Raw genomic sequence first — 72,089 nt, forward strand, 5'->3', positions numbered from 1 at the left:
TAAGAAAAACGTATGAACTTTGGTTGCGACCCGTAAACGTTTGCTTCAAAAATTTATATTTAATCAAGGTCATAATTGTGACAACTGTTAACCGCAATGAACAGAAATTTTAACGCTTACAAAAGCGCAAGCAGAAATGACTTTACTAATCATTGTCACTTAAATAGTACAATTTTTAACTTAATTAATTTAGAATGTGTAAGTAATGTAATTTTTAAACACTAAATATCTTGTATCTAGTATTGATGATCAAATTGAATAACTTACAAAAAATGTTTTGTTAGACTTAAAAAAGATTCGTTTATAAAAGTGCTAATGTTAAATCAGTATTATTTATCACAATATTGAGAATTGAATTAAAAAACAGTTACGTAAGTTTTGAAAATTTTCCATTTTATGATATTTCACTTTTATTTTGTAAGTAGTTTCATAAGCTAAAAAATTTACGAGGTTATAAAAAAGGGAATTTTATATATAAGTTTTAAAAATATTTTTTTATTGCTTACGTCATATAAATTATAAAATTTCAAAAAAATCTACTTGTGCAGCTTTTACTAAACATATAGAAAGTCATTTAAAAGACAGATTTTAACAAACAAGTGATAAAAATAACTTATTGTAAATACAAACTTACATTTAACTTAAAAAAAAATACAAACTAGCGAAACGGTAAACTAATAAGATAGACCTCTAAATTTATTTTTAAGCAGAACATAATAGTGTACTTTTAGTTTTCTTTAGTAAATTAAATTTATTAAATTTGCTTTTCAATGTGTTAGGCCTGTAAAATGTAAAACTATCTAAGCTCTATTTTTTTATTATATTTTAAAAAAATATATAAAAACTACTATAAAATTACAAAATCAAAATTATAATGTCATCACAGCAAACTTGAAATTTCAATCGTTTTAGAAATACTTAAAAATTTAAGAGTTTTTTCATTAAACTCGACTGTTACATTGACATGTTACTTTAATTGCATCAATTATTTAAATACTAGTACAACTAAAAAATAGATACGTTTAGATTTAAATAATATTATTTTAAGCTTGTTCTGATAATTTTTATTTATCATCGTACTTGGAAAAGTTGATTATTTTAATTTGTTTTAAAAGCTGTATCAACCTAAGACTATACTTATTACTATAATATGTACAAAGTAAAATTATTCCATATACGTTTATGTAACTAAACATTTTGTTAAAAAACTATAAACGTTTACTTTGATACATTTTGTCTGAATTTGCAGAATTTGAAATTAGTATGTTACCGGATAAGCTGTACCGAATTATGTAAGTTATTTTACTTTGGCTGATCCTTATTAATTGATTTATATCCTTTAGATATATTATTTAAGTTCTTTGTAAACTGAAAGCTACAAAAAAAAACTAACAGAAAAATCAAATATATATACTTTTGACTATAAAAAATAAAACAAGTTTGTTTGAATTTTATTAGTTTATAATTTTGTAATCTTATCACTAAACTTATTTTTAGCAGATATGCAGATAAATCTAGCAGAGATGCTTTCCACAAAGTTTCTTATACAAAACAACATCTTGTACCACTTTGCTTATTTAAACTGACAAATAAAAGTTTAACTGTAAAATTCTATAGAAATCGCAATTTATGTGAAAAAATGTAACCTTGTTGTTACTGATAATAACTGAAAGACCACTTACTACGTATGTTTTTATAAAGTTAAATAAAAATATTTCGTATAATAAAATATGAAAATTTTTAGGCGCACAAAAATAAACACTACTTGAAGAAAGTAAATTAACAAAAAAGCAGTTTGATAATATATATACAATATAACTTACTTTTTCTTTTAAAAATATAAACGCTTTAATAAGCTGAAAAATAATACCAAAGTTTAATAATACCAAATAATAAAAAATTTACTGACGTCACCTCATAGCTGCTTGCTTTACTGTGTATTGTTTATTGTTTACGTTTTAAAAGTAAACGCCAAGCTATCAATTTTTTTGAATTTTTAGCGCTTACAATTATATGGTGTACGAAAATAATTGTAATCATTGAAAAAAAGATATACTGCTTAAATAAGTTTAATTAATTATCAGGTACATGCATGAAGTACAAAAAGCATTTGAAATAAAAGTATGGCAATCTAAGTTTTCTAAATACTGGTCTTTATAAAAAATGCCTTTAGATATATTAATTTAGCACTTTAAATACTATAAGCGTAAAAATAATTCGAAGAAAGTATAAACATTTAATAAAAGGAAATGGTTAAAAAGTATGCCTCATATATTTAAACTGTTGTTTCTCATATATTTAAAACAATTTAGTACAGAAAATTAGTTTTAATGATATTTTTTAGTCAGTATACCATAATCCAACAATTTTAAACAGAAAGTTTTTATTTTTTATGGAGTAAAAAATAGGATTAGTAGTATAACCATTACTGGGAGTTAGGGAAAGTATAGGAAATTTTATACTAGAGTTTTTCTTTTTTCGTGACGTCATTTTAAACTTGTAAGTTATTAACTACATCATTTAATACATATTTATGAAAATTTTTTGAATTTTAATGAAATGCTTGGATTCTGAATTTTCAGCGCTTTAATGCGCTTATTGTTTAGGTCATTTAAGGACTTATTCAACTTAAGTATTACTTAACGTAAAAAGTAAGTTATTTATATCATATTTGATTCAAACAGTTCAAGAAAGTTAATTTTACAACTTGTCTTGTTTACAACTACTCTATTTCATAGAACAAAGTATAAGAATATTACAAATAGTTTATCATAAAACATTATGTCAAATTTTCTACTTTGTTTTAACCTTTTACTTATAATTACTTATAAGTAGATTTTAACGTTACATATATTGACAAGATACCAAACGGTTTTAACTAAAAAACTAATAAAATAACATGATTTTAAACAAATTTTTAACTAAAAGAAATAAAGTTTAAGAACTACTAAGTGAACAATATTTATATACATGATTTGTTCTCCTAATTTGCTTTATTCCGAAACAGAAAAGATTTAAGAAATTCTAGAGTGAAATTGTAATCCTTTAGATCTGATAAAAAAGAGTCATAAAATCACACGATGACAGACGTAGGAAGCCTAAGTACTTCGATTTTCTCCGAAGTTTATAGATGGGAACACAAAGACCGTGATAAAAGTTATAATATTTACAAATTTAATTGCTTTTGCGAAAAAAAATTATATTGGACAAACATCTAGGCATCTAGAAACGAGAGTGAAAAACATAAACCTAAATGTATTTTTAACTTTATAAAAAAACAAACTATTAATGCGACGATAGCTTTGTTTTGCAACTAAACATTTTTTTTTTTCATAAATTACTATTTGAAATCTATATAGAGTTACAGTTAATTGTTAATTTATAGCAATCTATTTAATAACTTCAGTGGTTTTCTAAATTTATAGTTTTTTAATTAAAAAACTACTTTTTTATAATTCAAATGTCTGCAGTAAGTTTCTGAAGAGTTCAATGCAAACATGTTTTTTTTTTTGTAAAAATTATTGTATTGTTATTTATGTAGAGTAGTACAAACTTTAATATGCTTAACTTCGTGATACTTATAAATTTATAAACAATAATATTTAGACTTATATTTACAAACTTATACTCTTGGTTATTAAAAAATTACTAATAAAAAATATTTTTTTTTGTACTGTATTTTACTAAATGTGTTTAAAAAATGTATTTTACTTTTCAATCCCATTACTAATTACAAATACAATGAATAACACATTTTACTACTTAAAACAGTAAAACTTCAATACAGTTATTTTTAAAAAGACTTTCGTCTGTCATATACTTTTAAATGCTTTAGTACGTTAAAAGATTAAATTGATTTTTATTTAAAATTATTCTTTTATTTATACAAGAAGTAGAAGCGAGCAGTTACGGGTTTATTAATTACCGCATTTTTATTTTTTTCACACAAATTCAATTGTAAATCCATTTAATAATTACATCTATAATTGTTAATTGGGTTTGATTTGTTATAAGATTAATAACTTTTATAAGATTTTGCTTGTTCTATTGTTAAAATTATTTTATTTATAATAAAATAGACTATAGTTATTTAGCACTCTTTTCGTAAATTTAGAATTACAACTTTATGGACATTAAAAGTTATTAAAATATTTTTATTATTTTGTTAAAAATTTCAAATACTTTTAAATATAACGCTATAGTAGCTCTATATCAAATATGTAAATTAAAAAAAATTATTTGTTTAATAATTAATAAAGTTTAAAAACGTAAAAAAACAGCATTGTTTCTTTAAAAAATCAAGCTTTGTTTGATAGAATTCAGTTTAACTTAGAAATAGGATATATGTAGCAACTAGTTTAATTATAAAGTTTTTTTTATTCTCAAGAAAAGGCAACACAGCGTAGTTTGTCTCTCAACGATTATTGATTTTAAGTCTTCTTATACTAAAGCATTGATTGTAAGCGTTTACTGCGCTGAAAATTAAAAACTACACTTTATTTGTTATTTACAATTTTCTACTTTTATTTATACAAATAGGTCAAGCGAACAGTTGCGAGTTTTACGTTAATAAAGTTTAAGATTTGGTTGACTAAAAAAGTAACGATAAGTTTATTAAATATGGTAATTATGTAATTTCTATTATCCAATTATGTAATTACTCAAATATCAGATGTGAAATTTTTAAACATAGTAGGAGTGATAAGATTACGAGCTTTAATACAAAAAAATTAACCACAAGTATTAATAGGTGTTGTACCATCTTAAAAAATATTAGAAAAGTTTTAGTTTTTTTAAATCGTTTTTTTTAATCCAAACTTATTTGAAAATATAACTTACTTATATCTGTCAGTATAATATTTTCAATTACTTAAAAAATAGTTGAACTTTATAAACAGTGTGCGCTTATTGCGCTAAAAATTTATTTGCAAGAAGTTTACTTCTCCTTAAAACTGGTAAATACTATATTAAATAAAGTGAAGCGAACATTAAGGAAACTTGAGTTTCAGAAATGATATTTGTAGAGAAAATTGCATTAATTGCAAAAATTGCAACTTATTTTAGATTTTTATTTCAATTTTAGTTCTATAATCGTTATTACTTGTAAAGATAGAATAGTTACTTATATAGAAATCTTAAATGTTCACAAACTTATCTCTTAGGTCATTATAAAGTTTTAAAACATTACTTTTTTTCGCTAAAAAAAGTGATAGTTTTTTTTGATTATAAAAGTACTGCAACATTATAAATCTATTTTCTAAATTGTGATTTATTTTTATTGAAAAGCATATTAGTTAAACTATTTAAAACAAATTAGGTCTGTTGTACATTTATTTGTTTTTTTAGTATATCTAAAAAAATCACATTTAACAAATAGTTTTTTTGGTTAAAGTCCCAAACTTCTGTTAAATTTCCTACACATTGCCATTTTTTTTACAAATAAATTTGGAATTATTAAAAAAATTTTTTTATTTTCACTAAGCAAACAATAAATTTGTAAATTTAAACAACACAAAGTTCCTCACATTAAACTATATTTTTAATAATACTATTATATTAGCTAGAAAGCAATTGTATTAGACAAAAAATTTCTTCGTCTAAGTTTTATGTTAATTTTTGATGCAGATTAGACTTGTGATTAAAAACAGTTTGTTAAATTGGTTTTACTATTACATTAATTTATAACTATATTTAAAGTTTTGTTCTTCTTAATTATTTAATAAACCCTCATGTTGCTATTAAATTTAAAGAAATATATTTCAATAATTTTTAAAAGATCACAAATATTTGAAAAACACATAATATTGTTAAGTTTTAGTCCAGCAAACAATCGATTCAATTAACTGTTTTCGAAAGTGCCTTAGATTGTAGACTGAAGTTTGCCTATCGGTCTTCTATTTTAAGTTTTTAACCACGTTAACTAAAACAAAAAAAGAAAAAAAAAACTACTTAACATATTCAAACTCATTGAAATTTATATTAGATGTTAGTGCTATCCATTTTCTAGTGAGTAACAGGTTAAAGTTACATTAATAGCCAATTTTTTTTCTTAGTACAAAATATTGTTAGAATTTTATTTCTAAGTAGAAAACAGTTCAGTGAATTCAGACGTCTTTTAATTCACGTAAGCTTATATCATGCATTTACTTGCTCAAATTTATATTTCTGAAAAACATTTTATTGTTATATAATTAGTCTACTTCAAATTAATTTAATCACTTTTTCGTCTTCGTAGCTCATAATTTTTTCTTAACTAGTTAAACTTTTTAAACATAAGTTATTTTTGTAAATACACGCAACATATTGTTCAAATAACATGCTTAAAATTAACAAGAATTTTTATATAATTTTGATCAATAAATAATTTCTTTACTGACGTCATGGTAAATTTACAAGTGTTCTGCTTTACTTATTTTTGTATTTATTTACGTAGAATTTTATTAAAATTCTGTCGTTTAATTTTCAGTGCTTTAAAGCGCTAACAATTATACTATCTGTTAAAGAAAAATTGTAATATATAATAATGAACAAGTTTATTTATTACGTTTAAAACTTTTATTGAATTGTAAAAGTAGGATTATTTTTAAAAGTTTTAAAGTATAATATTTATTTTTATAATACTAAATCATAAAAAATAAGATAGTGACTTATAAAAGTGTTTAAATTATTCTATTTTTATCAATTAATAAAAAGTGCCAATAAATTAAATGAAACTGTTTTTTTTTTGGAAAATAATTTTACTAATTTAAAGTATATTAGTGCTAGCTTTTCATTTTATATATTTTTTTATGGTGCTTTTCTCAACAAGATTACTATAAAATGAATAAAAAAAAGTTTACATTAGTACAATGAGTAATTTTCATATTGTTTGTGAATACAAACAACTTGAAATTGTAGAAATGAATTAAAAAAAGTTCCAAGTATAAATTAAATTATTACGTGAATTATTTAAAAGTAGTGATTTTTTTACCATATATTCAAAAGTTAAAAGTTTAATCTTCATTTTAGCTGTTTTATTCAAAATATTTTTTTTAGAGTTAATACCAAAATTATTTTACTATTCAAAAGTATATCGATAAAGTAATATTCAGTTTATATTATATAAAGTGATAAAATATTTAGTTTTTAAATAGTTTACTAACATAAAAATGTTTTTATAATAACTAAAGCGCTTTTGAATAAACAAAAACTCCATACGAAAGGTATCTTCTTTAATTATTTACATGTTGATTAAGTTTAGTGAACCTAATTTTTTGATTAAATTAGACATCTTTTGAAGTAGGATTAATATTTAAAAATCTTTACTAAATGCTTGGATAAATTTTTCAATAAACTCTTTAGTTAACATTTTATTAAGTTTGTTTGATTTATTATAGCATACACTTTTTGTTAAAAATGTTATTCAAAATAGTTTAATTAAACAAATGTGTTTCAAAATTATCTTTTAAATATTTAGGTTAACGAAGTTGCATATTTTAAAAATTTATTTTACCTTTACTGTGTTCATCTTTTATGCTTATCACACTTAAAAATATTCGTAAACTAATTCAAAAATTTACAAGTGTTAGACTATGCTGTGTAAAATTTTAAAACTAATATACTTAGTTGTTTTTTCATAATAAGAGTAATATTGTAAAAGTTTATGTTTCTACTATACAAACTACTTCATTGACAATATTTCAGCACTTTGAATAAACACTAGCTTAACTATAAACATAAAAGTTTACTGATGTCATGTTACGATTTTTAACTTCAATGGATTGCAAAAAAAAAAACTAAAGTTTCAAATAAAGTTCTGGTAACACTAAATTTTCAGCGTAGTACTAGGCTTTCAACAAAGATTAAAAGCATAAAAATCCGGAAACTGTAACTGGAGTGTATAAATATTTTAACAATTTTTACAATTAAGGTAATATCAGATATATAATTTAACATATAAAAACTTATAAATAAATATCTAACTATATAAATTTTAGTATTTATTAGCTTAATTTTTTTAATGCAATTTTGGTAAACCGAAAGCAACAAAAATGTGAAAAAAATACCAAAGTAATTATTTGGAAAAAAGATACAATAGTTTGTTTGTAAAAAAAGTCGCTAAGACTTTGTTAATACATTTAAAAAAATTATTTTACAATTAAAAATAAGAAAATTAAATATTCAATAAAATTGTTTAAGGCAATTAAATTAAGTTTTTAAAATAATTCATATCATCTACATCGCAGTTAAAAACGAATAATAAATAACACACTTGTCGATGAATTTGTAAATACTTAAAAAAAGTTAACATTTTTTATATATAATAATGAAACGTTTTGACGACAATTTAAATTATTTGATACATTTTTACCGCTACTATAAAGGCTAAGAAATAGTATTATATGACTGAAGTTTTTTAATAAAGAACTTTGTAATTCTATACAAATTAAAGAGCCTAACATTTACGGTTTACAACTAAGACTTTACTACAATCGTTATCACATATATCTGAAAATACTTGCAGTAATCAATCTACAAACGTTTTTTTAAATAGAATGAACAAAAACGTTCGGAAAAAGTTAATACGCCTAAATTAATAAACCTGTTGTAGATTTAAGAATGCAAGTTTTTCGCTTGTGACTGACTGATGAGTCCTAATAAGGACAAAACCGGTTTCAGTCTATCGAAAACTTGTGGTCTGATAATCGAATTGGTATGATCAACCCTTTTGTTAAAATTGATCTTGTCTCACGGCAAACGAAAGTCCATGCATCTGCTCTGAGACTTTGGTCGAATGTTTTTATTTAGATATCAAGAAACTAATAAACACAATAGATATAATAAGCACTAAAATAAAAAATTCTTGAACATTTATTTTAAAACATTTATAAGTATAATAATTTCCAGAACAGTACTAACTTAGCAAAAAAAAACATTTTAGGTGTTCGAAAAATGTCTTTGAACTTAACAACAAGATTTTAATATATTTATTATTCGTATAAAACTATCAATTTTATTCTATTTTATTTATTATAAATAATATATTTACCAAATGATAATAATAATTATGATGTAACGCTTCAATTTATTAAATTAATATAATTCATTATTACAAAAATTTAGTTATCAATTTTTGCGAATATAAAACAAACTAATTTTATTAAATAAGAAATTATATATGGCTACAATAGTAAACAATTTTTTAGACAAAACAAATTTTTAGTTTGAATATTATCCAACTAAAACTAACGTCAAACAAAGTTTTTACAATTTATTTATATAATGTATTATCGCAAATTAAAAAATATAAAATTTTACTGACAATTACTAGCTTCATTTTATTGAATATTAAAATGCTGAGGTTTTATAGAAAACCTAAAGTATCGATTTCAAATTTTTTAGCGCTATTAAGCGCTTACAGTTAATTGGTGAACAGTAGTTGTAACTAGCTTTTAGCACAAGTACCACAAATTCAGCAAGTTATTCGTGTAAAACTATCAATATTACTCTAATTTGCTCATTATAATGACAACATATTTACCAAATGATAATAATAATTATGATGTAACGCTTCAATTTGTTAAACTTGTATAATTCAACAGTATAATTAAACAGTTATCAAGTTTTGCAAATATAAAAATTCAAAAGCAAACTAACTTTAAAAAAAAAGAAAATAATATGCCGACTATAGTAAACAATTTGTAGACAAAAGTATATATTAGTTAAGTTATTGCTATTTTTCAAACTAAAACTAACGATGGTATTAAATTATATCAAAGATATAATAAGTTACATATTTATTCAAAATTATGCTGAATATTACATTTTCTATTACATTTTTTAAACTTTTTTTAATTTTTTTTTTTTACTTATATACACATTAATTTTCACTTTTTACTGTAAATATTTTCAACACAGCTATCTTTAGTTGCTTATTTGTAATTAGATTGATATTGCAATTTTTTTATTTCAACTTTACTAACGTATCTGTCAACTAAAATGTTAATATTTTATTTGTTTTAATTACAATCGACTTTTTAATAAACAATAAAGTTTACTGACGTCATCTCACAATTATTCGCTTCGTTTTATTGTTTATTAAAATTTAAAATGCAGAGTTATGTAGTAAAGCTCGGCGACGAACATCGAACTTTTCAGCGCTTTAAAGCGCTCACAGTGATATGATGAATATTATTTGTAACAACTTTTTAACAAAAGTACCACATATTAAGCAAATTTAACGAATTTTCAGATGGCGGGTTAAATATGCACGAAGAAACATTCTCATAATAAAAATTTTTGCACGAAGACTCTTTTACACAAAGGGTCATGTTTTAACTTAGGATAAAAAAAAATAAAATTTCAAAAAAAAAGGAAATTAAAAATAAAAAAAACATACTGATCGAGAGTAAGGTTTAGGGGTAACAGTGATAGTAAAAATTGAAAAATTAAGTATTAAAAAAAAATAATAGTAAACCAATAGAAAATATAAAACAAAATGAGTATATATTATTAGTTAATATGTTTGTTATTTTTAGTTGTTTAACAGTATTTTTGATTAATTTACACATATTTGATTTTTTAATATTGACGAATGTAATGAAATCACCTTTAAAATTATAATGTGCACTTCTTTAAAATGGTTTTAAAAATATATTGTAGGTATTTAATTTAAAATTATACATTTATTGAGCAAAGAAATTCAACAGCTTTTGCATTTATTAATAAAAAAACTAAAACTACAACCCACAAAAGTTTGTTTCGAGAATACAAATGTTAAAGCGGTTAATTTTGAGTATTAGTTACTGAGAATTCAGCTGAATTTCAACGCTTGTAAAGGCGCTAACAAACTTTACTATTTCTTTATTTAAGGTAAACTTTAGGACTGAACATTTCATTTTGTTGCACAACCGCTGTATTTTTTGTTTAGTTGTATTTGATCAGTAGTTTTACATTCTCTTGAGTAAACAGTTATATTGGATATGAAATTTATTTACGATTTAGAAAAATAAATATAAAATTAAGGTAATGTTAGTTATTGGCATATAAGTTTAACTTTCATCTAAATAAAATGTTAAGGTGTTACTTAATAGTAGAAATAATATGAGCTATTTACGAATTAAAAAAAAAATAATTTAGCTAAAACTAGATTTATTAAAAATATATAAATAAAAGTTCAAAACCTTTTTTAGTGAATTAAAAACCTGAAAAACCTTACTACAGAATCCTTAATAAGTTGTAGATTAACGAATAAAAATCGCTAAATTAAAAGTTAGTTGAAAGTAATGTATAAGACCTAGTATGCGCTAAGTTACCTGCATTTTAATAACTTGTTAAATACAAATAAAGGTAAACTAAATAAGAACAACACAAACATAACTATGCAAGTAAACTATTATTGACTTAACTAAAAATAATTTTTTGTTCACCTAATAAGTTATTTGACTATTTTTTATGTATTTTTAATAACTATTGTTGTTAGTAATTTGTAAACAAAGTAAATAAAAAAGTTGTTATATTTTTTTTTTTGCAAAACGTTTGTTAGATCTTTAGTATACTATGGTGAACAACTGTACACTATTTTTTTTCGTAAGATGGTCTTATATTAAAACACTTTACGTGCTTATATGAAAAGTTTATATACATTAATGGATAGAATCATAAGACTTGAAAATACAAATCAAGAAAAAACATGTTTGAGTAGTTAAAATAAGATTAAAAAAAACTTTAGTCCGTTTATATGAGAAATCAAAAACTCTGTTTAAAAATTTATTAAAACCTATTAAATGGTTATTTTTATGATACCAAAGCTCTTTTAACAAAATTTGTTTGATAAAGAATATAATTAAGTATAGAAATATATAAAATAAATAGTTTCTCATATATTTACCTTATAAAACATTATTAGTATTTTGCAATACCAAAATGGTCTAAAAAATTTAATTTAATTTTGATATGCTAGAAAATTTAATACAAAATAATGCAAAACTCAAACTTCTTACGATACTCAAATATAATAAGACCTAGATAAAGTAATTTAAAAAAACGATTTAGACAATACTTTATGATTCATGTTCGCTTTCTTTATAAAAAAACTGCAACTTTTCATTTTCTGTATAAACTCATGCAAAGAGTGGTTTAGATAACAATATAAATATATTAGATAAAAAGGTACTCTTCACGTTATTTGTATACACAAAACAATTGGAACTAAATAAGATTTAGTTTATAACTTATTTTTAAAAACATGTAAAAGGAATTTTAAAAATATTTTATAATGTTTTTGCAGTTTTGTACAACTACGGATTAAATTATCATACATTAAATAATTAAGAATTTGGTTATTATTATAATTGTTTAAAAACGTTCATCTTTTTAAGTTTAAAATTTGAGTTTTTTTTGAGAGTGGCAACGACAGTGTGCGACTTTTTATGTAAATTTAGAAAAAAAGTCAGATATTTATTTTTTCTAATACATAGTCAACTAGATAACAATCGAAGATTAAGTGCTTAGTTATGCGCTTAAAGCTTAGGTTCCATGGCATTGAGAAATATTTAAACTTTACTTTTTATAAGTTAAAAATAATTTTATTTAATTGCCTACAAAGTTTTTGGGTAAAAAAACATCACTTAAACTATAAATTAATTTATAGTTTAATTACGACTTTACTAATTATGTTGTCATAAAACTTTAACACTTTTTGTAGCATTAACTTTATTGTGCTTGTTTCTTTTATCAAAGCAGATAGTTATTTTTTTTATCGAATATCTATTTTCTAAGTGTTTTTTGTGTACCTAACTAGATCAAAAATTATAGTTTCATTAATTATATAAGGTTTTAAAAAATTTAAACGCTTAATCATCGGCAGCAAATTTAAAGAATGACAATATTTTTTAACATTTAAATATAATAAAATAGGCAAGTTCTAGTTAAAGTATACCACTGTTCACAAAAACAGTTTAGTGATCTTTAAGTTTTAAAAGTATTATATTGAATTACCTTAACAAAAAAATAATAATGAACTGTATCCTCGAAAATTGTAAAATAATGCACGCATATCAACATCTCAAAAAAAAAAACGAGCTTCCACAATTTCAAATCGACCATTTACATGACTGCATTTTGAAAACAAAAGTTAAATTTAATTAAACTTCTTTAATTATCATCTTCATTAAAAAAATAGTAATTTAAGTATTATGGTAAGTTTTTTGTCCTAAATGTCATAACAATGTAACTTAAGTTATTTCAATATTTTAAAGAGTTATTAATCCGAAGAGGTTTTTTTTCTAGTTTTTTAGTCGCACCTTAAATAATGTTTTTAGTAAGAAATAGTAAACGATCATTTCAATTACTTTTTATCAGAGTTAATAATGTGAACAAAATGACTAAATACTACAGATTTTAGTGCAAGATAAAGTAACATATTATATGTATTAAGTTTTAATAAATTCTACGAGTTTAATTTTATACCTTAATATTTATAAATTTTCTTTACAGTAAAAATTTTGTTATAAAGTCGGTATCAAAAACTTTATTGATGCATAATTAATTAAGTTCTTTTTTTTTCAACTACAATGAAAAACTATAGAAATCTATATCACTTTTTACAAATAAGTTTAAATTAAAACTAATTTATTTTTTATCGTCAAAGTTTACTTTTTTAAATTACTTGACTGTTGACTCAACTAATTGTCTCTTAAAAAAAAGTCAAGGTCAATTTTAAACATTTCAAGTTTAGTAATCTGCCAGTAGAAACACTTTGACATTACAAAATAATTCTTCACATAGAGTGACTAACACATACAATTATTTTTATTTTCATTTGTACAAATTTCTTCAAAAAAAGTTATCAGGAACTTTGAAACAAAACTTTTTTTAATAATATCATTTAAATTTTTTTTTCTTAATTGTATTAAGTACACTGTAATAAAAACATCATTTTGCTTTTTAAAAATTTGTTAGTATTGTACTTTGTTTTTGTTTCAAAACACTTTAACGTCTAAACTAAAAAGTAATTTAGGTCCAGAATTGCATTCTAGTTAACATGCTGTAAAATAATGTTATAAAAATTTTTATATACTTTTGCGAATTTAGCATTATTCCCAATGACTACGTGAACATAGTCTGCCCATTAAGTTTTACTTAACTATCAAGAGCACACTGTGCAAATTAAACTTTTGTTGACTTATTTAAGAAGTGGATATAAATTTTTAAATTAAAATTAGTAAAAATGTAAACTAGAAAGTGATGGTTTATATATAAATAATAGTTTTAATACTGCATTAAAAAAATCAATTTTCAAAGTATTTACTTAAAACGTAAATTTTTCCTTTACTTATTTGAATATAAGAAAGTTACCACCTAAGTATTTCGTTATTTTGAAGTTATATAATTTTCAGTGCATGCAAAAGCACTTAAACAACTTGGATAATATTAGAAGTATATAAAGCTTTGTGAAGATAAAAATTAGTGTTCTACTGAAAGTAATTTGCAATCAAACTTTTCTTTTTAATATGAAGATATTATTTTACAAATTACAATAAAATTAGCCTTGCTCGTACGATACTCAAAACTAAAGGTAGTATTTTATAATATTTTACAATTAACAAGAAGAAAATTGAAGTGAAATGGCAATTCGTTTAAGAAAAAAATATTTTCCAGTTTTTCAAAAATAGCATAATAAAAACTAATACTGAAGTAACTTAGAATAAAATTTTTATTATAGGAAAGTAATCTAATTAGGATGTTAATTTTTTAAAAGAGCACAAAAACAAGTAAAAAAAAGTTTTTAAAAAGAAGTAAACATTGCTTAAAACCATTACTTTAAATTATATTTACTATTTTTTGTGCTATATATTACACATAGTTTTGTTTTTTTTTTTTACAATTCTTATTATTATTGTAAATGTAATTTCAACCGTAGAAAAAAACAATATTATTCATTTTTCCTAAGCAAAAATTGTCTAATAGAATTAATTAATTAAATAACTAGTATTAAAATGTAGTATATAGATGTAAATTAGCATCTGTGAATGAAAAAAATATGTTGATCAACTGTAATTTTTAAACAATAAATTTAATTTTAATGTCGCAATTGTTCATGAGTCTAATAAAACTATGACACTAAAAAGAATATTTTGGTAACATGTTTTTTGAAATCCTAATGAAAGAATATTTATCTTTTTAAATCACAAGTTTCTTAATTTTAATTTAAATACTATTTCTTTTCTAGCTTTAAATTTGCTATATATAGTTTTTAATAAAACATTAAAGTTTGTGTTTCAAAATTTACGGGACAGTTAAGCGCTCACAAACATGCGTTATATAACATTATCTACAAAGGGTATCCTAAAGTTTAGTTATTTTTACAGTTAAGATAATTGTCAGACATGTGCTTAGATTATCAAAAAAAGTTTAAAGTAAAATATGAGTGTTCAAACAACCTTGATATTGGTTGGTCTTTTATTATTTGAAGCTGTCCGAAATTTAAATAAATAACAAAGTACAAAAATAAAAGCTTTTTTTAAATAAAACGAAAATCTATTTCTCGCAAAAACTTAATTAGATATATTTTTGTAAAACTGTTACATTATTAATATATAAGAAAAGTAAGTATTAAAGCTATTTATTTAAGGTAGTTTTAATAAAGCGTTTTAACATAACGTTTAAACATTTTTTTATTTATAATTTCAAAACTTTTCAAAATTATCTGTAATTTATATTACATTGTGAGCAATTTTACAAGTACAAAAAATTAAACATACAGTAGCAGGTAAATTGATTAGGGTATATAAATTATTTTTGTTGAGCTACTTTTTACAGTTTACTTTTATAACTGTTTTATATGTATCATTTCATATATAAAAGATGAAGACTTATTAACTAAATCTACTATGGTGATTTTCATACTGCTTAAATTTACAAATTATCGAATACTTTTAAACCTATCTTTTATAAAAACTATTTTGTTAATTTTCTACAATAGTCGATTATAATAATCGAACTTTAATAAAGTTATCTATATTGAAATGTTTTGCTGAAAAATATCATATTGTAATGTTTATAGGTCAATCGTATGCAACTGAAGTTTATTAAGTACTTAAATGTGTAATACCTAATTACATATGTACTTAATAAATATGTTTTGAGGATTTGAAAAAATCATTGTATACAATTTTTATTTTAATTAAAAAATTACAGTTTCATCAAATCGAACAACCAAATTGTACAACCGTTGTACGAAGTATATGCTTTATTTTGAAAAATAAATTTTATGCCCGTAAATGTTTGCTTAATTAAATTGCATTTAATCATGAAAAAATTTAACATTTTGTATGGGTGCTGACATTAAATTTTAACGCTTACAAAAGCGCAAATAAAAAACATTTCAGTAATTTTTATAGTATAAACTGAACTTTAAATAGCTTATTGTATAGACATTGAACTTGTGTTTAAATTTAATTTGAGTTTACTTTGAATTCAAATAATAAATAACTCACAGACGAAACTTTTATTTTTTAGTTCTAAATTAGCAACATACTCCAAACACTTATTTCCTACAACCATTGTAAAGAGAACTAAATTTATTTTATTTTACATGTTTTAGATGTCCCTTTACTTCTTAAAGATCTTTTTTAACTATAAAACATTGTAGATTGCAATATAAACTAGTTTTATAGTACATATCACCGTATTACGTAAATATTTTATATTAAAAAAATCCATAAGGCGTACAAAGCAAAATATAGTTTTAATGAAAAGTTATGGATGAATTTAGCCTTTAACGAACAATTAAAATTTGTTTGAAAGTAAAATATAATCAATTATACCACTTATCATTACAACAAACGATCATTAAGTTAGTAGTTTTAAGAACAACTTAGTAAAGTATTGCTGAACTTGTAAAGAGTTTTGACTAGATTATCAAATAATAAACTGACTTGTATGCAGTTTTGTTGTTAAAATTGCTTTGAAAATTTATATAATTTACCTTTTCATATTTACAAGTCAATTATTAGTTTATGAACTAAACATAGTACTCATATATTTTAAAGCTAGTAAACTTTGGCTTAGGTATTAGGTAGCACAATTCTAACCTGTTAATTATACCAACAAATTTCATTACATTAAACTTCTTAAAACACGCATTATGCAGTGTATAATAAAGAAATATACAAAATAGTAAAACTCATACCCACTCTTAGCAACATTATACAATGTTAAAAAGTATATAAAGTATTGCTTTGTTAAAGATTTGAAAAACAAGTTTATAGAGACATTACAGAAATAATTTTATAAATTTTACACAAATGCTAAATGTCAGATTCTCTTTTTAACTGCTCGTTTTTCTGCTTTTATTGTGTAATTAAAGTTAAGTCACATTATTTAAAACTTAATTTATTGAGTATATATCGATATTAAAGTGATCATAGTTAAAACCTCTGAGAAAAAAAAAATTATCAAAAATAAAGTTTTACTAGTGTAGCAGTCTAACAGACATGCTCTGTTATAAATTGAGAGAATTGGGAAAAAGGGGTTGTTAAAGCACTATATATATACTACGCATGAATGATTACGTCGCTTTTGTATCGCATGCTTTTTATCGCATGCGCTTCTTGATCGCATAGACCAGGGGTCGGCAAACTGCGGCCCGCGGGCCAATTGCGGCCCGCGAAGGGTAAATCTGCGGCCCGCGAGCACGTTATTTTTTTGAATGGAATGCGGCCCGCGAAAGAAAATTTTGTGGCCCGCGAGCATGTAAAAGTGGCCCGCTGAGCAAAAATATATTTCAAGTAAAATTTTTTTCGGTATTTCGATTTAATTTGTTTAGTTTAGTTTTAAGTCTCTGTATAACATTTGAAAATATTTAGAAGAAGTTACTACTTTAATTTAAAAATGTGAAAAAGACAGATTAGCATTCTAACAGGATATTTTTCTGAGTTTTATAATAACTTCTATTTACAACAGCAAGTAATTATCTGAAAAAAGAGTGCTTGAATTTAATAAGTTAGTTATATTATACCTCTTTATCAAATAAACTAAATGCAAATGTTTTCCATTTTGTACAAAAGTAATGCACAGTAATTAATTAAAGTGTCATTTCTTTATAGCTTAGTTATTCTTTCCAATATTTTTTATACCTAAGTTTCTTTTATATTTTTTTTATTTGTAAATGTTATGTTTTAGTGTAAAAACATTTAAAATAACATAGTAATAAGAAAAAAAGGTTTCTTTAAGTTTTGTTTTGCGCATTTTAATATTTTATAAGTTTTCTTTGCAATTAAACTAATTTATATGCACACCAACTTAAAAAAATGCTCATATGTTAAACCACTTTTTATAAAATACTTTAGTTAGTTTAAGTTTAGTTTATGCATAATTTTCTAAGTTTGTTTTTTCTACATGTAGTATCTAAATTTGTACAGACACAATTAAAACAATATATATGACATAAACTAATATAGTTTTTGTTAGGTATACATTTTCATTTTTCAAACATTGATTTTGTCAAACTAAGTTAACTTTTATGCTTTGCATATCAATATACACATTTGCTGTTTTTTGGAGCAACCTATTTAATATAAACTAGACTTAGGGATAGTTTATAAACATTGACACACACTCAGACTATCACTATTTGAAGACTTCAAATCTCAGGCCAACTAAGTCATTTTATAAGTTTTTGGCTAGAATTGTTTTTTGTATACAAAAATATCAGGAATGTTTTTGTTAATTCAGGCTGGCCTTTTTTGCTTAAAAGAGTGGCAAATTAAACTTATGATGTAAGTTTTGCTCAACCCAAAGTGTTAGTTTCAGTTATAATATATGTTATAATATATCAAGTTCAAGCTTTTAACTTGAAAATTTATGGTTAAAAATTTTGGAAAAAACTTGAATTTGAGAATTTTTGAAAAAGCCTGGAGTTTCAAACAATTTTTACATGTAAAGTAGTGAAATTTCGATTTGACACAAAAAATTTAGCAAATAAACATTTCTTTATTAAAAAATATACTAAAGTAGCTTAACAGTGTTTTTTAATATTGATATACTTTATAAGACACTTTTAAAACTTTAATTAAACTTTATACTAAAAATAAAAGAAGGAATTGTACTTCTAAAAGCTTTTGGTGCATTGCACCTTTACTTGTAAAATTTCACCGATTGTTGTGCTTCGTGTTTGAACTAAACCAAGAAATTATACTAAAGTGTTAAAGTTAAAAAAACATCTCTAATAAAAATTCTTAGATGAGCAATAGTTTTTCTATCAGTGCTCTCATCTTAACATATTGATTAAAGTCATAATTTGATTTATGCGACTTTGTAACCTTAATGCATTTCCTAAATAGGACTTTTTGTTGTCATTGAAGAAATAAACAAAAGTTTTTCATTACTGCCAACAAAAATTCTTTAAAAAAGTTTTCAATTATAAACGCTATCTCATTATTAATAATAAATTTTGCTCCTTTATAACTTGCCTTAACAACTTTTTTCTGATAACTCTGTAGTTACTGAAGATAATCATGTGCTTTGTTGGAACTGACTTGGTCATTTGTTTTTTTATCGTTTCTCGCAATAACTCCTAACTAACGTTTTTTTTTTCTTGCTAGTCTTTTATTTTACAACTAATATTTTTAAATTCTTATTGCAGATAAAGAGTTGTTGTAATGCTTAATAAAAAAGAGTTTTTTCTCTTCGCTAATGACTCAATTAAGTTTTATACTTTTGTTAAAAATGTTTAAAAAAATTAATTGTCCATTTCAGCTGACTTATATTTTTTTGGCATGTAATTTGTTTACTGTTAATAAGTTTCGTTATTTCTTTATGTTGTAAACTTTGTTTTAACTGGGTTGCTACACAAACAGGCTATTTTAAAAAGCTTGAAAACTCAGATGTGTGTGAAACTTGTATTTCAAACACTTGAAATAAATCTTAGAATTCCCAGAATAGTTTTTATGACTGTAGCGTAGTTTACTTATTGTAGTTTTTTCTTGTTTTTTTACACTTTGTGTAATTTTTGATGATGATGATGATATTTTTACTAGGTTCTTAAGCTTGATTTACAACGATTTACTAGCTTTTTAAACTTTTAATGAACTTAGGCTGGTTTGATACAACTCAGACATTTTTGCTTGTTAAGTGACAACCATGTAAAAGACTAGTTACTAATAAGATACTTTATTTAAGTATTCGAGAATTAATTATTTTAAAGAATTTGTTTTAGCTTTCTATAATACAAACAGGTATTAATTTTATTAAATTAACTAATTACTAAATTTTTTAATGAATGTAAAATATTTAACACGCGAAAACTTTTTTTTTGAAGTTAATATTTTTAGAAATATGAAAAAAAGGGTTGATAATATAACAATGTATAAAAGTAACTAATAAATTGTCTTTCAAATTTGGTTTTTATAGAGAGTTAAACTGTATTTAAAATTACAAAAGTATTAAATTTAACTAAGTAAGTGCTTATGAAAGTACATAGTCTATTAACACTTAAGTATATTAGTCAATGTAAATTTTATTCTTATTTTATTTAATTTAATTTCAATAGTCATTCTATGTATAGCTAAAAGTTATTTAAAATGATAAGGTGAATAAAAGTAAAACTTTTCTCTAGTGTGACCAAAACTAAAACCAAAAGATTATCAAATGTCACTAAAACTAAAACTGCGGCCCGCGAAGACTTTGTTAACTTGAAATTTGGCCCGCGACCACCAACTGCCTGCCGACCCCTGGCATAGACGAATAGACAAAAGTCAGTGTTTACTTTTTGCTAGTTTAGTATTATATTATATTTTTGTTCATTTACTTACGATTATAGAGTGTATTTGGTGTTTTATATTTTATGTTGTGAGTTCTTTTAATAAATAATTGTGTTTATACGTTTTTGTTGTTTTAACTTATACTACTTGACCATTCATTCGCGGTATATTAATCGATAAGTAGCGCGATATGAATTCCAAACAAGTTGCCAAGAAATTGGCCAAAATGACTACTCGCTCTGAGTCAGCCAACGCGCCTGAACCCGTTGTTAGCGAAACAGAGAAGTCTCGACCGCCGGCTCCGTTTAGGGAAAGTACCGAAGGGCCGAGCGATCGTCACAGTGGCGTCCTCCTCGGGTCTGAACCCATTATTATAAAAAAATATAATACCTTAGATAATAGGCAGAATTGCGATTCTGGCGTGCAAGCGATCAATGCCTCTGCACACCCAGAAAGAATTTATTGCGAATCAGGAACGATAGCGAACAACGAAGCTTCCTCGTATCCACAAAACTCGCACGATTTACATACAGCAAGCGTAGATAACTCGCACTCTTCGATTTATCAAAGAAACGCTGCTGAAATTGTACAAGTTAGTCCGCACCTCAGTAATAGGCAGGACGATATAGAAAATCTTAGCCTAAGCGAATTAGAGCTAAGGATTAAGACAATAAAAGAAAATCGTCGCACGAACGCTTTACGAAACAAGTTACGTGCGCTAATGACAGAATCATTGTCAGATAATAACAATGTTTATAATTTAGAAAACGGCGCTCGATGTTTTGAAACTGAACAAGATCGATTGCGCCGTAAGATAGTCGAAAATGCTAAGCTATTTCGACAACTTCGAAATATTTCGGAACCTCGCGCGGAACTCGAATTATTCGAGTCGCGCTGTAAGTCGTTTCATATCGATAGCGATCGTGAGAAACTTGAGTTATTAATCCATAGTTGGCCTCGAGATGACATAATTAATTTTCGCGAAACTAATAGCGAGTGTCATTTCAATTACCCTAATTTAAAAACTTATCTTATTGGCAAAAAATCTAGTTTGCCACACATACTTCGATTTAAACAGAGTACCTTAGGGCAGGCGTCTTTCCAGTCAGATAAGTGCCTAGCTGAAAAGTTGTCTAAAGCTGATAAGGATAGTATGATAAAGTATTTTATGTCAGCTATATGTCCAATCGAATTAAAAAAGAAAGTTGAAGAAGCTTTTACGCTTAAAATAGATGATTTTTTAGTGAAAATTGAACAGATTTACTCTGGATCTCACTCGGAGATTCTAGAAAAAGCTCAAGAATTTCGTTATGAGCAAAGATCGCAGAATTTTCATAAAAAGAAACAAAATAATAATAAAAATTCGCATGTACAGCAATCTTCGTGTCGCCCTTATATACATAATCAAAGTAATCAAGTTGAATACGATCAACAAAACGATTATAATAATCAAAACACGCGTTACGACAGTAATGTAAACTATCAGAACGTAGCGAACAATAACATGGGGTTCGGCAACGTTCAGCTGAACCATATGCAGTATCAGAATGTAATGCCACCAAACGGCCAAGTTTTTAACCACAACCCCGTTCAGGTTAACAATAGATATAATAATTCAGGGTATACCAATGGTCCGAGTAATTTCCAGGGACAAGGTCCTCCATTTAATCAAGGTTTTCATAATCAAGGGCCTCCGTTTAATAATCAAACCAACTTACCAAGTCAAGGGCATCCCCCAAACAACGAAAATTTTCATAATCGGCAGGGCTCCTTTAATCCAAAAAACGGGCACCCCTCCTCCCGACAGTAAGAGGTAGGGAGGAGAGGGGAGATTCACCTCTTGTTAAGACAGTCGGCTGTGTTTTTAAAACATCTGAGCAAATTGATTCCGACTCAGAATCAACCGCGATAACGCACCTTAGCGGCGATATTAGTAACCTTAAGACTTCTCTAAAATCGGAAAACGAGTTAACAGAGTAAGAAAATTTTAGCAAGACAGATGATGTTCAGGTTGATGCTGAACAACATTCGACGTCTCTTAAGCCGGTTGAGGATAGTAACGAGGTTGCTAGCGCAGAAGCTTATTGTGACGTCATAACAAAGCAGCCTTCGACCGTGGAAAGGCTACCCGTGCCGACCGTAAAATCCGTTAATATGACAAGTGCAGAAACACATATAGTCAATAACGAGCTAGAAAAAAAACGTTTCGGAGAACCGTATCAAAATTCTGAAGTTATTGACAATACAGATTGTATCAATCCTTCTAAAAATAATTACAATTCAAGTTCATTACTTGTAAACAATAATTCGTCCACAAGTAAACCATTTAAAAATATACGTCATCTTAAGCGATATCAGCAGCGAAACATTATTTACAATGAGCCAGTAAATAAAATAAGCCAACCTTATAAGTTTGCGTAAAATACAAGTTCACGATTAATTACGCTGACGAACCGAGCGATGACTAATTCTACAAAGCAATTAAATTATTTTCAGCGGCACTTGAGTTTTAGCGTTGAGCAATAATACTAATTTAGTTTTTGTTTAGCTATGTGCAGCAAAACAAAAACTCACATAAAAGGTCGTGTATTTTAAACTTGCGATTTATCAAACACGCGTTGATGTTTTTCTTCATAAAAAGAAGCGTTACTAACAAGTTTAGTCTTTTAGCAAAATTAACATATTTTTTTCTTCTTGAATGAAGGGTCAAGTTTTAAGAAAATGTTGAATACATGTTTGTTATTTTCTTTGTTTGTATTTTGATCTACATTCTTTAAAAATTAGTAGAACTAGAAAAAAATTGTCTTGTTTTCGTTTAAAATGCTTGCAAAGTTTAAAAGTCTTTATTCTTTTTTGTTTAAACGTAAAAAGTAATTTTTTATTTTTTATACACTTTTTAACATAGAATTAAGCCTTAAATAGGTTTGAAATTGTTACAATTGTTAAGTGTAGTAACTAAGAATTCTTCTTTATCTTGAAATTAGCAAATTTAAATTCATACTAATAACATAGAATAAAATTGTTAAACAAGTCATGTTTAAGGAGTATATGACAAGTCTATTACGTAAGTAAACAAGTATATGTTAAGATTTTTTGTGTTAAAATATCGAATGTTTACTTTTGATATATTTTTAAATAAATAGGAGTTGTTGTTAATTTATCGTTTCAAAACAACTTATATTCCTGTACTTGTTTTAAGATTAATGCAGAACGATTGCTTTGATTTTAACTCTCACACTTTATATACACTGATATGTTTTTTTGACAATTTATTTCTTAATTGTTGTTTTACTTATAATTAAAGGAAACATATTATTATGTAAATGCACTATGAAATAAGTAATGAAAATCTATTTGAAACTTAATAACTATAGTCAAAAAGTTAATTTATCTTACATTGTTGTTGTGAACTTTATGCAACAATAATTCTGAACTGCGATCGATGAGAATTCTGATTGAATTAATTAAGAGCAGTGTTTCTAGCAAAACACAATGATTGAACTTTTTTATTCTCTTGAGTAACAAATTACTTTTTTAATTGTTAAGCTTATTAGACAATCAGTCAGAGTTGCCTTCTGTTTCAGTTCAAAGTAAGGGAAATGAGTTGTAAATCGTTAACCTTTTTTTGTCCGTAAATATCATCTTTTCTTGTATAATTGTAATATTGCGAGAATGCTTTAGCGGATTGGTTTTTCACGACGTGTAGCAATGATTATAGCTATTGTTAACGACCTAAACGACTTTAACGACTTTAACGGTTTTTTTACGACGTGTAGCAATGATTATAGCTATTGTTAAATATACATTCTACCTCGTTAAGCAAATTGAAAACTAATTATCGTTGTTATTTTCAAATAACTATAAAAATAAGGTAAAACTAAGTTTTTTCAAAAAACAAAAAGACTGCGATTTAATATTTTGTTTTAAATTATATCGGCCAGTTGAAGCATTCTTTCAGTTATTGTTTGACATCAGTGCTTACTTTATATTTTACGTTAAACGATAAAAATAGTAAATGTCATTATAAATACAATGTTTAGTTAATAAACTAGACGAGTTTATTAAAGTATTTTAATGTTTACGCTATATTTAACATTGTATTTTATATTACATATGTTTTTTAAATAAACAATCACAATGGATGGAAGTATTGACGCCATAAAGAACTTTTAGGAGACCTCATTTGTCACAATGAGTCCTATTTGGTTGCAAATGGAGATTCACACGTTTACTATACAAAATTCGTGAAAAAAAAGATGGAGCATTGGTAATCGCTGACACGTCATTGTTTCACGAATATCACGATGTGGAAGAGACTTCGCTCATTGGAAGTGCTTAACCGTTTTAGCATCTAGTTGTTTTATTACAACTGTGATATTCATTGCGGGAACCACCCATTTTATCTCATTGAGAAGTGGAGAAAAACATGGCTACAGAACTATAGAACTGTTTCAAGTTGCTAAGAACCAACAAACAGTGAACTTTTTTAGGGATTGAGTAACATGATTCTAGGATTGTGTATACTTTAAAATTTTTAAACTAAAATTTTAAAGCTTGTACGTTTTATCATATATTTTATTCTTTTTAAATTCAATTCATTGTTTTTTTAATTTTATGGTATATGTAAAACAAAGTTATAAAACCTTTAAAACAAAATGAAATTATAAAACAAAAAAGTGAAAACTTCTTTTTTTGTTTTTTTAAAGTATTAGTGTGATATTGCTAATTACTACTCTTGATTTACATCGTCATTTTTTTAAGTATTGTTGCATACTTTACAATATCAACAAATTATTAGTATGTTTTCTAATAGAAGGAATCTAAAGCTTTAAGTTTTACTCCTTTGTGTTTTTAATCTTTCATGCTTATAGCTTAAATTTTTTTTAAAATAATCTTTTCTTTCTTTTAGCTTACATTACAAGTAAACACTACATCAACGTTATGTTAAGCTTTATGCTTTGTGTATTAAACTTGTTTAGTATTGCACGTAATCGAAATTCGTGGTATAAGTGATAATGACATCCTTAAAATTTCTAAAACTCTCATTTAATTCAAAAAAATGACTGGAGTGGGGGAAGGGGAGCGCTCGGAAAATGCGCTATTAAAATCCCTAAGCCTCCACAGTCATTTCTTCTTCGGGCTAGACGGAGTGTAGCAGTCTAACAGACATGCTCTGTTATAAATTGAGAGAATTGGGAAAAAGGGGTTGTTAAAGCACTATATATATACTACGCATGAATGATTACGTCGCTTTTGTATCGCATGCTTTTTATCGCATGCGCTTCTTGATCGCATAGACCAGGGGTCGGCAGGCAGTTGGTGGTCGCGGGCCAAATTTCAAGTTTACAAAGTCTTCGCGGGCCGCAGTTTTAGTTTTAGTGACATTTGAATAATCTTTTGGTTTTAGTTTTAGTCACACTAGAGAAAAGTTTTACTTTTATTCACCTTATCATTTTAAATAACTTTTAGCTATACATAGAATGACTATTTAAATTAAATAAAATAAAATTAGAATAAAATTAACATTGACTAATATACTGAAGAGTTAATAAACTATGTACTTTCATAAGCACTTACTAAGTTAAATTTAATACTTTTGTAATTTTACATACAATTTAACTCTCTATAAAAACCAAACTTGAAAGACAATTTATTAGTTGCTTTTATATTTTTGTTATATTATCAACCTCTTTTTCATATTTCTAAGAATATTAACTCCGAAAAAAGTTTTTGCGTGTTAAATAGTTTATATTCATTGAAAAAATTAGTAATTAGTTAATTCAATAAAATTAATAATTGTTTGTATTATAGAAAGCTAGAAAAAATTCTCTAACATAATTAATTCTCGAATACTTAAATAAAATATCTTATTAGTAACTAGACTTTTACATGGTTGTCACTTAAAAAGCAAAAATGTCTGAATTGTATCAAACCAGCCTAAGTTCATTAAAAGTTTAAAAAGCTAGTAAATCGTTGTAAATCAAGCTTAAGTACCTAGTAAAAGTATCATCATCATTAAAAAGTACACAAAATGTAAAAAAAAACTACAATTAGTAAACTACACTACAGTCATAAAGACTATTCTGGGAATTCTAAGATTTATTTAAATTGTTTGAAATAAAAGTTTCACACACATCTTAGTTTTCAAGCTTTTAAAATAGCCTGTTTGTGTAGTAACCCAGTTAAAACAAAGTTCACAACATAAAGAAATAACGAAACTTATTAACAGTAAACAAATTACATGCCAAAAAAATATAAGTCAGCTAGAATGGACAATTAACTTTCTTAAACATTTTAAACAAAAGTATAAAACTTAATTGAGTCATTAGCGAAGAGAAAAACCCCTTTTTTATTAAGCATTACAGCAATTCTTTTTCTGCAATAAGAATTTAAAAATATTAGTTGTAAAATAGAAGACGAGCAACAAAAAAAAAACGTTAGTTAGGAGTTATTGCGAGAAACGATAAAAAAACAAATCACCAAAGTCAGTTCCAACAAAGCACATGATTATCTTCAGTAATTACAGAATTATCAGAAAAAAGTTGTTAGACAAGTTATAAAGTAGCAAAATTTATTATTAATAATAAGATACCGTTTATGATTGAAAACTTTTTTAAAGAATTTTTGTTGGCAGTAATGAAAAACTTTTGTTTATTTCTTCAATGACAACAAAAAGTCATATTTAGGAAATGCATTAAGGTTGTAAAGTCGCATAAATCAAATTATGACTTTAATCAATATGTTAAGATGAGAGCACTGATAGAAAAACTATTGCTCATCTGAGAATTTTTATTAGAGATGTTTTTTTAACTTTGACACTTTAGTATAATTTCTTGGTTTAGTTCCAACGCGAAGCACAACAATCGGTGAAATTTTACAAGTAAAGGTGAAATGCACCAAAAGCTTTTAGAAGTACAATTCCTTCTTTTATTTTTAGTATAAAGTTTAATTATAGTTTAAAAAGTGTCTTATAAAGTATATCAATATTAAAAAACACTGTTAAGCTACTTTAGTATATTTTTTAATAAAGAAGTGTTTGTTTGCTAAATTTTTTGTGTCAAATCGAAATTTCACTACTTCACATGTAAAAATTGTTTGAAACTCCAGGCTTTTTCAAAAATTCTCAAAATAAAGTTTTTTTCCAAAATTTTTAACCATAAATTTTCAAGTTCAAAGCTTGAACTTGATATATTATAACATATATTATAACTAAAACTAACATTTTGGGTTGAGCAAAACTTACATCATAAGTTTAAATTGCCACTCTTTTAAGCAAAAAAGCCAGCCTGAATTAACAAAAACATTCCTGATATTTTTGTATACAAAAAACAATTCTAGCCAAAAACTTATTAAATGACTTAGTTGGCCTGAGATTTGAAGTCTTCAAATAGTGATAGTCTGAGTGTGTGTCAATGTTTATAAACTACCCCTAAGTCTAGTTTATATTAAATAGGTAGCTCCAAAAAACAGCAAATGTGTTTATTAATATGAAAAGCATAAAAGTTAACTTAGTTTGACAAAATCAATGTTTAAAAATGAAAATGTATACCTAACAAAAACTATACTAGTTTATGTCATATATATTGTTTTAATTGTGTCTGTACAAATTTAGATATTACATGTAGAAAAAACAAACTTAGAAAATTATGCATAAAACTAAACTTAAACAAACTAAAGTATTTTATAAAAAGTGGTTTAAAATATGAGCAATTTTTAAATTGGTGTGCATATAAATTAGTTTAAGTGCAAAGAAAACTTCTAAAAAATTAAAATGTGTCAAAACAAAACTTAAATAAACCTTTTTTTCTTATTACTATGTTATTTTAAATGTTTTTGCACTAAAACATAACATTTACAAATAAAAAATATATAAAAGTAACTTAGGTATAAAAAATATTGGAAAGAATATATAAGCTATAAAGAAATGACACTTTAGTTAATTACTGTGCATTACTTTTGTACAAAATGGAATACATTTGCATTTAGTTTATTTGATAAATAGGTATAATATAACTAACTTATTAAATTCAAGCACTCTTTTTTCAGATAATTACTTGCTGTTGTAAAATAGAAGTTATTATCAAACTCAGAAAAATATCCTGTTAGAATGCTAATCTGTCTTTTTCACATTTTTAAATTAAAGTAGTAACTTCTTCTAATTATTTTTAAATGTTAAACAGAGACTTAAAACCAAACTAAACAAATTAAATCGAATTACCGAAAAAAATTTTACTTGAAATATATTTTTGCTCAGCGGGCCACTTTTACATGCTCGCGGGCCACAAAATTTTCTTTCGCGGGCCGCATTCCATTCAAAAAAATAACGTGCTCGCGGGCCGCAGATTTACCCTTCGCGGGCCGCAATTGGCCCGCGGGCCGCAGTTTGCCGACCCCTGGCATAGACGAATAGACAAAAGTCAGTGTTTACTTTTTGCTAGTTTAGTATTATATTATATTTGTGTTCATTTACTTACGATTATAGAGTGTATTTGGTGTTTTATATTTTATGTTGTGAGTTCTTTTAATAAATAATTGTGTTTATACGTTTTTGTTGTTTTAACTTATACTACTTGACCATTCATTCGCAGTATATTAATCGATAAGTAGCGCGATATGAATTCCAAACAAGTTGCCAAGAAATTGGCCAAAATGACTACTCGCTCTGAGTCAGCCAACGCGCCTGAACCCGTTGTTAGCGAAACAGAGAAGTCTCGACCGCCGGCTCCGTTTAGGGAAAGTACCGAAGGGCCGAGCGATCGTCACACTAGGATAAAAAGGTTATTTTTAGAATTTTTGTCATGTCATATATAAAAATAAATTTAACTTAGTAAATTTATCAAAATTTGATTGTAAGCGAAATAAATTTTTTTTGAATAGGATTTAAGACTATTAGGTAAGTGATTATACGTAGTTATTTTTTGTTACCTTATATTTAGTTTATTTACTGTCACTGTTTACCTTAACCCTTACCCTCGGTCGATTGCTTATTATTCTTTTTAATTAATTTAAAAAGTAATTATATTTATTTTTTAATAATATTTTCTACAAGTTAACTTCCTTTTTTTCAGTATCACTGTTACCTCCAACTTTTACCTTCGGTCAGTTTTTTTTTTCTTTTTTTTATTATATCTACTCTTGTGCAAAAATGACTTTTCGTGCAAAATAGTAACTTGTGCAAAATTGACCCTTGGTTTAAAACTGTCTTTGCATTTTTTTTTCCTCGTGCAGTTTTGTCCCCTCTTGCAAATTTGTCTTTGTGCAATTTTGACCCATTCCAAAACGGACAACAAGAAATAATATTAGCTGATATAAAACAATCAAAAACAAAATATTTATTAGAATGTTTGTTTTTATAAAGATGTGCTTAATTTTAGTATGTAACAATTACTTTAAAAGCTGAATACCATCTGTATTACTAAGAAACAGCTTTTGTTAACAACTTGGTTTTTGTCGATATAATAAATATAAATAATTTTAACAAATAAACATGTTTTAATACTTAAATATTTCTAATTTACTAAACACAAAGATTACAAAAAAAAACTCTATAACTAATGTAGTAAAAATAAACAAAAAATGTTTGATTTAAATATTAATACGTATTGTGACTCGTTATGATATGTTCCAATTTTTATATTTAAGAAAAAAAATATATATGAAAGCCTTTTTTCTGAAGCACTTTAACATATTTTATATAAAATGATAATATTACAATATCGAAGTTGACTACTTACAAATATAAGATGAAATAATCATGTAAAATGTTATAACCTTGTACTTCAATATCAAAGTGTGTCTCATTTACATAAATAACCTTATATTTTATAATTGAATAAATTAGTTAAACACATATTAAGTGGTTTACGACTTGATAAACGAGAAGTTCTTTTCAATATATTTTGAAAAACAAATTTTCCATCTAAACTAAATTGTTTTTAGAGTGCTTAAATTTTAATTTAGTGAGTTTACAAACAAAAACTAAATTACTAATATTAATTTTTACATATATAACTATAACAATTTTAATGTATAATTTAAGAACCAAAGTATTTATAATCTCATCTTATCAGAAATTTACATTTAAAAAAATTAAATTTCGTCTATGTTAAACTTTAAAAAAAAAAAATAGTTTTTTTCTACAAGCTTTACAGTTTTTCAGCTGAAATTAAAATGAATTGTAGTCAGTCATAAGACAGTGCTCAAATACACACTGAACGTAAACAGTACATGAAACATATTCTATTAGAAATTAGTCTACTATTTTTGTCAGTCTTATTTTTGAAGTGGATTGTAAACATAAAACTTCATTTTTGTCATATAATGAATTAGTTGTAATTAACATAGAGATTATGAATATAACTTCATCTTAAATCGACAAAACATAGAACTTTTTTAAGTTACTGAGGACACAAAAAATTTAACATAAAGTTTTGCAGAGGAAGAGATGTGGATTTATACGTCAGCAATGTACTAATTATGAAAGTAAAAAACTTCAATAGTTTTACTGTTTTTCCGCCAATCGAATAAGATGGCAAGAAGTCTACACAAGTAAATGTCACAAAAACAAGCTTTTCCTTATCAGCAGTCTTGAAGTACTTCAGAACCAACCCTTTGAAGTATAAGATTCATTTAACCAACACAACTCGTTTGACCAACTTAACGTCTGTTTTAGACTTTTAATGGTTGGTGTGTTTCGTGTTGAAGGAAGCTTGCAGTTTTAAAATTAAAATGAATTTTCAAATTATTTTAATGTTCACCTAGTCATTATATTTAGAATAAACTAAGCTTTTTTTTTTAATTTAGAATTTTTTTGTTTTATAAATTGAAAAAACGGACAACTGTCGCTAAAAGCTTAAAAATAAAGTATGATTATCTAGCTAAAAAAAAAACTGTAAGCCGTAATCTTGCTGCAAACAGTAAACGTTTGCTTCAAAAGATTATATTTAGTCAGGGTCGACAAAAAATAAAATTTTATAAGATACTGTGAACACAAAAACTTTAACATAAAGTTTCGTAGAGGGAGAGATGTGGATTTATACGTCAGCAATGTACTGACAAGGAAAGCAAAAACTTCAATAGTTTTACTGTTTTTCTGCCAATTGATTAAGATGGCAAGAAGTCTACACAAGTAAGTGGCACAAAAACAAGCTTTCCGCAGTCTTGTGGTACTTCAGAACCAACCCGCTGAAGTAAAAAAATCTTTTAACGTCTCGTTTAAACAACTTAAAGTCTGTTTTAGACATTTTTTTATAGTTTGGGTGTTTCGTGTTAAAAGGAGACTTGAAATTTTTCTACACGGATCACTTCTTTTGTACAACGTCGATTCGGTTGAGTGGTTTGAAAACTGTTCAAGAGAACTTGACCAGATGCATAAATAACCGTAGTTGTGACAACAAAGGAGTCTATAACTTGTTTTTAATTCTCATTACAGAACTGTTAAAAGATAAAAAAAGTTTAATTTTATTCTAAAATTTTTAATATAAATATCTGTATTACTCAGTGAATTTATATAAAAGAGGAAATAGGCTTAAAATAAAATCATAACTTAAGATCTAAAAAAAACGGCTTACATTCTTAAGGAAAAAAGCTTTAAAAAATTGTTTGTTCACTGAAGGATATCTAGTAATTAATTTAATATCCTTAAATAAATAATAACATGTGTTATTTTAATATGTATTCCGAGAATAAATAAAGCAAAAATGTTCTATTTTTTCTATAGGCATAAGCACTTATCAAAAACAAAAATTGATTAAATAAAATAATTTAGTTTAGTTGTACCCTTAGCTATTAGTAGTGTAAAAATATTCCTTATAAAGAAAAAACCAAAAAGTTATTGTGCTTTGAAATTTAATATTCAAAACAAATACTCAAGCTTTTACTTATTTTAAAATGATAATTTTTATCTTTTAATTGTTATTTGTTTACAAGTCACTAATTTTCTACTGTTGATTTTCATTCTAACTATTAAAAAAAACTGTAAAAAAAGATAAAAAGCATTAAATAATATTTCACAATATTAATACTTTGGTTTGAAAGTTGAAATAACACATGACAAAACAGACTAAAAAATATTATCCGTATGATAATAAGTTTTATTTAGTTGTATAAATACTAAATAATTTTTAGTTTTGTTTCATGTTCATATATTTTTTTAACTTTTAATAAATACATTTTTAGCTTCACGTAAATTTTATATATAATTTTATGATTTATACATAAGACGTAAAAAGGTCTAAAATTTATATATTTTTCATAAACTAAGTTCTTAACTAACATTCAAGCTTTGCTCATGAAAAAATATAATTAAAATTAATTTACAATATTGAGCAAGTAAGTTTAAATAAAATTTAAACTATAAAAGTTTATTAAGCTTTAAGTTTTACTTTCTAAGTGACGTCAATCGTAAACTAAAGCTTCACAAAGTTGAATATGTTAAAGTCATAGAAGATAAATTTTCAGCGCTCAAAAATGCTTATAACAAATTAAAATTTTATGAAAGACAATTTTTGTTAAGTTTGGTTTTATAAATCATAATCAGCTATAAATTAGAAGCAAAAAAAATTAAGTTTGTTGTTTTTATGTTACCTAATTTTTAGTTTTTTACTGTCACTGTTTGCCTTAACCCTCACACTCGGTCGGTTGCTTTTTTTCATTTTAATGAATTAAAAGTTTTGAAATATTTATCTTTTTGAAAAATATTTTTTTAAGTAAACTTCCTTTTTTTCACTACCACTGTTACCTCTAACCTTTACCTTCGGTCAGTAACTTTTTTTTATTTCATTTCTGCTCTTGTTACATATCCGTGCAAAGTTGTAACTCGTGCAAAATTGACTCATGGTTTAAAATTGTGTTTGTGTTAATTTGTTCTCTTCGTGCAATTTTGTCCAATCGTGCAAATTTGTCTTCGTGCAATTTTATCTCTTTTGTACAATTTTGTCTTCGTGCATTTTTGACCCGTTCCTAAACGGACAATAACAAATTATAATAGCTGATATAAAACAATTAAAAATATTTTTTTTTAGATTGTTTGTTTATATAAAGATGTGTTTAATTTTAGTGTGTAACATTTACTTTAAAAGCTAAATACCATCTGTATTACTCACAAACAGCTTTTTTTAACAACTTGATTTTGGTCGGTTTAATAAACATAAATGATTTTAACAAATAAACATTTTTTAATACTTAAATATTTTTAGTTTACTAAACACAAATCTTACAAAAAAAAATCTTTAACTAATGTAGTAAAAATTAACAAAAAATGTTTGATTTTTATAATTATACGTATTGTGACTCGTTATGATATGTTCAAATTTTTATATTTAAGAAAAAAATTAGTATATAAATCTTTTTTCTGAAGCACTTTAACATTTTTTTATTAAAATAATAAAATTACAATATCGAAGTTGACTACTTACAAATGTAAGATGAAATAATCATGTAAAATGTTATGATCTTGTCATTCAATATTAAAGTGTGTGTCATTTACAAAAATAACCTTATGTTTTATAAATAAATTAATTAATTAAATACTTATTAATTAACGTACGACTTAATAAAAGAAAAGTTGTTTCGAACACCATGTACTTAGATAGTTTTTTAGCACTTTTCCCTTTTTGTTAAGAAACTATGTATGTTATAAAATTGCTTACTTAAGTCTTATAACTTTTGTTTTAGGAAGAATAGTTCTAATAGATATAAAAAATAACTATTAATATCTGTGAAAAAGTGTGATGGAAACATTTGCTTAACAATTTGGAAACTTTAGTTAAGATTATATAGTTATCACGTAATTCAGGGTTTCCAAACTTTTTCTGAAGTCCCTCTTTTAAGAGTAAAAAATATTATGGCCTCCTTTAAACAACACTTCTCAAAAACTAACTTTTTTATGCTCTTCATCATCAACTCTAGAAAATCCAGTGTTTGTTTCAAACTATGACCTCATACCCTCTAGACCTCTGTAATGGCCCCTAAGAGGGCCACTTGGCCTATTTTCGGAAACCCTGACTTAGCTCAACAAAACTGGTATTCTGTATAAAAAAATGTAACTTTGTTTACAACAATGTTGTTTAATAAAAAGCATATTTACTAGCGCTCTTGTCAAGGAGATAAAGTTTTAGTGACTTCACATTAAAATTCTAAACACTCACTTTACATTTTTGTATAAATTACTGTTGAAAATTAAGACAATTATGTATATTTAAAAATCATTCTTCAGCGTTGTTAAACGCTAAAAATGATACAAAGATGAACAGCAGTATTTTTGCAATCAGTTTTGAAGTTAACTTTTAGTTATTGTACTAGTTAACTATCTGATGCATATTTGAGTTATCTTCAAAGTTTCAAACTAAAACATAACTTCATTATTTAATTATATTTTTTAAACCTGAACCACTTAAAAAGGAAATACGATACTTAAAAATAAAATTTAAAAATTTTATATTCAAAATTTAAAATAAAAAATTAACATAAAAACTAAATGAACTAATTTGAGAAAAAAATTCTAAAACTAAAAAATTATAGGCTAAGCATACAAATTTAAGGTTAAATAATGTATACTTTAAACATACTCACTAGAGTATTGATAGATTACTTGAATTTTAAGTTTTCAACTAGAAATATTTTATATTTAGAAAATATAACTAAACACTTTGTGCAAAATTATAAAACCAACTCTAAAATAACCTAAAAAGATGCTTATTTTACATGTAGTAAACAAATATGCACAAATTGACACTTTTACAAAAAGGCACGTTTGCTAGTAGACTCTTTCGCACTAGAGGTCACTTTTCAACAAAAACCATTTTTGTGGATGAAATTGTTTTTGTTGAAAACTTTTACCCCTAGTTCTTGCCCTTGGTCGTTTTTTTATAATGTTTATTTTCTGGTGATTTACTACCGTGCAAAAGTGACCCTCCCAGCATATATAACAACTTGTGCATAACAGACCCATCGTGCAAAAATGTTGTTTTTGCATATTTAACCCATTCCCGTTTTTTTTATCGACTGAATATATCCTTATGAACTGAAAAAGAGTTAATTTATAAATTTACACCTTTAATGTCGTCACCTTAAACTCATCGTAATTGTTTACTATACTAACTTATATAGAATATTCAACAATTAGTAAAAAGCTCCCAAGCTTTACTAATTTAGTTTTTAGAGCAATAAAGCGCATGCACGCAAAAAGTTTTATATCGTAGGTTGTACAGCTATTGGATCTTGTCAATATATTACTTTAAAGAAACTCAAGGTTTTATTTTATTCACTAAACTAATTTAAATTGCAGTCTACAAACTTCCAGTTTTTACAATATTTTTTAGATGTAAAATAAGTTCCTGATATTTCTAGTTTCGATTTTTGTACGTAAATATTAAAAAACAACTAAAATTTTATAATAGTTTTATTTGTAACTCATATAATTAGTAAAAGTAAACAATTATATGAGTTTAAATTTATGTTTATTTCAAACCTTTTGTGAAGTTTTAACATATTTTTATTTGAATATTTGTTTTACCACTAATAAATTAAGAATACATATAAATAAAACTGTAACTGTTCAAAATATAAATTTTATTGTTTGCTAACAAAAGATCCTCGTATAACAAGTTTACTGGAATATTAATAAAAACAAGTAATACAGTAATCTTCCTTTATTGTACCAACATATGTTTCTGTGTTCAACAACTCAACACACTTCAACTGGTTTATGTAAAAAGTAACTATTGTAGTGTAAAAATAGAAGCATAGAATAAATTAGGTGTATACATGTTTTCATTAAAATTAAAATAAAATAATTTCTACAGATTTCAACAGGTTATTAGTTGATAATTGGTAAAATACTTAATGTTAAATGCGACTGCTATTAAACTGTATAATACTTGTTATTATAAAGTCTAAAATAAGTAAAGTAAAATAAAATGCACAACAAAACAACAAATTATAAAATAAACAATTTGTTACTTTTATAGAAAGAATAACTGATTCGAATTTATTTTACACTTGTCAATGATTGAACAAAATAAATCCAATAATTACGTCACAAGTATAAAGATTAAGACAGCTATTAAATTTGTATTGTAAAGTTAGTTAATTTAGTCTTTATGTTTGGGAAAGCATTGAAGGGCTTTAATATGAAATGCTTTAATATCAAAAGTAGTATCTAATCCATTTTGAATAGGAATGAAACAACAACTATTAATTAGTGAATCAATAAAATTCATCAAATGTAAAGACAATAAAAGTCACAGGATCTTGATTTAACGTGTATTTTATATATTAAATGTTTGTAATGATAAAATCTAAGACTAAAACAAAATCAAAGTTAGATACAACTAGGAAGCAGATTTAGTTTAAATCTAAAAATTAAAAACGTAAAAATTTAAAATTTATGAAAACAAGGCACTAAAAAACAAACTTGTTTTTAAGCTCACAAAACACAGACAGATAATTAAGTTACAGCGACATACATTAAGTCACAATGACTTATATTACCTATATATTGTATATATTAATTATTAAAATAATTGATTGTTGTGTTATAAAGTAGCAGTCGGGTGTTAAAATTTAAGATCTTATACATATATTTTAAATATTTTAAAACACAGTTTTTAATGCTGAAGTTAACAGTACGTTAGTCTTGATGCTAGTTTCAATGTATAAAGTAAGAAAAACGTATTTAATACCGTTTGTCGTCGGAATTCTTTTTGCAATGGCCATGTTTTTAAGTTGTTATACTTTTAAGTACAATATTAACAGTAAATAAAAAAAAACGTATAAAACTTGATACCGTTTGTCGTAGAAAATAATTTTTGTTATGGCCGTGGTTTTAAAATTTCATAATTTTAAGTTCAAAATTAAGCGAAAATTTGTAGTTTTTAATTACAATGCACAAACGCATTCAAACGTGTAATACTTCTTACAAGTTATTATAGGTTTATGTTTAATTGTAACTAGTAAGCGCGATGATGCGCTGAAAACTGCAGCTGTATAAAAATAACGAACAATTCTGAATAAGGAAATATTATGTACAACTTACTTAAGTGAGCATTCATTTCAGCTTGCTGGTGACATCACTAAATTTTAATCACATTTAAAAGAAAACTAAAATGTACTTGGTTTTTTTTTGTAATTTATTTTACTTGAAGTATAAACTTTTTTTAGAGCTGGCTAGATAAGCTAAAATTTTAGGTGTTCCTTAAGGTTTATATTATATGCAAGGGGCGGCGCACAGAAGCTAGTGAAGTGAATTTAGATACAGTTATTGTTGGCATTAAAAACAATTACAATTTATAAAAGAAAATATACATCACAAAATTTATACTAAATTAGCTGTTAGAATAAATATATAAAAAGATCGCAAGAAAGAGAAGAAAACCATATAAATGATAAAAAGCACTTCTTAGGAAAATAATTAGAATAAACATAAAATAGATTATTATATTAAACAATCTCTTAAAAAAAGTAATCATACTTGTGTATCATATTATAACTTTCATAAACATCTCATTTTCTGTTATTATTTAATTTTGAAAACTTAAAAGCGCTACAACAGATTTAGGAAATATTTCAATAAAAAAGTTCTAAATAGACCAATGGAGTTATACAATTCTTACATTTTTTATAATTAACTTTTATTTCGTTTACATTTATGATTAGCTACACTAAAATTCGAAGTATACTCGTTTGTGCTTTTGACAAATATAAGCGTTAAATTCCAATGACCTAATAACATGAGTTTTAAAATTCTATATTCATTTTGTTTACATATATAACCCTTATAAGCTTTTTTTATATAAAAAAATTATTTAATGTTTGTTGTTGGATGTATTAATTTGCAAGGAAAATAAAATGCTGACGTCACTGATCAATGCTAGCAAATTGGTTGCTTTATGTGAAAGCATCATAAATTATCATCAAATGTTGATCGAAATTAAAACAATGGTTTGAGTTTTATAAACAACTTACTAGTTTTTTGTGGTTTAACTTTTATTCGTTGTTTAGCTTTCGATATGCATATTAAAAACACTTTATCTACAAATTTAGCATACAATTTTGCATTATGCAGTATATATAAAGAAAAGTGCAATATAGTTAGACTTATATTTAACTAAAAATTTTAGAAAACTGCATTAGTAAAATAGTATGAAATATTGCTTAGTACAATATTTAAAACTACAACTGTAAAATGATATTTAAAAAGTTATTACTTATAGCCATAATTTTTTTTAATATTTTTTTGCTATAGTTTGTCCGTTAATTAAGTTTTTGATAAGTTTGATGGACATCAAATGAAAATTTTATAATTATCGCTTCAATTGTTGAAATGTTGAGTTTCTTTTAAATAATTTTTTTCTAAAGTAGTTTTCTTTTATTAATAAATCTTAAAATTATACAAACACTTGGTTTTTGAAATCATTATTTCATACTAATTATAACAACCCTTAGTTGACGCATTTTGCTTAATGCATAGTAGATTTAACTACCAATCACGCCGGGAATCATGCTTAAATTAGCATGTAATGATCACAAATCATGCTTTGGCCAGGCGGAATTGTTATGCAGTCTAGATGTTTATAAGCAGCCGAGTGAACGAAAAAACAAATGTTACCGACTTGATGTCAAGAAAAAAGAAGCTCCACGTCTATTAGTATTTCGAGCGTAAGCCGCCATATTAGAAACACTAATTCATCTCCAAAAAATTTTGAACTTAAATATTTGTTTGTTTTGTCTAAAACATTTACTTCGCATTTTACTTTATAACTTTGTAGTTTTTATATGTTAAAAAGTTTGCACAATAGTAAATTATTTAATACTTTATTTATCGACCGTTCAACTAGATTCAAGTTGTTAACGTTCCATAGAGTCTGTATTTTACAAGCATTGGGTGCATAACTTGGATTAATTTGTTAGCGTGCCATATTCATAAGCCTACGCATACTGTAATATTCAAGCTGACCTCGAGCAATAAGCTCCATTTTGGGTCAATTCGAACAAATAACTCCACGCATAAGCCCACAAAATCGATCGCATAATACTTATTACTTTCTCTTTAATTTATTTGTCTACACTTTATATCTTGCGCGGTCTACATCCGGTGTCAAGTATAAGTACTTACACTCTGAAACAATAAAGTGTACGAGCAAGCATTTGTTACAGCACAACTAGAATCGTTAACAACAAGAAGCCTTTTCATGTAGTAAGTTATTCGTAACCATCGTGTATTTATTTTGTTCTATGAAACCATGTAGATACCTTTTCGTGTATATTTAAATAATAAGTTTTAAGCTCTTAAAACCATCTCGCACTTGGTCGCAGAACCAGGTATCGACTAAAAATCAAGATTACCCCGAAGCTGCTGCTAATTTGTTTCTAGCTGAAACTGCAGAACCTGTTACTTATGACTGCAGAACCTGTTACTTTTTTAATCTGGACAAGACGTTAAAAAGTACCCGTTGTGTGCGACTCGAAATCCAAAACGTTTCTACGTTCACCAGGTCCTAAGACCAAATATTTTGAGCTCTTTTATCCTTCATAAACCATGTTACAGAGGCGGTTTCACATAAAGCTAGAGAACTAGTTAGTCTGAAGTGCATCAGGCTGATTAAGAAATGTTAAAGGTAAGACGTTTTAACTACTAATACTGCATAAACTAATTATTCAAATAATTTCAAAATACAAACAAAACACTGCAGCTTATATAAAATAAATATGAAACTGATAAAAAAATTAAGTTACGTCACTTGTTTCTCGCAAACGTTTGCTTTAATAACATACTTAAAAAAAAAACTTAAAACTATAATTTTTGATTTGGTTTGCCTTCTTCAGTTTTTAGCATCACAAAGCTCAGAATTATTTATTTCTAGCATTGTGGCTACCCTATTTCTCTGTTTCTTATACTGAATTTAGCAATTATTTTAGTATATAGCTGTCATATCAATAAAAAAAATAGCGATCTGTTATTTTCAAATTAGTAGATACTAACAAAACGGTAAATAGAACTTAATGAACAGTTGATAATTTATAAATTCATTTTATAAATATAAAATCGATTAGAAAAAAAAAGTTAAATCGTTTCTCAGCTAGCAACTTTAATATAATTTAGTGACGTAACGAAAATGCTATAAACTTTTGCTAAATTTTTTTGTATAAAACGATGTAAAATTCCCAATTATTTGCTTAGTTGTTTGAAGTTCAATTTTCTGCGCAGCACAGCGCTTACAACTATTTAGTATTAAAAATAGACTTTAGTTTAAGTTGTGAAAATTCAATAAGTTAAGCATGTATAAATTATCAGTAAACTTTTAAAGTAAAATATTGCTTAATAGTGCATTTTGATATTAGTTATTTTAAATAGAAAATAAAATCGTAAAAATATCATACTGTTTAGTGCTTTAAAATAAATTATTAAACAGAAAAATTAAAGATTACTCTTAAACAATAAAAATTTATGAACAAAGTAAACTAAAGCTTATTTACTTTGTTAAACTAAATTTTTAAAAGTTTAGATAAAAATTCACTTCAAAAAAACTATTTTCAAAACCTAATCGAAAACGTTTTCTTTACTTTATTTAGGATAATATAAATCATTTTTAAACATAAAGTGAATACTATAAAAAAAGTAAACTAAAAGTTTAACTAAACAGTTTAGTGTAAACAAAATATAACAGCCGTTTTTTATCTATATAAAAAAATACATAAACTGCAGTAAGTAAACGTATGCTTCAAAAGAACATATTGTATAACGGCTTAATTTCAGTATTATATGAGCTTGTGATAGTTTTAACGTCTACACACAAGATTTAACAGTTTATAATATAAAATTATTGTTAAAATTATAAACGTTTTTTATTTTGCACAACTGCTGTATTTTTAATTTTAATTGTATTTTATCTCCTATACGTTTTCAAAAGCAGTTATGACAATAATGATAGTTATGTTTTGTAACAATTAGATTATAAATTAAGTTCAAGTTAAGCAGATAAATTCAACAGAGTAAAAATAAAAAAAGTATAATGTTAATTAATAGTAAAGGTAATATTAGTTATTTACGAGTTATAACAAAATACAATTTTTATAAAGATTAGTGATACCAGATCAGTTTAAATATTTTTAATTAAAATTTAAAGCGCCTTTTTTATTTTAAATTTGAACTAGCTTCCAACTATCTCGTTGGTATTTTAGATTCATAAAATACAGATCAGTAAGTTGAAAGTTTGGTGGTTAAAATAAATCAATTGAATTATGCACTTATTTAACGACGACTTTACTAAATATCGCGTTGAAGTGCTTTCATTATATATTAAATTTAATTTCAATTACTTGTTAAATTTTAGCTTAAACAAATGATTATATTTCTTTTTTATAATTTTACTTTATTTTTTATTGAGTTTTAAAAAACAACTACTCTTATTTTAAAAATAATACTCCATCAAATTAATTTAGAATAAAAGTATTTTAGGTTCACGTTATTTGTTTCATAGCGTTTTACGATTTTTCTAAAATAATAATATTTAAAAAACTCTAAGGATTTTAGTATATATAAAAAAAATTATCTTTTGTAAACATTATATGTTCGCATAAAAATCATAAGGTTGTTTATATAGGTTTACAACAATTAATTAGCATCAGTTGAATAACTTAAATATGTATTCAATTGGTTTTATTTTTATTCGATAATAAAAAGTGCTTATGGATTATTTTTTATTTTCTCTTATCAGCCATAAAACTAGTTTAATTTTATTTGGTTAGTTCTTTTCTCAGTTTAATTATAACTAAAAAACAGCTATTATTTTATAATAGTATTTTATAATAGTGTTAATTTGCTATGTGTATACAAAAAATGATAGAGTATAAATATTGTATTAAATAAATTTAAAAAATAAGTTAAACTAAAAAAATAGTTTTTATTTTTTGCTTCTGAGTGTGGTAAAAGCTTGAAATTATTTTTATTTTGTCTAAAATTTAGGACAAAAAAACTAGCGTCCCCTTATGTAGTTCGCTTAAAAATATAAAAAACGAACAAGGACAGAATTAAGTTTTTGTTAACACTTAATTGATTTGAAAAATAATTCCTATTTATAGTACCTCACTATTTTTTATATCCCGACGTACAAGACTTAATTAATATTTAGCGAAAACGTTACATCATTTAAAAATTGTATAACTTAAAAAGTATATACAGTTATTAAATTTCAACAAAGTAACTGGGAAAAAATACCAGCTAAATATATTCTATAGAAAAGTTAAAACAAATAAATAGTTGTTTTAACTAAAAGCTCGCTGTTTTATCTAACTAATTAGTAAATTTCTAAAATATATCAGTACGATTTCCAACACTACAAAACTGATTTAAAACCACTATCAGTAGTCGTAAAACATAAAAAACTTATAAACACATTTTATATTTTTAACAGTATCTTAATTTTATTCATTTTAATTATCCTAGCTTAATTTGTTAAAAAAAATTTTTAAGATGTGCCATAAGTTAAAGAAAAACTAAAATTTCTAAATTAATTTTTGTTATACTTTCTATTGAGTTTTAAACAAAAATTTACTTAATAAATATTAGCTTAAGTTAACGTTGTTAAGAGCGCTTTTGCATGCGCTGTAAAATAAAAAAATTGTTTATTCATAACTTCGATATAAATTTGATTTTTATAACCAAATAAGTGATGAAAACCTGTACTGATTAAGATACGTCAATTTAAGTTCTTATACATTTAATAGTTAAATATTATTAAAATTCAAATATTTAATTTGTTATTAATTACTTAACTACTTAGTTTAACAATTTTAAATTACTTTAAAAAGAGTTCATTGAAAAATGATATTATTAGTGAAAGTTAATGTGGTAGTAAGCTGTTTTACATGCGCTAAATACAAAATTCAAAGCAAGATCATATGTGCGTCATAATATAAATTGAAAAATGCAATAAGCAAGCAATCATTTAAAAGAAAAAATTAAATACAAAGAATATAAGTTTTTAAAAACCGTAAGAGTTGAAACAATAAAAAATATTCAAAGAGTTTGATACGTCATTTGTTACCCACAAATGCATGTTTAGTATTATTAAATATCAGGCAAAATTTCAAGTCAAAGTTAATCTCTTTAAATATGTATAACTTTTAGCGCTTACAAACGTGCACGTCTTAAGAAAAGGCAAGCTTATGTAAAGTCTCTACATTAACATCTTCATTAAATTACAGTTATATAAAAACAATATTATTGTTAAGTTCTTAAGTTAATAATGAATGACTATAAAAATAAAATTGTTTTCAGTCGTTTTAACTAGAGAAATTGTTTAGGAAAATTTTAAACTCTTTGCAACTATTAAAAAAATAACAAACTTAAAATCTAAGCTATAAACAAGTTAACAATCTTAAACATTCTCATAAAGTAAAACTGAACTTTGGTGTTTTTTGTTGCTTATAAATAAAAAGCGCTTTAATTCGCACTATAAACTGTAATAGAAAGAGGTAGCTAGCCTTATAGGTACTAGATAAATCTATTTATAAAGCTGAAGCAAGCTTTTGTGTTTTTTTTAAGGAGTTTAGATAATTTATAGAATTTTAGGTAGAACTTAAATTTATTAGATAGCCTTAATTTAATTATGATAATTTATATTTCCTTTCACATAATTATGATTACAATAATAGTTTTGGAGATTTATTTATTTTAACATTTAACTACAACTATTTGCTGTATGCATATTTTTAAGAGAAAATAGTCTTAAAGTTCTATTAGTTTTTTGTTCTTTAAAAAAAAAAATTAAGTAGAGTTTTTGTTGTATATATTTTTTTGAAAACAAAACTTAAAATAATTTTAAACTTTATTATTAGAACTCAAAGTTCTTTCCGAACTGAATGCTAATACCACAAAAAAAAAAGTAAAACACAAAAAAATAAATTTAATAAAAATTTTTTTTTAATTAATATGTTATGTAACACACTTGATTCATAATGTTATTATAAAAACACAACACTTCACTTCATTTTTTGTATATATATATATGCAATAGTTAGTGTTAAACAGCACAAAAAATTCTCTGTTAGTTTTTAGCGCAGTAAAGCGCTGACAATCATTTCGATTAAAATAAGTATTTTACTGAATAAAGTTACACTAATTCCATAAGTTTTGTTAATCTTGCTATGTATTCTGTAATTAACAATTAACGTTTTAAGTAAAGTATGTTTTTAAAGTTGATCATACTTTGTAAGCTTTGTTTTTTTATTTAGCCTAAGAAAAGATTTGTTTAAGAACATTATCTACCATATAGTATAAGAAAATGTAACTTAATTTAACTTGGTGTTTTAAGCCATTCTACTTTTAATTTATATAAGAAAATTGAACGATGATTTACGAGTTTTGACTTCATTAAACATTTTTACAAACAGATGAATTCTATAAATAGCTCGATTTTCGATAAAATTTTAAACTATTACCGCTTTAAATTGTTCTTAAATATATAACTTAAGACTTTTTAAAGCAGTTATTAAAAAATATTTGACATTTTTTTTTAACAGCAAACAGTTTGTTTAAATACAGAAACGGTAAACTATAAATTACCGTAGCTTAACTAACCTATTACTAGTAGTTTTTTGACTTTATTTCAAACAAAAGTATGTGACCTAATTTTGTGCTTTTTTACTTTTTTTTTAATAAACATTTTAATCAAAGTATGTTTTTGTTCGAGGTTCGACCAAGCTTACTTTTAAGGTTAATTTTAGTTTCTATAATAAAAACTTAAATATAAGTTAAAAGTACTTTAATATGTCTAAGTTACAGAAAATAAGAGTACTATAAATTTAGGTAAAAGAGAGTCGTAAAATACATTTAGATATAACTTTATATTAATAATAATGACATTTTATCAGCTTATTTAATAATATATTTCTTATAAAAATCCATTAGAATTTTGTATAAAAGAAAAACCAAAATGGAATTTATTTAAAATTAAAATATTCACGTTTTGTAAAAAAAATGTTGTACAACATTCAGGTTATAACTTAAATTTTTACTAGTTATTACGGTAAATAATTTCACTTCTAAAGCGTAATCATTCACTTTAAATACATTTATATCAATAGAGTCGTTTTTATTTAAAAAGTTAGTTTTACACACTGTAGTTTTCAGTGCTGGTTTGAGCAAATTCTAAAATAAATTGTTTTAATAAAATTAAGTGTACCAAACACTAGTTTTATTTCAATTTAAAGACTAGCAATATGTAAATTAGAATTTTGAACAACCTAAACCTGAATGTTTTTTAATACTAATTGCTGTACTAGATTAAAACTTGTTAATGACATAATGTATTAATCAAAGTATTTTGCTTTAAATACAGTTAAATTAAAACTGTCACTATCAATTATTAGCTAGCTTTTATGCTTGCTAGAGCACATCCTAATATCCTATTTCATATCGATTTACAATAAAGCTATTGTTTCAACAACAATTTATTACTTTTTTAAACTATAATTTTAAAACCATATAATTTAGAAAAACTAGCTTCTTTATTAAGTTCTATAACTTAAATTTAAAGTAGAAGCTTTTCTTAATTATAGTTGTTAATTCAAAAACAAAAAAATAATTCATGTATTTTATTTGGTCAATTATAAAATAATGCTTTGTTAACTTGTTTTAATATATCTTGTAACTACAATAAGTGAAAATACTTTCGCTTAGTAATTATATTTACGTTAAAAAATATATGTTTTTAAAACTTAAACGAAATAACTGTATTTCAATACTAATATTAGATTTTATTCTATTGAATGAAGTAAACATCCAAAACAAAAAAAAAAACAATTTGCTAAAGTTAAATTACGGTGTAATACATCATATGACAAAAATATTTTTATAAACCCGAATATACTTTTATTAAATTACACTTATTATGGGTTAAAATACTATAGTGCAACATCGACCGAAATTTTTTGATACGTAATCCCGTAAACACTTGCTTCATGAAATCTTATATCTTTGTGTTGAAATTCCTTTAAATTTAAAGCTTACTAAAGCGTAAACGATCAGAGTTTTAGTTGTCAAATATTAGTTTACTTTTTAAATATAGAATATGCTTATATTTTTAATAAATTCTACGTAATTTCTACTTTTAAAGTCAACTAAATGGTTAAAAAAAAGACTTTAAATGTTTGAACTTTGATAAATTTAATTTCTTAAGCATGAAAAATCTCAATTACCTTTTTTTTGATCTAGTATAATTTAACTAATTTAATCTCGTATTTAAACTTATATCAATTCATGTATTAGTTTTTTTTAAGAATTAATAAAAATGTTTTAAGTTTTTCAAGGAATTTTAATATTAGCATTTAATAGATAATTTAAAAAGTATAAAAGTAACTGTTTTTTTTTTACTTTTTACTAATTTAATACTTTAGTTGTAAGATTAAACTCCAGAGTACGTGTTACTTAATTAGTTTTTTTTCTAAAACTTAAGCATTTCCTTTTTCCACTTATACCATTTATTTTTCTTGTAAAAGTATGGTATCAAATACTTTTAAGTTTATATTTAAAATGTCAGGTTAAATTAAAAGTTATACAAACAAAGTTTGAATCAAGTATAATCAAAATAAGATTATAATTCTGTAAAGTCATTTAAAAATTTTTATATAAAAAAAATCTTAAAAAGTTTTATATGAAGCAAATATCAAAAAAGCTCTAAAACTCATAAAATGTCAAACAACATTTAGAACTAGTTTTTTAATTTGTTTAATTTTTTACTTGGTTTTTTTTTGCTGATTAATACTTTATTTTTGTGTCAGCATAAGTTCATTTTTTTTTTTTTTTAATTGATGCAAGTTGTATCGAATTAGAGTATAAGTAAGGCTGCTTTCAAGCACAACCTGCATGTTGTTGTTCTGATATATATTTTTTCTTTTTATAGTATTTTGCAAGTTAATTTAAATCTTGTTAACACTTATCAAATTTTGTATTATTATTTAAAGTTTAGTAGCTTCTTAGTAGTGAAAATAATTTGTTTTTCATATGATTTACTGTTATTGTTGTTTTGTGTGCTGTAGCGTAGATTTCTTTAAAACAAAATTTATTTTGGTTAGATTATACTTATTGTTTCAAACTTAAACTTATCTTACGATATATATTGCAAAATTTCAATTCAAACTTATATATAATTATAATTATTCTACAAGTAATTTTTCAAACTAGCTGTATACTTGAAAACTTTCTTTAATTTATTAATTTACACGGTAATGCTACATTTTGCCAAGTAAATGTTTTTAATTAAAATACTAAGCTTAATTAGTATTAATACACTAGCAATACACTTGCAATGTTCTTTTCAATTAATTCTTAGTTGCAGTCAAAAGTTGCAACACTTTGAATACAATAAACAAAAATGTTTACTGACGTCACTTACAACTGTTCGCTTCTTTTAATTATATTTAGAAACCAGATTTCACTGGAAAATTTCGGACGTATGTTTAAAAAATTTACAGTTCTTAAAAGAGCTAACAATTGTTCGATATAGATTCTTAAAAGCGCTAATAAATACTTGCAGCAAATTTTTAAAAATCTTAATACTGTTTGGTTTCTTAATGTACAAAATTTCTTATATGAATTTTTTTAAGCTGATTTAAAAAAAAAAATTAAACACTAAAAATTTTTTGACTTAAAACAAAATTAAAAAAACAAAGTTTTTCTTAATTCAAATCATAGTAGTAGTTAGTATTAATTATAAGTTTTAACACAAAATGTCGTTTTATAATGTTTTTGATTTATAAAGCTAGCTTTTTTTAAATATAAAAATAAGTCTTTTTTTGCGCAATTAAAACGGGAACTGGTCAAAATTGCATGAGGAAAAAATTGCACGAGGTTACTAAATTGCATGAAAGCACAAAATTGCATGAAAATACCTTTGAACGAAGACAAATTTGCACGAACGCATTTAAATAAAGTGTTACTATTTTTTTAAATAATTTTTTCAAAACTGTTCAATCAAAATTCGATTTGTTGCTAATTCTACAGTAGTCTTAAAATTTATGAGAGGAACTATACCTTATATATTTTTCTTGTTATTGCTGATTGATACTTCGCGATGCCAAGTTAGACTAACAAATAAATTGTTAGTCATAATATACAAGAAAATTTACCACAAAACAATAAAAAATTTAAACTAAAATTTCCAAACTGAAATCTAGTTAAGTATGAACAAACTGTTAGCTTTAATAAATAAAACAATAAGTTTGGTTTAACGCTTGCTTAGTGACCTGATCAGACATGTTAAAAAGCTCTGCTTTGTTAACTCAAGCGTGAAATTACTAACTTAAAACAAACCAAAAATAAAACACTTCATTGCTGAATTACCATAGTAACTTTTAGCATTTTAACATCTCTGGACCTGATTATTAACCCGCAACTGCTTGCTTCATCTTTTCGTTCATATTAATGCAAAATTAAATATTTAATACCTTTAATTGTAAATTTCAAATTTTTAGCGCAATGAAGCGCTTACATTAACTGTTGTTAGAAGTCGAATAAATCAAAAAACTAAATTTAAGCATGTGATGGCTGCTTTTAACAAAATTCAAAGGATCAAATAAAACACAATTAAATAGGCTATTATTTTGCGCTTGTTTTTGTAAGCTTAAATATGAATTTTTAAATTAATATAGCACAATTTACATTTTATACATCAGGGTTTTACATTTTTTTCAGTTTGTAACTACAAAATACGGTAGTAAGTATTTTTTACTTCATCTATAAAAACATAAACGCTCACTTTCTTGGATGCGCAGCTATTCCAATTCGCAAATTTGACATTCCGACAATTTAAAATTTTAAAAATACTTTCGAAGAACTCAAAAAATAGTTTTTTGAGATTTTAAATGTGTGTAGAAGTCTTATTTAGTATTGACAAAAAAAACAATATTCTTTGAAAACTTTAAGTAAAATTGTATATGTTGCTAGTTAAAACATTTGTATTAAAATATAGTAAATGTCAATAATTTATAGAATTAAAATTTTATAATCTTTTTTAGAAAAACTATGTAGGTGTTAGTTTAAAAAAAAATTACTTTAGTTTTTTCAAATATAAATTACTTTTTCAGTTGTAGCTGTTTAAAAATGACTTAATTAATTTTAATTTTTTGATTTCGAATTTTTATTTAACCATCTTTCTAGACTATTTATTATCTTTTGGCTTAATGTAAATGCTCATTAAAAAGATAAAAAGAAAGTTAAGATTTGTTTAGATTGTAGACATTGCATTATAAGTATGATAATATTATAACTAATACAAAATATAGTATTTTGTCATACTAATAAAACTATTTTGCTGTTTATTTTCTTACATATGTATCACATTATAACTATGATTTTTAAAACTTTATTAAAGTTTTTGTTAACCACAAGTTAGCCTTTAAATTTTTTTTTTCATTTTGTCTAAGGAAATTTACTCACCAAACAACAACGTTATAAATCTTGTATATGTTTGTCATAAATTGCTTTTCTGGTCTATAGCTCACTTAAATAATTTTGAAATTTTTTCATTTAAATTTTTAACACTTTTAAAATACAAATTATTAATACTTTCGTCAATTGCTTTTATGCAAAACGAATGTGTTTATTTAAGTAGCTATTTATTTTTAATAAGTTGAAAAACTCATCAAATACAATATAAAATTACGATACACACTATAATACATTGTTCTAGTTAAGTTCAATAAAAAAGTTTTAAGCTTTAGTTTTTATTTTTAATTTGAGACATTTGCACAAAAAATTTAAAAAACTAAATAATCTACAGTTTATATGTACTGGTTATTATATACACCAACATTTTAAAACGAATATAAGTTGTTTTTTAAATGTAACAAACAGAATAAACTAATAAAGCTTTAAAACGCAAAACTAGTCTTTATAACATATTTTGCTTTAATTGTCATTAAAAGACTTATTTCTAAACAACAAATTATGAACTTTTATTGATTTCACTTATAACTAGTAAAAAATTGTTTAATTTTTGTATATAAAAGCAGTCGACACTTCGGAATAGGATTGAAATATTGAGTGTATTTTAACTCCTTGTTATAGCACATACAGCATTGCAAATATCAATTACACTATGTGTTGTACATTTAATGATTTAATCCGCCTTTCGATAATATACCTACCGGCAAATCAGATATAAATAAATAAATCGATTTATATTTGTCTTTGATTATGTAATTCAATTTAAAAAAGTACTTTTTGTTCTTTATTTATATCATTGATACAAAAATTGTTAACGTTTCACACCTGTTTCTTTAATATAAACATAAATGTATTACTTTCTTATTTTTAATTATTAAATATAGTTGTTAATGATAATACAAGATATTCTTAATTTTTATTATCAAGTTTAAACAGGTTTTTGATTGTTTAAAGTTTTAACTTAAAAAGTAATTTTTAAGAAATTTTCTAAACTACTTATATTAAATTAAAAGTTTTAATACTTACAAACTTAATATTTTGTAACTTACCAAAATTGTTTCTTTAAACAAGCAATCGCACTTGGTTTGAATTTTTTTTTAAAAGGGTAGATAATTAAACTTACTCCAGTTTCTAGGTTTTTGAAAAGTTAGTTTTTATAATGCTTTTCTGTAGTAAAACCTTTCGAGATAATGTTGTACACAGTATATTTAATCTATCGAATTCTGATTTTAAATAAATCGACTGATACTTCTACGTTAGTTGTAAGCGCTTTACTGCGCTGAAAATTTAAACCGACAACAGTTAGGTTGTTTCTAGATATTTAGTTTCAATTTATACAAAACTGTGAGGCGAACGGTTGCGAGGGGTCATAGGGGGGTTCACTCTTTTTATTTTTTTCACGAAAATAAACTTTGGCTTTAATTACAAACTATAAGCCAGTTTTTAAAGAATTCGAAAATGTCGTTTAACTTTTGAGATATATCATTTTTTTTTAAAGTTTCCGATACAAATGTATGGACCGCAAATTTTTCGTGGTCAATTTTCTTAGAAATGTTTAACATCACTAAAATCTATCTTCTTCTTCATTTTCAAGCAAGCTTATTCAAATTTTCCGGAAAATTTTCTTACATTATAAGAAAAAAACCTTATTTATGAATTTTGATTATTAAAAATATAAAGTTTATGACAAAAAAAAAAAAAAAAAGTTTTCTTTAAATATACTTTAACTTAAAATTTTACAAATCACAAGTAAAGTTATCTTTTTTATCGTTTAATAGATTAGACTGTGAAAGTTTGAAGAAGATTGCTTGAAAAATTGTAGGAGGATATAGATTTTAAACAAAATAGTAATTTTTCGCTGTTTTAGTTTTCCCTTCCTATAAAGAACCTATGATGCAACCTGATTTTGACTGGTCGTATCTTGAAATATAATTTGAACTTTCTAAAACCATAAAAAGCAACTAAGATTTTAGAAAATATTTTATAAAATAAGATCAACTTGTGAAAAGCATGGCTAACCCCCCTATGGCCTTCAAGATGACATCACTAAATAATTATTTGTTTGAAATAATACTTACGAAGTAAAAGTAAGTTTATAAAACTTTGTATTTTTGCTATTTTATTTGACAAAATTATATGTTTACTTGAATTGTTGTTATAAAATTTATAAAAACAGTTGGTTAAAAGTTGATTAAAAGTATTACGATTACAAGCTTCAATACAACTTTTTTACCTACAAGTAAAAATAGGTCTTATGCCATCTTTTTAAAAATAAATAGACAAGTAATAATTCACTTAAATTTTTTATTAGTTCAAATGTATTTGAATAATATCAATTGATAATATATACATATAAATATGTAAATATATATTTTTAGAGACAAATTGATTAATTCAATAAATTAAACTTTTCACTCAGAGCCACTTTAAGGGCTTTTATATTAAAATAGCTTATTTCAATAAGTAAAAACTTGAAGAACTACAAGCTTTGTGTTTACGTACTCCTCAACTGCAGAGCAAGTTCAAAATAAAGCAAAAAACAAAACACTAAATCAAATGAAAATTTAGAATTTAAGCATACTCTCTGAAATGCTAATTAGTAAAAATGTTATTCTATTCTAACTATTTAATGATTGGATCAAAAATATTTAAACCATACATAGTAGAGAAGCTAAATTAGTAAACAAGGAACCTAGTTTTATAATTTTAAGCTTTTTTTTAAACTTATAAATCAGTTATTTTTTAGGTTAACTTAGTAAAGTATAGTTGAACTTATATAGAGTTTTCACATTAATGTCTACTATCTAATTGACTTAAACATAGTTTTGATGTTAACGTTGAAAATGCTTTTCTATTACCTGCTTATGTTTATCAGTAAATCATTCATTATTTGTATGCAATAAAAACATTTAGAAAAAGTAAATTTAAGTTTAGATGTAACAATAGAGGTATAAAGCTGATGCACTCTTAAAGCGTATATTATACAGTTAAGTTAATGCAGAATATCAAGTAGTTAAATATATATATAAACTAAATGTTTAAAATTAGAAAATTATCTAATGTATAACTAATGTAATCTAAAATAAGAACACGTTATACAACATGCAACTTATATAAAACAATTAACACTTTTATATATAAAAGTAAGTAGAAGTTCAAGTAGTGTGAAAAATAAGAAACAATAATGATGCTAAGTTTTCAGTGTAAAAAATTAATCTTTACAGTTTGTTGTTTTTTACTTAATTTCTTATACCATACTAAATATTTTCCTACCGTTACGAATTACTTAATATAAAAATTTCTAATTGTTAATATAGCAACTCTTTTACACTAGTTTTAATAAAAACTTAGATTATATATATTTTAATTTTTTGTGTGTAACATAGTTATTTTAAAAAGTAAACTATAGTTAAGAACTTGAAAACACAAATTTCAAATTTTGTAAAATTACAACAATTTAGAAAAAAAAACTTAATAAGTCCTAGACAGAAAAAATAAACTGAGTTTTTTTAAAAAATATAAATAACTTAAGATTTATGGAAACCAATTTAGTTAACTAGATATTAATGTGTTTATAATTTAACTTTAGTTTTTATAGGTTTTTTGTTTCTATAGATTTAATGTAATGATAATTCTTGGTGTTTTGACAATCGCTAAAATTTTAAGCGAACTCATTAGATGATTAACATAAATAAACCGACTATTTATGTAACGTTGAGACTTATGAGTAGCAAGTGACGTCATATTTTTCTAAATTTTTTTGAATAAGTTTAAGCAGTTTTTTAAGTTTCTTTAAAGTTTTTAAAAGTTTTATTATTTTTGTTTAGTTTTGATATATTTGTAGATTTAATGACACATGGTTTGACCAATTAATTTTTTAGCGCAATACAGCGTTTGCAGGCTTATTCTTTATGTTTTTTAGTTTAAATTTAAATTAAACTAAAAAATTTCTACAATACAGCGTGTAAATACAGGTAAAAATGCTTAGGATCAAGTGTTAACTATTATTATCTAGCAATTAACACGTTTTCATACTTTAAAATACATACGTTTATTGTTTTATAACAGTATTGTTATTCTTAATTTATTTATCCGCTTTAAATTTTGTAATGACATCGTCGACAAAACGAAACCAACAAAATATGGAGTTCTGCGGATTCCTTAAAAAAATCAGAGAGCTTAAAATAAACCTTTTTGAAACTACAAACAAACAATAACTATATAAACAAAATATTGTTTTTTATATGAAGTTGTAGGTATAGATAAACTTTATGTTGATGAATTATAAAGAGAAAATTAGCAAATAACGTGCATATATATAACTGATTTTTTACAAACTGAGGTTTTTGAATTTGAAATTTAACTTTTGTTTTTTGTGGTACATATTTTTAATTGCGTTTAAAATCTTAAAGTCTTTTGTCTTAATTTTACTACTAAATAAGTTATCAACTTAGTTAACTTGATATTAATGTGTATTTAGTTAGCTTTTAGTTTTAAATATTTGTAATTACTATAAAGTCAATGTAATGATGATTCTTGGTGTTTTGACAACCGCTTAAGTTTAAAATGAACTCATCAGATTATTAACATAATTAAACCGATTATTTATTTATGTAACGTTGAGACTTATGAGTAGCAAGTGACGTCATGTTTTTTTTTACTTGTTTAAAAAAGCTTAGGTATTTTTTTTGAGTTTCTTTAAAGTTTTTAAAAGTTTTATTTATTTTTATTTAGTTATGATATATTTGTAGATTTAATGACACAGGGTTTGACGACTGAAATTTTAGCGCAATAAAGCGTATACAGTCTTATTTATTATGTTTTTTAGTTTAAATTGAAATAAAACTAAATATTTCTACAATACAGCGTGTTTATCCTGTATATGTTTTAATTATTTGAAAAATATTTAGGTAAAAATACTTAGAATCAATTGTTAACTACTTTTATCTATTAATTAACACGTGTTCATACTTTAAAATACATACGTTTATTGTTATACAACAGTATTCTTATTCTTTATTTATCCGCTTTAAATTTTGTACTGACATCGTCGACAAAACGAAAAAAAAAAAAATGGAGTTCTGCGGCTCCCTTAAAACAAATCAGGCAGCTTAAAATAAACTTTTCTGAAACTACAAACAAACAACAACTCTATAAACAAAATATTATATATCATATTGGTTGTAGGTATAGATACATTTTCTGTTGATGAATTATAAAAAGAAAATTAGCAAATAACATGCATATATATAACTGATTTTTTTCTAACTTAGGTGCTTGAATTTTAAATGTAGTTCATGTTTTTTGTAGTATATATTTTTAATTGCATTTAAAATCGTAAAGTCTTTTGTCTTAATTTTACCACTAAATAAGTTATAATTATAATATATATTTTACTTATTAAGGTATGTTTTACTCTTGCCGGTTATGCTTTTTTATTTGTGTTTATTTTAAAAGAAATAACTAATTTTTAATAAATAGTATTTATAATATTGAAAAAAAACACTACAACTTGCTATTTTTTTTTTAATTTCAACTTAGTTTTACAATTTACATTAATAATTAGTTTTATTAATCATTACGATAAATTAATTACATACACTTAATTTCTTTCACGCGTGAATCATTTACTTGAGGATATCTACATTATTTTCGTGAGGTGAAACGTAATACGTTAAATATCATAAATGTTCGCATTTTCGTTTTATCTTAGTATCTTGTTATTCCAAAATATTAAAATTTTTGCATCGAAATATATATACTTTTAAAAACTCCATTTTAGGTAAATAAATAGATTCATTAACATTCCTATCAAATTTACAAAAAGTTATGCAAATAGCATTTTACATGTGACATTATATGACGTAAACTTATAACGCACAAGTGCCCATTTTTTAACTTAATTTATAAATCCTTACAATTAAAGTCAAGCTCTTTGACAGTCTTGAACAGTTTAAGCGCTTTTTAAACGCTATAAATTTTACAAATTACAACTTTTTTCAGACATATCTTTCTTAAAACAATAGTTAAAGAGTCTTGTTTTAAATAACTAGTACACTTATGCGTTTATTCTAGATAAACTTAATTTTAGATTCAAAATAAAATGGACTAAAACTTAAATTGTATAACAAGTAAGTTCTACTATGTATTTAAGTCTAACTATCAAAGTGGTCAACTTTATTTACTTAAGATGTTGAAAATAAAAACAATTTTTGAGTTTGTAAGGTTTGAGTAGAAATACAAACAGTTAGAATAAATATTAAATAGATAAACTGCAGCAGCTTTCATCCTTGAATTCTTACCTTTACTTGAATAATTTTAAGCTTACTAAAAACTGACACTTATAAAACAAATACTTTTATTGAGTTGTTATACTATTTTAAAACACTATAGAAAATAATTCTTAATTTTAATGACTTAAAAATTTGTTTATTTAAGTTATAATATTAAAAACAAGTGATTATAAAATAAAGTTCAAACGATCTCATTAGTAACTTTTATCATTGATTTAATGAAAAAAACTTTTTTATTTTTGAAATTATGTTTGCGTTTAAAACGTTTGCTAATTATTTAATTATTTAGTTCTTATATTTTTATTGCAGAACAGGAAACGGCATCTTTTAGTGACCCGCAGGCCAGTTTTCAAAGGATAAGTTGCTCGCTGGCCGCTTTGTTTAAAAAAGTCTTCGAGCGCTGCAATTAGTTTAAAACAATTGTAATAAGAACTATAAAAAAGCTGTTTTTAGCTAATAAATAAGTTATTAATTTGTTTTAATCTATAAGTTTCAACAATTAACATTTTACTTAATATTTGTTAAGCGCTGTGATGCGCTAAAAAATTAAGTAGGTCCAATAGTTGACAGTTTCAAAAAGATGAATAATTTAAATAAATTACTAGAGTTAGAATTTGTGATTTGTAGGTTACGTCACTAGCAATGGTAAAGTTTATAAAAGATTTCATTATTTCATTATTTAAATGTCATACTAAAACAACTACTACAGTACTTAACATTCATTTAGATTAATAAAAATTTAAATGATGCATTTAAAAAAACAATTTAAGTGTTTATTAGGCTGGTATATTAAAAAACTTCATTTTGGAAAAAAAGTATTAAAACATGTCTAAAATGTTTAAAAATCGTGGTTGCTCGTAAAACAACATTTTTTTAAATTAAGAGCTTAATAAAGCACATACTCCAAATACTTATTTCCAACAACCATCGTAAAGAAATTAAACAATTTGTTTATTTACATGTTTTATTTCTCATGTTCTATTTCATTTCTTAAAGGTTTTTTTACTAAATAGCATTAAAGACAAAAGTAGAAAGTATTAGTGAAAAAGTTATTTAACGTTTGCTTTCTTATTTTTAAGTACTTGCACTTTAATTTATTACATACACTATTATCTATTTAATAAAATCAATGTTCAACTAACTAAATATGTGCAACCATAATCTCAGTAGTTCATATATTTACAAACGGCTAAATTTGAACGTTAATATTTATGTAATCATTAGAGCTAATAAAGACAACATTATTTTCAAACATTATTCAAACAAAATAAAAAATACGTATAGTATGTTATACTGTTTAAATTACGCTACCAGTTTACACTACATAACACCGTATAACGTAAATGTTTTATATTAGAAAAAATCCATGACGCGTATTGAGCAATACATAGTTATGATTTAAAAGTTGATGAATTAAATATAACCTTTAATACAAATGTTTTGCGTCTATTTAAAAGTAAAGTATAAACTATTGTAGCACTTATTATTACAACAAACAATCATTAAGTTGGTAGTATTTAGGTAAACTTAGTAAACTGAATTTGCTCAACTTGTTAATAGTAACCGCAGAACCAGGTATCGACTAAAAATCAAAATTACCCAAAAGCTGCTGCTAATTTGTTTCTAGCTGAAACTGCAGAACCTGTTACTTTTGTAATCTTGACAAGAGGTAAAAACGTACCCGTTGTGTGCGACTCGATAACCAAAACGTTTCTACGTTCACCAGGTCCTAGGAAAAAAAAGTTTGAGCTTTTTTTATTCTTTAATAAACCATGTTACATAGGCTAGAGAACTAGGTAGTCTGAAGTGCGTCAGGCTGATTAAGAAATATTAAAGAAAACTTTTTTTACTACTAAACTGCATAAATTCAGTATTCAAATAACTTCAAAATATAAACAAAACACTGCAGCTTATATAAAATAAATAAGAAACCGATAAAATAAATTAAGTTACGTCACTTGTTTCTCGCAAACGTTTGCTTTAGTAAAATAGTTTAGAAAAAACTTAAAACAATAAATTTTGATTTGGTTTGTCTTCTTTAGTTTTTAGCATCACAAAGCTCAGAATTATTTTTAGCGTTCTGGCTACCATATTTCTCTGTTTCTTCTACAGAGTTTAACAGTTATTTTAACATATAGCTGTCATATAAATGAAAAAATGGCGATCTGTTATTCTACAATAAGTAGCAACTAACAAAACGATAAATAAAACTTAATAAAGAGTTACTAAATTAATTCATTTTTTAAATAAAAAATCGCTAACAAAAAAAGAATTAAATCGTTTCTCAGTTAGCAACTTTAGTATAATTTAGTGACTTAACAAAAATGCTATAAACTTAAAAAATTGTTCAGCACTTGTACATGAGCCTACAAAGTTTTAATAAAAAATCAGTCGTTGAAACGTTTTATGATTTTGTTCAAAAATATTTAGTTTTGATAAATATGAGTAAAATTTTCAGTAGTTTTAATGTGATACTGCGTCGTCTATTTATAGCACATTAGCTTTAAAAAAATATTATCTTATAAACTATTAGCTACGTTTTTGCTCAACGTTTAAATTTTTTAATTACGAATTTTTAGTTTAGTTTTTTTCTCTTGCTTACAAATTATAAAGCAACTATATATTTTACATCAAGATTATATCATAAATTTATCAAAAACAAATAGATATTAAAACAACTTAAATAATTTATTTTAATTTAGAATAATTCAAAAATTCAAACATGTATCTAATAAATACCTTAGTTGTAAAAATTAGTAAGTATTAGTTCCTGTTTATATAAATTTTTGTTTATTAAATATCTGTGTGCGCATTAATGCGCTGAAAATTTTAAAAACAATAATCACCGTTTACTTTTGAACTTTACATTTTTATATATAATAAACTTAAGCTAACAGTTATGACGTGAGGTTAGTACTCATTGTTGAAGGCAATAGTAAATTAGGTATTTAAATTAAACAGTTTTTATTTGTAAAGGTTCTTTATAGGTTAGAAAAAAAAATTACAATGTTCATCTTCTGATAGATAAACATCTAAAGGTGTAAGTATTAAAATTTAATACGGTATATGTAAGACTTCTAAACTTCAAACTTAGTAAACATAAGTTCTTAATTATAATTAATTCTACGTAATTACTATTCTATGTAATTACTACAGTAAAAGTTAAATAATTCTTGAAAGCAGACAAATTTGTAAAATAAAGTTTAAAAGAGTTTTTATTAAATCATAATAAGTAATGCAGCTTTATAACACTTAGATAAGTAAATTAATTGTGTACATTTTATTTCAAAGACAAAAGCTGATATAGTTTTGTATATTTTATATTATAGTTTAGAATTTTGAAACTAAAAAAGAAAACTCCGTTTTATTGCCCGTTTATATTGGTAAACTACAAAATATATATAAACAAAATGTTACTCAAACCGAAAATCTTGCATTCGTCGATGTGTTCGTCATAGAATAATGACTGCAAGTTGTTTTGGTTATGACTGACTGATAAGTCCAATTTAGGAGGAAATCGGTCTCAGTATACCGAAAGCTTGTAGTCTAATGATAAAACATTTTTACTAAAATATACTTGAAATGTAGAATTCCACTTATTACAGCAGTAATAATGGAATTTTGTAATTTGTATCTGATTAAAATATTTAATATCATTTAATGAATATATTTTTTAAATCTGAAATATACTTACTTTAAACGAAAAGACAACTGTTTGAACTAAAATGTTAAATTTAAACTCATTAAACATTTACTTCTTTTAAAAATATGCACTTAAAAGTACAAAAAGGTATATTCTTTAAACAAATGTTTAAACGATAAAGTTTATTTTTCTTAATATTAAGTTATATACTTTACTTTAAACCTGTTGAAAGAGTTGTATGTTTTATTTGTTTAGTTTTAGAAAACAATAAAATGCAATTTAAATCTTTTACATAATAACGTAGTAGGCTTTAAAAAGCTAAGTGATGATGTATAAAAACTTAAAGTTTATGTGAGAAACTATCGGCATATGTGCTATTTAGTATTCACTTCCAGTCTTTACTAAAGTAATATTATGGTTTTGTAAGATATATTGAACAACCTTAGACAAATAACTTCAATATTTATTTTTATCATTTTTTATAGCACATTAGTTTTAGAAATAAGATTTTAATAAATTTTTCGTGACATCACTTAAAAGCAAACTTTCGTTTCAGACTTCATTTAAATTATTATTTTGTTACAGTGTTTTTCTTGTCTACAAATTACAAACGATTATAAGCTATACATCTAGATTATATCACAAATTAAATAAAAACCAGCAAATATCAAGATAATTTACAAAGTTATATTTTAATTAAGAATTGTTTAATAATTAATAATATATTTGATTATTAACTATATCGTAAAAATTACTTAAGTTTCAGTTTCTGGTTGTATATACTTTTGTATACTTTTCTTGTAAACGCTTTAATGCACTGAAAATATAAAATTACGATGGCCAAGTTTATTCTTAATTATTACTTTTTCATATACAAATAAGTGAAGCCAACAATTATAAAATGACGTAAGTAAATAAAATCGCAATAGTAATTAGATAATTAAACTTATATAAAAAGGTTAGTATATATGTTTGTTTAGTTTATATGAAATAAATTTTTACAATATCAGTTTATTGATAAAAAAAAACAATACTATTTCAAAATTTTCTATGGCAAAATGTAAAACTTGTTTACATTTTAATCAGTTAACAAAATTTCTTAGTGAAACAAGTTTGAAAAATTAACGCAGTGAAAGTTGAATCAATTTTTAAAACAAAAAATTTAAACAAAATATTTTAAAATAGCTTTAAAATATAGACTTTAAATTAACAGATTTCAAATTTGCTGGTAAAATTTAGCGTAAACAAAAACTCCTTAATAAGTTCATTTTATATTACACAGATTTTTTTCAATTGTTTTTATTTAAGATTTTTACAAATTTAATCAAGCAGAAGTTAACTTTAACTTAAAAAGTTAACTTTTAGTTTTTAGTTTTTATGCATTTAAAGCACTTATGTACATTTTATAGGTTTTGCAACATTGTTGTATTAAGTGAAGCAGCTTTAAAATACCTATAGTAACCATATCAATTAATAACAACTGCTTTTTTAGACAAACACTGATATTATTACAAATTTTATAATTTATAACAGTTAAGTTTGTTTAGCTACCTCTTTATTAGGCTAAATTAAAATCTATAATTTATATTGTTTAAGTGCAATAAAAGTAGCATCAATTGTAATTTTCAGTAAAATATAAAGACATCTTTAACTTAGTGATTTGTGTTTAGACATCTTGCAAATAACATAATATATTTTTTGTTCCTATTTTATAACTTCTTATTTAATCATCAATTTAGAAGCTCTTGTTAGATTTAGATTGAAGTTAAGTTTTGTTTTTGTCCTGGACAAGACGTTAAAACGTATCCGTAGTGTGCGACTCGATAACCGAAAGGTTTTTTGTGCACAAGGTCGTAGGACAAATGTTTTGAACCTGATATATCAATGGTAAATAGAGTATCGCAAAAAACTAGTCAAGCATGATACTTTATATCTAAACAAACACCTTTAATAAGTATTGACTATTCAGAATTGTTTATTTCTGGAAGCCTTTATTCTACCAGCTTGAATAACTGATTTATAAGTTCTAAATGTTAAAAACTTCCGATAAAGTTACAAAATAAAAACTGTTATAATTAATTTTAGAGTTGTAGACTATATATAAAGCTACTAGTTAATATATTTTTATTTTGAAGCTAAATATGTCTTACAAAGTATTGTTATAATTGATACATTTAGTACTTATAAAGAGTAGTACTCACTAGCAGGGGCGTAGCGTGGGGAGGGACGCTGGCGCATGCGTGCCACCCAAAAAAAAAAGAAGTAAAAAAATGTAATATCTTTATTCTTTATTGTTTATTTTTTCTGATTAATTTTCCGTTTTTCAACTAAGTTTTTCTAGTATTTGAAAATTAAAACGAAATTTCAATACTAATTAAAGACAAGTTAGGGAAATTACCCAGTATACTGATTCGGTGCGTGATTTCAAATGTGCACCAATGGTGATGCAAAACTCCATAAGGAAAAATTTTTTAACTTCATTAACTTCATAAGAATTTACACTTAAACAGTACGCAACCAGTTAGTGCACTGCAGTAGTATAACCTTATGAGAGAATTTTCTACAAGGACAAATGCTAACATTTTGTTAGCAAACCATAAAGCTTTTATTTTTTATTTAAAATTTTATAGTGATAATGATTCAAGAATAAACAAATAGTAGCAAAAATAGCAATTAATAACTGCTAATAAAATAAAAATAAATTGATAATAAAAACAAAAAATATTAACAACATAATTTAAAAGATAAATAAAAAAAAAAAAAAAATAAAACAAATAATAAATAAACAGTTCATACTGTAAATGCAGTTTTAATCTCACTGTACAAAAATTATTCTTTAAATTACTCTAAACTTAAAATTTTTATTAAAAGTAGTTTCTTTTTTTATAAAGATAACAAACAAATCAAACTTTGCTATTCTATCAGCCATTAAGTTAAAAAATTAATCAATTTTAGTAGCAAGTTATTTTAAAATTTACTCAGTCACATCATGAATTAAATTATAGTAACTTGTAAAACAGATTTTTTACAATCAATTTTTAGTCTTAAAGACTTATTAAATTAATTTTAAATTTAAATTTATTTAATTTTAAATCAAGTTTAAATGGTATTTAAAAAAAATTCTTTCTACCCACTGTTTGTAGTATTTAAAAAATGCTATTCCCTAAAGATCATAGAAAAACTGATCTAGAGATAAGTAAAAAGCTATATTTCTTGTAAATTTTTAAAAACATTGAAAAGGTTGACCTTCAAAAATTTTTATTTTTTTTTTTTTGTTTTGTATCAAAAACATTTAGTAAAATCTTTCCACACACTCAGGATAACTCAAGATTCTATGAAGTTTTGGAAAACTTTAGTATGACTCAGTTAAAACCAGGATAACTTTTTTAATTTTTTATAAAATTAAGTATTTTTAATTTAACTCAGGGTAGATTAAGTGGTTTTAAAAGCTTTTTTTAACAACAGCCTAGTTTCTATTAGTTTAAAAACAATGAAAAATATCTTTAAAAAAAATTTAAAATGCCTATGATGACACATGATATTTTTAAATTAACTCAGGATAGTTATTTTGACTCAAAGAGTGGCAAGGCAATCCTGATAGCTTCAAAGTTGGTTGTTTTTTGAAAATTTGTTTTATAAAACTAAATAAAAAGCAAAAATCTGTTTTTATTAATTTTTAGATTATTATTTTAAAAAATATGCAAAGTAGTATTGTATGAAATGTTGCAAGTCTAAAAATATGTCAGATAGGAAAATTGTCTGAAGCTCAAAAACTTGAATTGAAAAATAGCAGACCAACACCAGATATTGCTATTACTCAAGACTGCAGTTCAAGTGGTATAAAATTTTAATTTTTGTTTATATTTCAGATTTTCTTCATTTGTTATGATATATTTTTACAGTTTTATATTGTAATAAAGCCAAAAATGTAAAAGTTAAAACAAAAAAAAAATAGCTCTTTAGATTCAAAACTTTTAATTTTAATACTGAAATTTTAACATTTTTATATAAAAGATAGAGATAGTATATTGAAAGCTGCAACAAACTAAAAGTATGAGTTATTTTAAGTTTAATGCAATTATTTTTTGCTGATATAAAATAGATATTGAACATTATTTAGAAGTTGCACAGAAAAAATGTTTTGATGTATTAATTAATGTACTTAGTTGACTATTTATTTGTAGTTTAAGGTCATAGGGGGGTAAGCCATGTTTTTTAGAAGTTGATATTATTTTATAGATTTTTTTAAAGCTTTAAGATAATTTTTGTTGTTTTAAAAAATTCGATTTTTTTTTAAATATGAACAGTCAAAGTCGGGCCGCATAATAGGTTCCCTATGGGAAGGGAAAACTAAAACAGCGAAAAAAGGCTAGTTTGTTTAAAATCTATCTACTAATACTTTTTTTAAGCAATCTTCTTCAAACTTCAACAGTTTAATCTTTATACAATAACAAAAAGACATTACTTGTGAATTGAAAAATTTGTAGTAATTTTTTTATTTTTGAAAAAAAGACTATATTTTTAAATTTTTTATATAAAATTTTTATTTATTTTAATTATCTAAATTCATAAGTACATTTTTTTCTTGTAATGTAAGGAATATTTTCTGAAATTTGAAGAAGATTGCTTGAAAAATGAAGGAGATAGATTTTTAGTAATTTCTTAAATTTCCGAGAAAATTGACCCCGAAAATATTGCGGCCGAAAAGTTTTAATTTAAGAAATTTTTTGAGAAAAAAATTTGCGCACCCCCTGACCAAAATACCACGCTACGCCACTGCTCACTAGTACATTCTTAAAATAAAATAACTTACACTGCATACGAATAATTTTCAAATTTATTAAATATTACAAAGTTCCCAAAAAATAAGTACAAAAAACCCTTAACATTAGACACTGAGCGTTTCAGACTATAGTCTATAGACATAATATAAATAGTATATAGATAAAGTTAGTTGCTAAATTTAACAACTTAACTTAGGTGTTAAATCAAATTAGGTCAGAATATAAATAGTAACTTAGGTGATGTGGTTACGTTACAGCAAAGTTTAAGAAAGTACAAAACATACTACTATATATATTTTTTTAAACTACGGAAATGAGATAATAAAGTATATGTTACAATAAATTCCAAAACGATTAAAAAACGTGTAATTACTATGATTAAGCGACAAATTAAAATAAAGGAAAACATTTAACTTTGATAACAACTCGAAGTAAAAGAATACTCACTATGGATTATACTCGCACAGAGAAATTGAGAATAACGTAGGCCATAAATAGTTAGGAGGCTGCTCAGTTATTTGAACTTGAACGATTAAAAGGCGACATGACAAAGGAAAACGACTTTGAACTCGAATAATGTAGCTTTGCAGTGCTTAAAAGTAAAAGATGATATTATATATTTTACGATACACTGAAAAACGTTCATTTTATCCGGTAAATCATTAGATTAAGCTAACCTTAAAATAAGTTTTAATAATAAGTAATGTAAAAATTAAGTATTGATTTTTTTATATTTATATTAAGTCCTAAGCGAGACCCTAAAAGGTTTCGTTGGTGTTACACGCAATAACCAAAGAGTTTTTTCGTGCACCAGGTCCAAGTATTTGAGCGTCGTTTTTTTTCGTACAATAAACTATAAAAAAATAAAGTTAAGTTTTTGATAAGTTTATTATAATACTGTGTAGGCTAAGATTTTGAAATCTAAAGTTGTAAAAAGGTCAAAGTTAACAAAAATTCTAACAACTAAAAAAATAATACTAGTATAAAATACTTAAATAACAAGCCTTTGTTGACGTCACTATCTTTACCGCCAACGTTTAATTAAATAAAACAAATTTTATCAACCATTTGAAAAAGGATTTTAGCGTCACAAAAATGCAATGATTTTAATTAGAAATTTTAACAACAAGAGTTAGTTTTGTATAAATTATATAGTTTAAACAAATATAAGTTTAGTACTTCACGTATTTTTGTTCTTATAAACACTATTTACGTTACAGGATCCATATATCATACATAAAACATGATACGTAATTCATTAATGGTTTTTATAAAATTTATTAAAAATTGTAAAAAAAGCATGTGAAATCGGTGTGACGTCATTTTAAGATTGTACACAAGTTGCACTTATACCTATAAAACCTTATTTTTATATTTAAACATGTTGAAAAAATTCTGTCAGTTTTGATCGCTGTGAAAACGCTATAAATATTATGTACTTAAATATTATAAATCTGTGGTGTTTAAGGTGTACACTGGTGCACAATAGTGTACACAAAGATGTTTTTGGGCTATACGAAATTTTTAGGATGCAAAAAACTAATTTAAGGGTGCACTAAACTTTTTGGATGTATAAAAAAGTTAAAATCATTTTATTTGCTTAATTATAAGTAAATGCTAATATTGAAAATTTCTCAATTTAAAACAAACATTTTACTTAAATGAGTATTTTTGACTAGATTAAAAAAATAATAAAGAATATTAGTTTTACGTATAAAAAGGAAATCTGCTGTTAGAAATGTTATTCTTAATTTAAAAAAAAAGCATGGTTTGTTTTTTTTTAGTAAAAGAAGATATATTTTTTGGCTAAAATTAATCTCAAATAAACTAGTTGTAAAAATGTTACAACCAATTAGCTTTTTATGAGATCATTATAAACTACAACAGTAAATCATCCGTTATGTTTTTGTACTGTAAGCATGATTTTGTTCGTTTAAAGTATTAAAAAGGAAGTTTTTCTAAATTTTACTATTTCTTTATTCTTGAAATCATTTACTAAGACGAATGAACTAAAACGTTTATCGATTAAAACCTTAACATGAATTTTATTTTTTAAATATGAAAGAAAAAAATAACTTTTAATTAAATGCCTAAAGTTTTTTTTAAATTCTATTTAAAGTAAGTAAAAAACTAATTTTTTTAAATGCTTTTATACTTTTTAAAATTTCTAAACTATTTGTAACAACGAGTAAGTATAATAAAGTTCAATATAATTCTACTTTAATATTAATCATTAATTATATATCAGTAGTTTAAATATCTTTTTTTTGCATCTATTAACATTAATTACTATTTTTTATAGCTTTAAATATTTTACTGTGTACATATAGAAACTAAAACTATTTCAATTTCAAAGGATAGTTAAATTTTGTTGTTTAGTTAAAAATTAAAATAAAAAAATAGTTATTAATTTGTCAAAAACCTGTAAACTTAAACTCAACTACTTTGTTTTATTGTATTATTAATTTTTTTATTGTTGACTTTATTTAAAAGTCTTGTAAAAGCGAATTTTCAGTTAAATATCTTAGTTTAATTTACTAATGTTTGTATGTCTTTTTTCATCAACGAGAATGTCTATATTTGGTGATTATTATACAAACAAATATGAAATACCATATTAAAAAGATATTTAATTCAAAGGTATGAAATCAGCGTTTCTCAGTTTTAAAATGACAATGGAATAGTTTAGTTAATTTATACTTAGTATCTAAAATAATAAAAAGATGAGGGTTTAAATTTTTGATTCCAAAGATTTTTTTGATTCAAAAAAAGTTTTTTTTTTGTATAAAGCTTCATATTTAATGATTAGGAGTCAAATATGCACGAAGAGAAATTTACTAGCACTGTTACCAGTAACCCCTACCCTCGGTCGGTGACCTATTTTTCTATTTTAATTTTTTAATAAAGTTTATTTTTATTTAACTTTTGTATTTAGTTTTTATTCTTATGCAAAAATAAAACTTTTGTGAAAAAATGATCCTCCATGCATAAATGTCTTCGTGAATAAATTTTTTGTGCATATATATCTCTTCGTGTAAAGGTGTCCTTGTGCAAATGTGTACCTTTTTTTATATTTGACCAGTTCCCTTTTTTAATAAACTTAAAAGTAAGTATTGTAAACTGGATAATTAATGACTTTTTATGATTAATGTATTTTAAAATCTACTGATACTACCACATTGGTTGTAAGCGCTTTATTGCGCATATTGATGTTACCTTTTATACTTTAACGCTTACAAAAGCGCATGCAAACAAGATTTTAAAAAGTAAATACATATGGTAAACATAAATATATATAGAGATAAAAATTAATAAGTTGCGTTACTACCTAACTAAATGTTTAAATTAATTTAATAAAATGTGTTCTTTTATAATTTTTACTTAAATTTATTAAAATGGCTATGAGATAATTGAAAAATTACTTATACGCATTATACTTTGTTGTACCTTTTAATTCTGCTAAAGTACTTGAGCGTACTAATAAGCGCTGAAAAATTTGATTAAAAGGTTTATATGATGAATATATAAACTGCATAAATAACAATACTTGAAGTAAGCATTTTTGTATTCATTAGTGACGTCACAGTAAAATTTGTACAGTTTTATTTAAATGTTAGGGTGTTTTACTTTATTGGCTTTATTATTTTATCCTAAAGAAGTTCTTCTAAATGTTATGTGTATCATGTCTACTTAGTGTATTATGAGAAGTTAGATATTATTATTTTTTAAAAAGAATTATAACTTTAAATACGTTTGTTATGTTTAACTATTTTCAAACTAAAAAAAGGTGTTCAAAAAGTTATAGATTTATGTATTAGTTTGTTATACATTTCACTGCGCATACAAATATGAAGCCTAATGATTGTATTTAAATATATAAAATTAAATGATTTGCAATTTGCTTTAAAGTTTATAAAAACTTTAAAAAAAACACTGTTTCCTTAAAAATAACATAAATTGACGAAAAAAAGTTCTATATAAAGTTTGCGTAGGATACTTCTGAATACCTGCTTTTTTAACCTACTTTACACAATTTCAGATGTGTATTGTTTTATAATTTAAATAAAACAGTTTGTTGCTTAGTATTAATAAAAAATAATAACTTTTTTGATCAGCAATAAGTAGGATAAATTTTGCATAACCTTCAAACATTATAGTAAGGTCTAATTAGAAAGCGCTGTATTAGATAAACAGTAAATGATATCATGTTTTAATCGTAATCAGTGTTTTTTTAGTATTTTTGGACCATAGCTGATGATCAAAATATTTTTTATTTTTTTTTGCATTATAGATTATAGTTTTTTTTTTTTTTGATTTCTTTAGCTTAAATAAGTAATGTTTTTAGTACAAATTAGGCGAACTAAATGCTAGCACAGTAAACACATTTAGTTTAAAAGTTTATAATTTAAGTTTACCTTTTCAGTACATTATTTCATTTTTTAGATAGAACCACATTTTTATTTTATTTAACCTAAAACATTTAATTACTTAATATTACATTTAATTTTTTTATAAAAAAAAAACTTATAATTACAAGTTTAAATGTGACTTCACTAAAGGCTTACGTGTTTTGAAAATAGACTTTGAAATAACTGGTATCTTTATTTAATAATAAGTTTATACAAATCAACATTTCTATAACTTTGTCATTTAGTAAGTTTAAGCTAGAAGCTTTATAAATTGTGTTTGTAAAATTGTTTACATAATTTATAGTGAAAAAAAAACTAAATATTTATAAAATAAACATTTTGTAACTTTACAGCAACATTTCAGTCTAAGCGCATACGTTGCTTAAAATAAGTTTCTTATTAGGAACAAAATAATTAATTAAAATTGTTCGATTTTGAATGTATTTTTTATAGTCTCAAACATATTTAGTTATATTAATAAAACTTGAAGACAATTAAATTTTTCCGTCAATGTTTTAAATTAATCTAGCTAAATTCAATCTTCATTTCTTGATCGTTTACTAATACATCTTTATATAATATTAATAAGAGCGCTTCACTGCGCTGAAAATTAGTAAGCTATTTAAAAATATTCTACTTAAATTCTGCCTAAATTTGAAAAAAAAAAAAAGAAACTGAAAATTTCAAGTTTAACGTTTATATTTAATATATTTATTGTTTCTTACAAAAAATCTAAGGTAAGTTATTAGATATGAAAAACATTATTATTTATAACTGAAAAGTTTTATATTCACTTGAATAACATTAAAAAAAAAACTCAAAGTGTTTTTTTGATACTTTTTAAGGAATAATAAGATTACAAGATTTTTTAAAACTGTTTTAATGATAAACCAAGTAGGTTTTATAAAGTCTTTAAAATAAAACGTAAATACTATAAATTTACTTTAACTTCTTTCTTAAGATTATAACACATTTAAATTTAATAAACTCACTACTACATTATTAAAACTTTGCTTTAACATGAATTAAATTTTATTTATTTAGAATCAGATAACAAAGAAACTATCTAAAAATAATCTAAACATTTTTTCATTACTATTTTAAGTACATTTATTTTAGTAAAAATAGTATTTTTTAAATATGTGTACCTTTAATTAAGTAGAATTTGTGAGTTTATATTATCTAGCGAACAATTAATAAAACGTTCAAAATATTAGATTAGTATTTTATTTAAAGTTATAACTCAGCTACATTAAAAAAAGCTTTAAATGTTTTATTTAGTACAAATAAATTTTATAAAGTTAAATTAAATGCATAAAATTACCCCGTCAAGGAGCAATCTACTGATCAAAAAAGACTGAATGAAATTGAAAAGAAAATTAGAAATTGTATTTTTTTTATTCATATTGAATAATCGAATATTTGTTTAAATTTTAACGCTAACAAAAGCGCAAATAGACATTGTTTTTAATAATTATACGCTAAAAAAAAGTAAACTTTATTACGAGCAGTATATAGAAAAATATTTTATATTTTCATGTGATTCTGAACTTATGCGTTTTTAAACATTATAAATTTAACTCAAATTAAAAGTTTAAAGATCTACTCCAGTTAGATAAAAATTGTATCTAAATAGTAATAAACGTTTAAAATTACTTATTTAAAAATTTAAAAAATCAAAATGTTAATAATTTTATGAACATCTTCGGTTTTCCAACATTTTAGATATTTTTATAATTTTTTTGCAATTTATTTTTGATACGAGCCTAATACATATACTAAATCGTTATTTTAATTCAGTAGTTTTACTACTAAAATACAAAAATTTACACTTACAGATTTAAAGTATATTTCTTCAGTTTGATTTGTTTATTTTTGTTTCATTATGAATCTGCAATAAAATTAGCAATCATACTTGTGTATGATGTAATAATTTTTATAAACGTCTTATTTTTTGTTACATTTTTATTTTTAAAAGCGCTTACAACAGAATTAAAAATGTATTTAAACAAAAAAACTCCAAGTAGCTCAATGAAATTTACAACTTACTTTTTTTTATAACTATATCTATGATTAGAAACAGAATCAATTAAACTTTCAACATACTTAAACTTACTGAAGTTTTGCCAAAACCGTTCGTTTCAATAAATTGTATATACTAAGCATAAATTTTTCAAAAATAAATTTTTGAATACTTGAAAATTTACAGTGCATCAATGCGCATATAATTATTTGTTGTACAACAATTTTATTACGTAGTAAAAAATTTAAGTTAAAGTGAATTTAGAACTAAAAAAATTACTATCGTAAAACTTTGACAGAATTAATAATCTCGTAAGGTAGTTTGGTTTATATCAAATTAATAAAAAAAAATAATGTATCATATCGAAGACAAAAATTAATTATATAAAAGCAAATTTATATTCAAATTTAATTAACATACAATAGCCTCTAATGCATTAAATAACCATAATAATTTACAATGTATTTAAATAGAAGTATTACAACAGTTAGTAATATACTGACACGAAACTAAAAAGCTTATAAAAATACATAAAAAAATCTTTTTTATTTATAATTTTTGCAAAAAATAACCAAATTTTCTAAAAATCTACAATTTTAATAAGTTTACTCACAAAGTTAATTTAAACTTGTTAATGAAAAACATTTAAAAACTAAGAAACATTTTGTTTAGTAAAAACCTAATTATAACTTAATTAATTTATATATTGTTTTAATTTAGCATTACTAAAATAAGTTTACTTTTTTA

Source organism: Thalia democratica, chromosome 2 (genome assembly GCF_965202585.1).
Source record: "Thalia democratica chromosome 2, ktThaDemo2.hap1.1, whole genome shotgun sequence".
NCBI classification, from domain to species: domain Eukaryota; kingdom Metazoa; phylum Chordata; class Thaliacea; order Salpida; family Salpidae; genus Thalia; species Thalia democratica.